We start from the raw sequence: 63,354 nt of genomic DNA, 5'->3' as shown, positions 1-63,354 counted from the left end.
GGGGTCAGTGAAGGAGGAAAGAGGCCCAAGGTTTCCTGGAGTCAGCGCAGGGAGTCAGGAAGAAGGAGTAGGGATGTGACCAGATAGGCCCCAGGCCTGAAGAGAGCTCTTAGAAAGATTAGACTGGTTACACCCAAGAGGCAAAAAGGAGGGAGTCAAGGAAACTTCTGGAGGAAGTGTGTGGGGGTGTGTGGGGGGGTGGGGGGTGTCAGGAGGAGGAAGAAGGACAGTGATAGAAGGGGAAGTCAGCGCTTGGGGTACCAAGAAATCAACTCAGGGGAGGAGGGTGGGGCTGCAGTCTGCCCCTCCTGCTTCAAAAGAGAGAGTGGTATTGAAGCAAGTGGAAATCGCTGGAACAGAAGGTGTCCGGGGACATTAGAGCATTCAGCATCAGTACCCCGCTCCCCCCCCCCCCCCCGCTCCATTTGAAGTAAGTAAAGGGGTCCCGCCACTCCTGCCACAGAACCAGGACTTCAGATCGTTCCCCCCACCTCAACGCACAGACTCACTCTGGCCCTCGAACTTGCGGATGATGGTGTCCAGGTACGTGTTTTGGGGCGCGACGTGGCCCCTGCGGACAGGCATCTTTTGGCGGCGCCTCTCCCTGGAGCCACTAGTGCCCCGGCTCCCTGCGTCTCCGTCTGTCTTCGGGCTCAGCGGCGTCCGGTTCCGGGTGGGTGCCTCCTCCGGGGAGGGTCGCGGGGCTCCGTGCCCTGCCTGCCCGCCTGCGTCAACCCTCCCTTGCCCTGCACAGCCCTCCCTGACCGACCGCGGCCGTACCTCACTCCCTCTGCTCCCGCCCCGGAGCTGTCCGCGCCGCGGTGCTGAAAGTAGCGCGGCGGCGGGGCGGAGTTCGCGGGGCGGGGGCAACCTCTCCCGGACCCGACGGGGCAGGGGCGGGGCCTTGACTCCTAGGGGGTGGAGCTGGGCAGAAGTGCCGAGCCAGGAATGCGGTCAGGGCTCCTCTCAGGAGCTTCTTTTGCTCCTGTCCCACTGGCCAATGGCCTCAACCCCGCTCCGACCCTCTCCCAATACCGATACCGAAGGGCAGTCAGGACGTTGCTGGGCCAAGTCTTTCAGGTAGAAGGTGGGAGTGGGGGAGCAGAAGGAGCTATTATAGCCCTCTTAACACGACCTTCCTAAGTGCCCAATCCCAGTGTCCATGCAGAGCTCCTAAGTGGCAAGCTTAACGTGGCCCTGGCCCTGGGATAATGAGGTTGGAGTGCATATGAAGGTGTACAAAAAAATATATAATAATAATAATAATAATACAATAAGGTACCTTCTTCAGGGACCTGAGAGCTCTTAGCATACAGGCACTGCTTGGGAGGAGAATAGATTTAAAACCACCTATTAGCAAGTGACCACTGATAAAAGTGTCTGAGTACTGATTGAAAATGAATACACTAGAAGAGCAGATGGGGATGGGGTGGGGTTTATTGAAAGAGGTTTCCTGGAGAGGAGAGAGAGAGAAAGGGATCACTGTTCATTGAGCATCTCAGTGGTCTTGGAACTTTGCAGAGTATCCAATGACCAGTTTTGAGTCAGGCCTTTGAAGGCAAACATTCAAATGGGGCATACACCTTAGGCAAAGGCCCATGGTGGAATCAATGCAAAGGGACTGAGCTGGGGCATAGGAGGGGTGAAGTTTGGACAAAAGGTGAATTGATAAAGACCCTCAGATGCCATTTTGAACATCTAGATTTAATTGATGGACAACCAAGTTCTTGAGCAGTTAGACACAAAGGAAGTATTTCAGTGAAAGAAACTTTACAATGGCTGGCGGGGGAGAGAGGATGGACAAGGAGGCTCAGTGAGGTTTTCGCTGGAGTCCAGATGAGAAGCTTGGAGTCCTAGGCTGGGTGTGCCTTTGCCACGCAGAGCCACAATGCCTGATGGGGGCCTCGTTGGCCACTGTGGCTGGGGAATGGGAGGGCTGCAAGTGTGGCCTCCTAGTGAGGCAGAGTTGTCCTGGCTGCCCCTTGTGTGGGGGTGCAGGCTGACTGTGTAGGAAAGGTGGGACTGTTTCTCATGAACTCAGAGCAGGATGCTGAGCTCTGAGGAGGGACTTAGAGCTTTCTCATTCATACAGTTTCCAAGTCTTCTATGTTCTATGGCCTGTGCCACCTAAAGATGTTATGCAGGGGCATACTCCTGATGGGTGTCCTGCCATTACGGTGCTAACAGCTAATAATGGGAACAAATAAGGACATCATAGCACAGTAAGAGCATAGCACAGTAAGTAAGAGCAGTGACAGAGGCATCAAACAAGAGTGCTATGGAGCCTGGATTTGGAGCAGTACTTTGTTGGGCTCAGCCAGATCTCAAGAAGACTTCTTGAAATCTGGGCAGAGATTGGGCCCATGGAGATCTCAGCCCAGCCCCTCTTTTCTCCTGAACCTTGACTTCTGGGCTCAGATCCTTAATCTAGAGAGAGCCAGTCTCATCTTTTGGCCACCCTTTCACCAACTCAACTGTAGCTGAGTTGCCTCAACTACTAGTGTCACTTCTCTTTGGTTACTGGCTATGCTACTACCTGCCTCAAGGCTCCCCTAATCACTGACAGACACTGATTTTTAGCCACTCCAAGAGCTCCTTGGGGCCTCTGTCCAATGCAGTTGGACTGTGTTATATTGGATGTGGCATATATTGGATGTGGCATCCCCATGGTGGGTAGACCCAGAATGGAAAGAAGGGCTAGAAGGGGAAGGAGCAGAGGCCTTCTCTCTCTTTCCTCAAGTTTGTCCTAAACTTGTCCCTAGAGTACCCATTTCCCAAATGTCTTCCTATAGACCTCTCCATCCCATTTCCCCCTCCCCCACTGAGCCTGGAAAGGTGTTGTTTGCCCTGTGATCGGTCCCCAGGGCAACAGGCCAGGCAGCAGGTGTGTGTGTTGAACAAGGCCATCTCTGGAGCGGAGTGGCTGGAGATGAGCTTTGTTTAAATATTAAAGAAGTCAATCATTAATCAAGCCTGGCTTGGTGCCCAGCTACCCACTGTCTCCATTTGGGAAGGTCTGGACTGGGGCAGGGAGGGCTGTGGGGCAGTTTGCATCTCAGGCAGCCGACAAGCAGCTTTTGGGGCTGGATTATGCAGCCCAACACAGGGTAGGCCAGAGGATCAGCAGAAAGATATGCTGGATATAGAATACAGAGCACAGTGCTCAAGAACCGGGCACCAGTGATTTGTACAGAATGTCCAGTTTTACTTGAATACATTTTATAAGGTGACTGAAGCAGTGTCCTGTTTCTAGCCAGAGAGGACATTCCTTGGACACTGCAGTCCTGGCCCAGCCCCACAGTTGGGCTCTTGAAGAAAACAAGGCTGTGTGAATAACAGTTTGGGGCATGAATTGGGGTGGTGGCTGAATTGGAGGGACAGAGTCACTGGGCTCACTGAAACCATGGTTCCTGAGCCCCTAGGGGAAGGAAGTTGGTCTGGAATCCAGGACATACATGGAATCACACAGAGTCAGTAGCCTGTACACATGGCTTCACATACATGAATTCCATACACACAATTACAAACCTCCATGTACCCAGATCTGCCACAGCTGCACCCAATTGCAGTTGGACACTATGCATGCAAGCTGTCTCCTCCCTAACCCCCCCCCCCCCCCAGTGCTCTCTGCCTTGGCCACCTTCCTCCTGCCCTCCAGCCTTACCAGTTGTACTGGTGTCTAGTCCCAGCTCCACCATTCAGCTCTCATCCACAGAGGCTTCCTGTTGTGCTGTGTGAGAATTTGAATGATCAGGCTGATTGAGCACAGCATCAGGATGAGGCAGAAGCCCAGCAGGATCCACTGTCTTTTGGCAACCAGGCAGGGCTCCATGGCTATCCCCAGGAAGTAGGCCTTGGGCTGTGTCTTGAGTGCACTGGAGTCCTGTGAACCGGTGTTCTGTGCCTTGGTGTTCTGGGACAATGACCTTTTTTCCAGGGAGTACAGCCTGCAGGCCAGCAGTAGGGCCACCAGGAACATGACAAAGCTGAGGGTCAGCAGCACCCACTGCCCAAATTTGGCCTGGTCAGTGTCCAGCTCCAGACTCAGAAATGTCACCTTGTCTGTGTCTTTTTCTGTGGAAGACACGGGAGTCTTGCAGAGCAGGTAGAATGAGGGAGGGAGCCCTGGGGTGCCCTGTGGAAATCAGAGCACCTGACTGCCACTGGCCTCCTCCCTCAGCCTCAGGCACCTACCTTCCAAGCCATAGGGGAAGGCATTGCCCTGGAAGGAGGGTGAGGAGGAGTAGAAGGGAAAGGAGGAGATGGGCACAGATAGGGCTATGCCCCCATGGTGCCCAGTGATGGCTCTGTGCAAGGGTCAGGAGGAAAGAAGTCCACCTTGTGCTCAGATGCCTACCTGGCAGTCTAGCTGAACAGTATGCAAGGAAGCAACTGAGCCAGTGGCTGGGCCATGGGGCTGTGGTCTTGGCCAAAGCTGCATCAGATGCAGACGGGGTCATGCAGCAACAATGCTGTGCTTGTTCAAGCCAGGTCATAGATAGGCTAGGGGTTAAGGCTGGATTGGGGTAGGGACTGGCCCAGGGCAGGCTAGGGTAGGGCTTGGGGCTGGACCAGAGCTGGCACCAGGGTCAGATTATCAAACCTTCAAAGGTACAGCTGAAGTCTGGCCAGCCCAGGATCTCCCCCTGCCGCACATTCTCGGTGACCAGCCAGTTCAAGAGGGGCTTGAAGTAAGTCATGAGGGCCTTTGCAGACACTTTGGTCTGCCCGGTTATCTTCTGCAGGACTTCTGGCCAGGGCTTTAGGACATCCCTGGGAGAGTAGATACAGCTGTGAGGCTGTGTGGGGTGTGGGGGCATCAGCTGGTGCTGCTGGGTCCCCTCAGTGTGCCCAACCCTGGCCGTATGGCTTTGCTAGCCAGACTCTTCCCATAGAGCTCAGAGCAGTGGATAAAATAACAAGTTCTGAAATAAGAACAACCTGAGTTTGAATCCTGTGGGACTTTGGACAAGTAACATAACCTTTCTGACTCTCAGTTTCCATACTCATAAAATGGAGATAATAACAATATGTACCTCCTAGGGTTGGTATGCTGATTAAATAAACACAATTCTGGGAGCATAGTAGGCAGGCAATACATGTTAGCTGATTATTATTATTATTATTACCACTACTGTGGTGATTATTATTCTGGACTCAAACAGGCATAAAGTCTTGAGACACTGTTTCCCATGAGGTGCTCAGTGTCAGTAGGGAGGGGCAGCTCTTCAGCCCTTTCTAGTCTCACAGGGAGTGTTTGGGAGGATTAGGGAGATCTAGAGCATGGAGTGTGCTCTGTGTCCTGCCTGCAGCACTGCACTAATGTCAGCTGTGTCTCAAAGCACATGCAGTGTTTGGTGGCAGGGGGACCAGCCTTAGGCTTGGCCCCACACTCATGGTGGAGGTACAGAGTGTGCTGAAGCCAAAGCTCTGGGCTTCTCCACCCCAGAGCCCCTGTGGAGGCAGTGATAGGCATACATTGATCCTTCTTAACCTGTGTCCCCAGCTGGCCACGAGAGAGATGGGGTCTAGAAGCCCATAAGTCAGACTGTGGAGTCTAGACTAACAGGACCCAGGTTCAAGACTCAGCAGTGTTACTTATGGGCCACATGACCTTAGGCAATTGACTCAACTGCTCTTAGCCTCAGTTTCTTCATCAGCAAAATGTGCCCTTTTAATATCTACCCTTCACTGTGGTGAGGATTAAGTCACATAATGGCAGTGAAAGAGGGCTTTGTAGCATGCAAAGACTTATACACATCACTTAATAAACAACTGAGAAAGAATGAGGGGAAACTAAAGTTTAGTGGATCCCTGACAGAAACCCATGGGGGAAAATGTAGTTAAGATCCTAGATAAATGCAGGAGGAAAGTCATCAAGATGAAAAGAAAAACAAAATAAAACAAAACAAAATCCCACAACTAACTTTAGGTAAGATTATATCAGATGCTGGGTCCTGGGAAAAAAGAAGGGACCTGATGGGGAGAAAGTTTGGACCATTGAAAATCTACCTATTTAGAAATAGTCCTTCAGGCTCAGTGGGGCAAGAGGTTTGACCAAAGCCCGGCTCACGGCCAATGTGGCCAGCACATGAGACCTGCAAAAATGGCAGCTGAGCACTTCCTGACGCTCAAATCCAAGGTCGCAGCAATGAGTCCATTGGACAAGGTCACGCCTATCATGGTTGGCCGGATGAGGCAAGGGCTTTGGGAACTTGGACCAAGTCCACTTCAACTCTCCATTCCCAGCAGATCCAACCCAGAGCAATCACATATAGGAAGATGAGTCAAGTTCTAAGATATATTAGGTAAAAGAGCAGCCAAGAATCTTGCCCTCCCCCTTCTCCTCTGCAAGCACTCACCCCCCCCCCCCACACACAACCTATATTCACTCTGCTGCTCTCTCAAGTCCCCAGAGCTCATGACATCCCACTTTCTCAGAGTCCTCTCCTCCACCCTCTCCCCAGAAGATAGCATTCAAAGTCCTAAACCTGGAACTTAGGGTCTTCCCTGACCAGGGAGAGGTCTGGATGGCAATGTGTGAGGACGGGTGAGCAATGACCAGTGATGACTGGCAGGGCCTCTACATGTTTTGGTGCCAAGTCAGATCCTGGGAGCTTTGTGTGCCCTGGGTGGGGAGGAGGTGGTGGTGAGAATGAGGTCAAATTTCCCACCAATTAAGTGGAATGAAGGCTCAGAGTTAAAAGTGAGTTGATGTGTAGAAAACAATGTCTGTTATTTCTTGCACTCCTGCTTTTGGGGACAGAGATCCATCCTTGGTCCCTGGGCATGACATCCTCACCTTCTTTGCATGTTCACTAAGGCCCTTTCCTACTGCACCATCTCCTTTCTTGTGTTATGGTTATTGGTTTATCCTGTGGCCCATTGCCCAAGCTGGTTGGCATGCGCACAAGTAAATACTTGCTGAGTGAATAAGTGTTGAGCAGCCAGAGACATGAATGCAGAGAGCAGAGAGGGCCCTTATGTTCTACATATTCAGAAAAGCTCAAACATAGGCAGTTGGCTACCATAAACCCCTGTAGTGTGAAAAGATAGAAAAGCAAACAGACTAGGTTGATAATCGGCATGGAAGGTGCAGCACTCCCTGGGAGCCAAGCCAGGAGATCAGTCTTGCAACGCCATCTGGCCTAGTGGTTACTGACAAACTGCACAGTGGAATCACAGATATGCTCATTAAATTTGCAAAGGAGACTAAATTATGTGGCTATGTTAATCCTCTGGGAGACAGGAATAAAATTCAAGGTGACCTTGACCAATCGGGGAAATGGACCCACTAAACTGGGTAGAAAAATTGGTGGGGAAAAGACCATATCAGTGGGTGGGCTCTGCACCTAAGTGGTTGAAGCCCTGATCGTGGAACCAGCAGACCTAGGTCTAACCTCACCAGACCTGTATCCCTTGATTCTTAGAGGCAACAGTGTGAATGATGACGTGTTCTAGAATCAGTTCAGCACTCAAAGCAGGATTTTGCCACTTGCTAGATGAATGATGTGCAATCACAATATCTCTCTTAGTTTGAGTTACATTATTTGTGAAATGTGGCTAATCATGCCCACTTTGCAAGTTATGAACTGCTAACGTGAAACCTTGTAAGAGTACTCCTCAGAGAGCCCAGCTGGTACTAGTCAAGGCTTCCCACCATCAGGTCAGCGTCCCATTCTTCCAGGTTTGTTTCAGGACCAAAACCAACTCCACAGAGGCAGGAATGGAAACCATGGGCTGGATACTAACTGCAGGAAAAAAGATTGGGGCTAGGGAGTCAAAATGGACCACAAGCTGACCAGAGCATCACAAAGGTTGGCGTGAAAGCAACCTGGATCAGCCTGGGAGCCGGATCCAAGCACCTCCAAGAAGAGATGGGAAAAGCAGAGTACACCCAAGAGTGCATCAAATGCTGCTGAAGATCGGTGAGCACCTTGTGCAGAAAAGATAAGGGCATTTGGATGGAGGACTGAAGGTTGAGGCAGGACTCCAGTACTGGCTTCCCATCTGAGACAGTTTGATTTATTGGCATATGTGAGTGTGTGCATGTGTGCGTGCGTGCTCAGGTGCACACATGGATGAAGGAATGTATGGTAGTGAGTGTGTGTAAGTGTGTGTGTGTGTGTGTGTGTGAGAGAGAGAGAGAGAGAGAGAGCGAGCAGGAGGGGCCAAATAGTCTCTCTGACCAGGAGAGGCTACACACAAGGAAATGGGCTTCGATATCTAGAGGAGAGACTGGAGTCTGACACGAGGAAGAACTTCCACTAAACTAAAAGGTCAATGAGGTTCTGCTCAGGGTGCCCACGGTGGTCTATTGAGGAGAGGGAGCCATGGGCAGGATTCCAGCAAGGGGCAGGCAGCTGAGAACAAATCAGGGAGCTTTGTGAGGGAGGAGAGCACTCACTCCAGGAGCTTCTCAGCTATCTTGGAGTTATAGCTGTCACATCGGTGCAATGGGCCCACACGGCCTGAGGCCAGAGCATCGTGGAACTGGAACTGGAGTACTAGGCTGATGAAGTACCTGGGGAGAGGGACGAAAGGGCAGGCTTGGGAGCTGGTGTCAGGGATGGGAAGCCCAGAGCCATTTGGAGCCTAGCAGCTCTGACGTGCAGTGGTCTGAGGGCCCGGCCAGCGCCCAACCTTGCTGGGTGGAGGCTCCTTTGCCAAGGTCCCACCTCAGATTGGCCTTGGAATATACCCTTCTTAGCCTCCTGAACAAACCCTTACCTCCTTCTTTCCTGCCTTCCTCTTGGGGACAGTAGAGATGCTTTAGAATATTCCCATCAGCGCTGCCTCCACACAGGATCTGCTCTGAAAGCCCAAGAGTCCAGGGTGTGGCCCCCAAGATGCTGCACAACTCTTTGGAAGAGGTGAGCAGGGGAACAGGGGAACATTTGGATCTAGGGCCTTCCTGGAAATCCTCAGCCTAGTTCCCATGCCCCCAGTCCCCAAGTCCTAGAGCTGGTTCTGTTGGCAGGGCCCAGACCGTTACCGTATGTAGGGCACGCTGGCAGAAATGTGGAACTTGGCACCAGGATCAAAGTAATCCTCTGTCCGAGGGATGGCGGGGGGGGGGGGGGGGGCCCAGGCCCCGGTACTTCAACCTGTTGGGGAGGACAGGGGGCTGGTACCATGCAGTTGGGTTCTCAGAGCCTTTTCCTTTGGAAGCACGTGCACCTCTATCAAAACTGGTGGGCACAGGACACTTACTGCATCTTTATAGATTAAATAAATGAGTTGAAAACACATGGGATTGGGAATTGGGAATCAGAATCAAATAATAACAGTAGTTAACATTGACTTCCTCTGTGCTAAGAACCATGCTAAGCTCTTCACACAGATTCACTCAACACTGTCCCGATTCTAGGGACATGGGAGGGAACGGGCTACTCAAGGTCTTTCTTGCATCCTAATGATGGGGATGGTTATAGACCCACAAGGTCACTTCATCTGGTAAGAAGTGCCAAGAAGAAAACAGAATAGCGTCTCTGCAATGTAGTGCTGCTGTTATTCCCATTTTAGATGAGAAGACCAAAGTTTAGAGGTCAGGGAACTGGTGGGAGGTCACAGAACTAGTCCCTGGCAGATCCCATTAACTTTCAAATTCAGATCTGACCTTGCCCCTCTGAGCTGTGCGACTGTGGGAAAGTTACTGATTGTCACTGAGTCTTGTTGTCTGCAAGATGGGGATAAAATGATCCATCTGTGGGATGAGACAAAGCCTATGAAAAGTTCTGGTTGTTTCATTGTTGGCTCACTGGTTGCCCTGAGCCATCCTCTGGGGCCAACATAGAGCCAGGAGGCTCCCCTCCCAGTTGATAGAGGCTTCCTTATTCAGGGCCAGGAAGTTGTCACCTCTCTCCCTTTACCCTTGGTTTCCATCATAGGTGGTGGTGGTTATAGTTGGCCAAGGGAGGAAAAGGACCCCTGCAGGCACCTCAGATGGCTTGTGGGGGTTGCCCTTGGAGAAGTACAAGATCAAGACTCTGCCAACCCCACCAGTGAGACCTGGGCCTGAATTTGGGATGGCAGTGGGAGGGTGAGTGGACAAAGAGAGGAGCACCCAACTTTTCCACCCCTGAGTTGCTGTGTGACCACGGGCTGGTCACAGATTCTTCTCCAGTGAAAGATCATGGGATGCTGTACAAGTTCAAAGAAACATAAGAGGCCTGGTTCAGAGCTGGCAGCTGCTTCCTGGTAGCCCCAAACCATGCTGTGGCCAGCAGACTCAAGCAGGTCAGTCTGAGGCCTGGTGGAGATGGAGAAGCTGGGCCATGGGCATTCATTATCCAGTCAGCCAGTGGTCAGTGATAGGATGCGACATGGATGCCCCTCTCTCAAGAGTGGTGCTGCCTGACTGCTGGTGAGCTCTTTTGGCAGCCAGTTCTGACCTTGGACATGCCTGAGGATGCTAAACCAGAGGCAGTTGTGAGAGTGTGTTAGAGCAGCAGGAAAGGGGGCTGTGGGCTTGCCTCTCTCCCATGGGGACTTTTTCCATGGGGGAGAAAGAGCTCAGGTCACCAAACACTCTTCTGCCAGTGCTACTGGTGAGAATAGGAAGGGAGAGGAGAAGCAGGTGGGCCTGCCTGGTGGTCAATGTTTTGTTCTTGGAGGAGCCCAGGTGCACCCCTGTGTGAGCTTCCCAGCTACCCAGGAGCAGGCAGGGCCACTGCCAGGGTCCCTAGAGAGGTTAAGAGGTGTGCTCAGTGCCAGTGCCAGATTCAATGTAAGGTCCCATAATTGCAGGTGCTGGCCCTATCCACTTCAGTAGGGGTATTTTTATCAGGTGATAGCAAACAGCCAATACCACCCCGGGGCCTCCCCAGGGGCCCCCCGGCCACCAGCATGGCACATCCTAGCTCTGCCCTCTGAAGAGAGGCAGCAGCATCCTCTGGCAATGGGCGGTGCCCTTAAGGCTGACCGGAAAGCCCCACCCACAGCAGGGGTGGGAGGGGGCAGAGAGCCCAGGGCAGCTGTCCTCCCCACCTCAAGTTCCACCACTCCTGGTTGTAGACGTCCTTCCGGATGGTGCCATCAAAGACCTTCCAGCGAAACAGGTCCATCAGGTAGGCGAAGGGGATAAAGGCGATCTTCTCCAGGGCGATGCCCATCAGGAAACTGACCTCCTCCTCTGGGGAAGGTGAGGCAGTCAGCTGGTGGCTCCTGGTTCTCCCTCCCTTCAGCCTTGCCCAGAGAGCCTTGGCTGCAGCCTCAGGCTCAGATGCCCTGCTATGGTCCTCTTGGCCCCCATCACCTGAGTCCTGGTGCTGGTGGCTGAGCAGGCCTCTGTTGAGCAGGTATTTGTGGGAGGAGGCCGAGAGGGTGACCATCTACCCCACGGCCTCTTCAAAGGCTGGGTTGGCTCCTTCACGGAAGATCACAGAGAGGTTCTTGTACTGCAAGAAGTACTGGATATGGCCCATCTGGTGGAAGATGGAGAGCAGGTCTTCTATGGTCACCTCAGTGCACTTCTTTACCCTAGGGTTAAAGGGCAGGGGTCAAGGAGCATAGGGAGGCCCTGGGAGAAGGGGAGATTTCTCCATTCAGACTCCCTTAAGGGACTGGGGCAGATGGGCTAGAGACCAGCAGGGTCTTGGGTACTGTCCTTTCTCACTCCAGGTCCCCCTCGCTCATGTTGCCAGCTCACATCCCCTCTGCTGCCTGGCTCCGGCCCTGCCCACCCTTGCCCACCTCCTAAGACAGGCGGGCAGATGGAGAGTGGAACCAGTGGAGGAAGAGAGAGGGAGGGAGAGGAGGGTGGTGCTGGTGCCCTGTGAGACCTGACGTCCTTGCCGTTGTAGAAGTCCCAGGCAGAGGCGTGGCACTCCACCTCTCGCCCATCGGTTGGCCTTTCCATCATTGAAGTTTTCCAGAAGTTGGGAGGGGTGGAAAGCAGCCCCAGGGAGGTGAAGAATTTTTCAGCCCCTTCGAACATTTTTGAGGGCTTCCAGTGCTGTGTGGAAGAGGGGATACATAGGGCCCCGCCCGAGGGTGTGGAGCTGGCAGGGTCAGATGGACACCGAGCACTGACCTGGCTTTTCATGATTTTTGTGATGTCCTCAAGAGGCTTCTTTGGGAAGGGCAGGACCAGGTCTAAGATGTTGACCCAGAACTGAGCCCACATGTTCCCTGGAAGGAGAGGAGGGGCTCAGAGGAGGCAGGACACTGTCTCTCCCTTTACTGAGTGCCAGCTTGGAGGCCTATTCTTCTCACCCCACTCTGCTACCAGCTAGGGCGTTACTCAGGAGGTGGGCAGGGATGGGTCCCCGCAGGTTGATAAGCTCTGACCCGTAGTGGCGGTGCAGGGCCCGGCACATGTAGGTGTGCAGGTTTAGGTAGAGTGGCTGCAGCTCCTGGTAAAGCTGCTCCAGGTCGTGTTGCAGGGTATCAGACTCTTGGACCGCCACAAGGCCCCCATGTCTTTGTAACCTAGGACAGGAGAGGGGGCTCAGAAGCACTCACCGCCCACCCTTCCTTCAGCCCTGGCCTGGCAGGCAGGAGACCCAGGCACTTTCTGGGGAAGCCACTTGGCCTCCCTGGTCCTCAGGGTCTTCATCTGCCAAATGGGAAATGTGCCCCCAAGGTCACTGTTCTGATTGGATAAGATCAGGGGTGGAAAAACATTTAACAAAATACACACTCCATGCTTCTCACCATGCCTGGTTGGAGAGGACCTGGATAAGGCACTGGTCTTGGCACCCACCTTGAGCCCCACATGTCCAAGCCCTCAGGCCACCCTGGCTCCTTCCAGATCCTCCCAACACTGGTTTGTCCCATCGTGGGGCCTGGGGTTCTCTTTCACCTCTTGCTTGCTTTCTTTCAGGCGTTGGGGAAGTGTCTCCAGGCCTCCTCCTCTCTCTCTTAGCACTCGTCCTGAGATGTGCGTTTGCACAAATCTTGTCTGTCTCTCAGACTGTAAGCCTTACCTAGGAGGGCAGGCTCCTCTCTGTCTTTTCACCTACGCATCCTTAGAACCTCTCCAGGACCTGGCACACAGTATGTGCTCAAGCGATGTTTGTGGACCAATGGTGAATGAACCACCTTTGCTTCCCCCAGCTGTGGGGAGGGGTTCAGGTTCTCCATCTCAAGGTCCTACTACTGCCTTTACCCCCAGCAGACTCTGCTTCTCCCTTCCCAGGAACTGCCCTGGGACCTGTGCAGTGTGCCATCTGCATGGGCTGGGCTGGCCAGCTGGGGGGCTGGGGGCCTCACCACTGAGCTTTGCAGTCCTGTTGCTGAGCTGCATATAGCACTTGAAGGTGATGCAGAGCTGATGACCCATAGCATCCTGCCAGCCCTGCCAGGTCCACAGCAGCTCCTTCTCATCCTGGGAGGTGGCCATGACTTCTTCAAGGTCTATGCCAAGAAAAGGAGCCAAGGTGGGACAGCCCCCCCCCCCCACTCCTGCCTGCCCTCTGCCCTTACCTGCCTTAGGCAGACCCTCCACTCCTCAAAAGTGAGTACACCTGAGGCATGGAAGACAACGGGGGGTCAGGGTAGGCTTGTGGAAGGGGCTGTTACTAGAGACTCTGGGGACGGACAGGGCAGTGTTTGGGTGCTCACCAGGCTCCAGGGGTAGGCAGGGTCCCTCATTCAGGCACACCTGGGCCATGCTGTATGTCGTCTCCATGCAGGCCAGAAGCATGTTGTACTGGGCGGCAGGTGTCACCTAGGGCAGGCCTGTGCCCCTGGGCCCACCCCCAGCGCTAACCCCTCCAGCTGGGAGGGGCAGGCCTATCTGAGGCATCTTCCCTTCAGCCTCTGCTTCCCTCCCCCAAAGGAAGCTCATGGTCCTTCCTGACAACCTCCCCCCTGCCCAGATTCTCTGGCTTCCCACCTGGCCAGCCCACCCACCCCTGGGGTGGGGAGCATATGCCTGGAGACATGGGGGCTCTATCCATCACCTCCCGAGCTCGTCCTGGGGCAGGGTTGCCTTGTCTATGTTCTGCAGCTTACTCAGCATGCGCTTCATGTCCGGGTCCTGGAACCTGGAGATCTTAAACAGGCGGGCCCAAGTGCCAAAGTACGGCATGTGCTGGGACCTCTCTGAGTCTTTGTGCAGCTGGAATGAGGGTCACCATATTTGTCTTGGGAAAGTTGGAGACAGCAAAGACCCCAGCCCCCCAACCTCCTCCCGAAACCCACTTTAACGGTTCAGAATCACTAAAGAATTGCTAAAATGGGAGAAAGGAAGGAGCCTGAGTCCCTAAAAGCAAGGAGGTGATATGTACAAGGGGAAAGAAACAAGATATTCTTGCCCAGAGAGCTTTTTGGGGCTACCAAGAGGCCCAGAGCTTGCAGCCTGCTTTGACATGTACTTTAGGGATTCCCTCTTTTCTCTAGCACTGGACAGGGGGCAGAAGGTATGGTTTTCCCATCCCCCCCGAGATCCCTGAGAAGAGCAAGGGAAGGAGGGGCTGCAGTTGAGGCGGTACCACACCATCTCCTCCCGGTTTTTCTCAGTGACATAGTTCCAGGTGGCCTCCATGAACTGGTTCCATACAACCTGGGCGGTATGCTCATAAAACTGCAGGAACATCTTTGCCATGGTCTCATTGTAGAACTTGTCTGTGGAGAAGGAGGTGGGCATCATGCTGTCCTGGGAGGGGTCTGCCCTGACTGGTCCCCTTGTCTGCTCCCATGCTCCTACAGGTCCCAGCCCCACCTAAGTTCTCATCACCCTCGGTCCTGAGCCATGGCAAGAGCTGCCCATAACAGAAGAGCACAAATAGGGAAGGTCCATGACAAGTCCATCTTGTGCCCATGACCAAAGAACAGCAGAGCTGGTTGAGGCTATGGGCCAATCACGGTCCAGCTCCATATTGTGACATCAGGGGCTGAAGGGCCAGCCATGGAATATTAGAACTGGAAAGCCCCCACCCACCTTCTGATCCAACTGTTCCCGTTTTACAGGTGAGGAGACTGAGGTCAAGTCAAGAAGAGAGCAGGGCTAGAGCTTGTTCTATTCTAGTTGGTAACTTTTCCTTGGCATTAGAACAACCTTCCAACCTTGGCCAGGGATTGATGAGACCCTTTCCCTCCAAAGACTGGCATCACTTCTGAGAAGGTGGGAGGGATGATGGATGGACAGATGTATGAAAGTGACATCTCTGGGCCTCTGGACTCTGGAAGCACAGTTGTCTCTCCCTGTTCTTCTGACTTGACTTCCTATGTTCTCATTTTTGGCCTTTCTCTCTCTCTCTCTCTCTCTCTCTCTCTCTCTCTCTCTCTCTCTCTTTAAGTTTTATTTTATTTTATTTTATTTTATTTTATTTTATTTTATTTTATTTTATTTAGTTTGAGAGAGACAGAGACAGAATGAGCAGGGGAGGGGTAGAGAGAGGGAGAGAGAGAATCCCAAGGAGGCTCTGCACTGTCATTGCAGAGCCTGATGTGGGGCTCAAACTCACGAACTGTGAGATCATGATCTGAGCTGAAACCAAGAGTCGGAGGCTTAACTGACTGAGCCACCCAGGCCCCCCTAGCCTTTTTCTCTCTTATAGGATGTGTAATCATACCTAGGGGTATGTAGGACCCTTCCTCCATTCCCCTTGTCCTTATAGCTGTTTTTCCAGGGATAGCCTGATGCTATGAGTTTGTAATCAGGAGGAAGCATGGAAGGTAGAGGGCTGTGAGGGCTGTGGGAATGTGTGGCTGGTACCTTCCACTCAGGGTTCATGTCCCTGAGTACCTGAGCCTGGTTAGAGTACCAGCTACCAGGACTCCAGCTCTCTGCTAGCTTTTGATGACTCCCCAGTAACCTGACACATTTAGTCTGGGGAAAACCAGACCACTTGGCTCACTTTGGGACTTCTTTCTCAGACTCACTTCCATCCACACTCATACTGCCTCCACCCTATGTTCCTTTCACTTACTCTGCTCAGCCCAGGTGCACCCAAAGCCTCACTGACGCTTCACCCCTTCACAGGAGCTGACACCATTACCAGAGAAACTGGCCAAATAACCCTCCAAAGATGATGTTATGATCAAAATTATTTAAAACACAAAGAAAGAAAAAGATCAATGACACTTCTGGTTAAGCTGGCCAAGTGAGTTCTCCTGCTTCAAGCATATGGACATACTTGATAAAATATAGTATTTTGTTGTTAACTACAGTGATCATGCTGTACATCACATCCCCAGGACTTACTTTTTTTTTTTTTTTAGAGAGAGAAAGAGAGAGAAAGAGTATACACAATCAGGGAAGGGCAGACTAGGACTTTTTTTCTGAGAGAGAGAGCAAGCACATGTGTGCAAGTAGGAAAAGGGTAGAGGGAGAGGGACAGAGGGAATCTTAAGCAGCTCCCATGACCAGGGTGGAACCAACTCTGAGCTTGATCTCATGACTGACCAATGGACCGTGAGATCATGACCTGAGCTGAAATCAAGAGTCGAATGCTTAAACGACTGAGCCACCCAGGCATAAACCAGAAGTTTATGCCTTTTGCCACCTTCATCTTTTTGCCCACCATCCCACCTCCTGCTTCTGGCAACCACCAATCTGTTCCCTGTATCTATAAGCTCAGTTTTTTTGGTGTGTATATGTATACCACCTTTTCATTATCCATTCACCTGTCATTGGACACATAGATTGTTTCCATGTCTTGGCTAGTGTAAATCATGTTGCAATGGACACAAAGGTGCAGATAGATTTTCAAGACTGATTTCGTTTTCTTTGTAAATACCCAGGAGTGAAATTGCTGGATCATATGGTAGTTCTACTTTTAACTTAAAATTTTTTTTAGTGTTTATTTATTTTTGAGAGACAGAGACAGAGCACGAGCAGGGGAGGGGTAGAGAGAGAGAGGGAGACACAGAATCTAAAGCAGGCTCCAGGTTCTGAGCTGTCAGCACAGAGCCTGATGTGGGGCTTGAACTCATGATCTGTGAGATCACAACCTGAGTGAAGTCAGACGCCCAACCGACTGAGCCACCCAGGTGCCCCTATTTTTAACCTTTTGAGGAACCTCCATATTGTTTTCTGTAGCGGCTGACAATTTACATTCCCACCAACAGTGCACGAGGGTTCTCTTTCTCCATATCCTTGCCAACACTTGATATTTCTTATCTTTTTGATAATGGCCATTCTACTAGGCATGAAGTGATATCTAATTGTGGTTTTTATTTGCATTTCCCTGATGATTAGAGATGTTGAGAACCATTTCATGTGACTGCTGGCCATCTGTATGTCTTCTTTGGAAAAATGTCTATCCAGTCCCTCTGCTCATTTTTTAGTTGGTTTGTTTGGAGTTGTATGAGCTCTTCATATATTTTGTATGTTAATTTCTTACCAAATATGTAATTTACAAATATTTTCTCCCATTCTTTAGGTTGCCTTTTCGTTTTGTTGATGATTGCCTTTGCTGTGTAAGGGCTTTTTAGTTTGATGTAGTTAGTGTCAAATCCAAAATATCATTGCCAACACCAATGTCTAGGAGCTCACTATCTAAGTTTTCTTCTAGGAGTTCCATGCTTTCTGGCCTTATGTTCAAGTCTTTAATCCACTTTCAGTTAATTTTTTGTATGGTGTAAGGTAGGGGTCCAGTTTCATTCTTTTGCATGCACCTGCCCAGCTTCCCCAACACCATTTATTGAAGAAAACTATCATTTCCCCATCTTATATTCTTGGTTTGTCTTAAGTATACTGACCATATATGGGCAGGCTTATTTCTGTACTCTCTATACTGTTCCATTGATCTGTGTGTCCACTTTTATGCTGATACCATTCTGTTTTGATTGCTATGGCTTTGTAAGATAGTTTCAAAACAGGAAGTGTGATGCTTCCAGCTTTATTCTTCTTTCTCAAAATTGCTTTGGCTATTTGGGGTTAAAAAAATCATGCTTTTTAAAATGTAAAATACAGAGCTGAGATGGAGTGCAAGAAACGGAACTCTTCAGATGCTGAGGAGACAAAGAGGGCTCATGCAGCAGTGAGTGGGGGCCCGTGCGGGAAATCAGAAGGCACCCATGACCAGAGGGCTGCAGCATTGCTGTCTGCATGGACATAGCTGATCACAGTGGAAGTTGTGCCTCCATCAAGATGGGAGCTAGCAGATGGCTTCCTTTTTAAGAGGGCTCTGCAAGAAGCATCCATGAAACTGACTTTAGGGACATCTTCAGAACACATGCACATGGTGTGTGCATTGGGCCCTGCAGAAGAATGTTCCCACTGAAAATGGCTCATAGGTCAGGATTACCAAGTGCCAAAGAGAGTGCAGTGCTGTGAAGATCAATAATGATCACCAGTCCCCTCTGAGCACTTTCCAGGTGCGAGGGACCCACTGAGAGCTTTTAGTATATGAATCCTCACCAAAAAATGCATGAGGTAAGTACTGTGATCAATGCACCCACTTTATAGATTAGGAAACAGAGGCACAGAGAGGTTGAGGAACTTACAGTCACATAGCTAGCAAATAGTGGAGGTGGGACTCACACCCCCATGCTCTGGCTCCAGAGCCTGTGCTAAATGACAGACACACCTGAGGAAGGACAGGTCTAACTGCAGTCTGAAAGGGACTTAAAATATAGATCTTTACACCATATGGAAAGATTAAATCAAACCAGATTAAAGACCTAAATATAAGAGTTAAGATCAGAAAACCTTTTGAAGAAATCATATGGGAAAAGCTTCACAACATTAGGTTTGACAATGATATTTTGGATATGACACCAAAAGCGCAGGCAATAACAAAAACCCCAGACAAATTGGATTTCATCAAAGTTAAAAACTTTTGTGCATCAAAGAACATGAGAAACAGAGTAAAAAGGCAACCCACAGAATGGGAGAAAAGATTTGTAAATTATATATCTGGTAAGGGTTAATATTTAGAATACATGAAAACTCTCAAACTCAACAATGAGAAAACAACCCAAATCAGTGATAGGCAAAGGATCTGAGTAGATATCTCTCAAAAGATTATATACAAATGGGTAATAAGCACTTGAAAAGATGCTCCATATCATTGATTATTAGGGAAATGCAAATAAAAACCATGAGATCCCGCTAGAATGGCTATTACCAAACATCAACTGTTGGCCAAGACATGGAGAAACTGGACCTGTGTAGAGTGCTACTGGGAATATAAAATGGTGCAGCCACTGTGAAAAGAAGTATGATGGTTCCTCAAAAATTCAAAGGATTCCCATATAATCCAGCAATTCCAATTTTGGATACATATTCAAAAGAATTGAAAGTAGGGACTTGGAGAGATACAGTGATGCTGGTTGCCAGGACAATATGAATGCATTCAATGCCACTGGGCTGCATGCTTAAAAATGGTTAAAATGGCACATTGTATGGAGGTACATTATGCCAAAACTTAAAAAAATACTGATCTTAGAGTGGTAAAAAAGAGAAAAAATAGAATCCATGAAGAATAGGCTTTTGTGAAAACACAGGGGATTTGAGAGAGAGATGTGAAAATGAAAAACAGTTATTAAGTTGGAACAACGAAAATCTCTCTGGCCAGGTTAAGCAGCAGGCTGGGATGCAGAACTGGGGAATCTCCTGGAACACAGGACAGAGGAAGAGATGAGAAATATGAGCAAGGATTAGGAAACAGAGGACAAAATGGCCCCAGGCAGCATCGGGGAAGAGTCCCCAAAGAGATGACTGGAAAGGAGGAGGGTGACGTTCAAAGAGATGATGCCTGTGTTTCCAGAACTGAGGAAAGCTGAGTCCCTCAGGAGAGCAAACTCATTGTGCTCCAGGGAAGTCGATGGTGCAGAAACCATGAGAAAGTTCCTGGAAGACACGGGAGATGTGAGTGTTCAACTGTCACCAGTAAGCTGCTCTGGACCTGTTCCTCTATCTGTCTAGTGAGGGGCTGATCTCTGCTTGGCTTTCCTGTTGTCATGGTCTGTGACTTGGGGAGGTGATGCATTTTTTATAAAGAGAGGAAACTATATGCTATAAGTTCTATATTATCTCACTTAATCTTTGTAGAAATTTAAGACGGTTTGTAAGAACCATTTCATAGGTGTCAAAATGGAGGCTCAGAAAATTGAATTCTCCAGGCCACTAAGGTACTATGTGCAGAGGCAGGATTTGACTCAGGCCTAGTCCAAAGCCACTGGATTCACTCACGTTAGAGCCAGGGTAGGCTGGAATGGGGGTGGGCAATTGGAAGAAGAGGGTGTTTGAGAGATCAGAGAAACTGTCCAGCAACCATGCCTACCTTGGGCCCTCATAGTTAAGAGCTGCTGAGGAGTGATCAGCTGTCAGACATCAGCAGGTGCAGCACAGGGAAGGGCTCAGACTTCAGGGTCACTGGTAGAAAATGCCAGAATGGCCTCTCTTTCTGCTGTCACCCCTCCTCTTCCTCTGCCTTCTTCTAGTTAGACCTAGCTGTACCCCCCTCACCCTAGGAGACAGTAACAGGAGTCCAAACAATTTTAATATTTCAAAAAGCCTGGGGGATAAGGCTGGTTAGGCTGACCCCCATGTTAAGTCTCGTTGCCCTCAGTCACACCTTTGGATGTTGACTGCTTGGTGCCCTCATGCTCTTCCATAAGCTGTTTCAGGCAGCATGAACCCCTGTGTTCACAAAGATAGGAAACGGTATTGTGACAATGACCTTTGTCTGGCAGGCAAAGAGCTTTTGAAACGTCAGGCTGGGGACGGGGGGTAATTAAAAGTCTTTGGTGGTAGAACTTTAGAACTATTTAGAGGATATGTTTATAAATTCCATTGTCCTAACTAATCATAAACTCCTACCCTCTTGCATATCCAAAATACTTCAACCCCACATCCTGTTCCATGGAACAGGCCTGTACAACCTAGTCTATGTGCAACATGCACACTGACACATGCACACACAGATACACACCCAGACACAGACACACATGGCAGCTGGAGATTGGGAGGGAAAAAAGCTGGACCAATGGATATTGGAGACAGATGTTGGGGGCTGGGCCTGGCTGAAGTCAAGGCATCAGCAAAGCCGGGAATAGGCTCTGATGAGGGGTCCTCACAGAGGGGCCAGGCTGGCAGTGGAAGCCTCTGGCTTTGGGCAACTGATCAACTTCCATTTTGCCAGGTTCTAGATTTGGCATTTGACTATCTGAAAAATAGATTGTTGTGTTAATTGGAAAAAGGATACACAAGCATAGATACACTGTGATCTCATTTAAAATATGTACCGAAGGGGCGCCTGATTGGCTCGGTCAGTTAAGTGTCAGGCTTCAGCTCAGGTCATGATCTCACAGTTCGTGAGTTCGAGCCCCACATCGGGCTCTCTTCTGTCAGCGCAGAGCCTGCTTCAGATCCTCTGTCCCCCTTTCTCTCTGCCCCTCCCCCACTCGTTCTCTCTCTCTCTTTCTCTCTCTCTCTCTTAAAAATTAACATTAAAATTTTTTTAAATTAAAAATAAAATATGTACTGAGAAAAAAAAGTGGAAAGATATACAGTAAAACCTGGGATGGTAGGTCACTTGTTCTGCAAGACAAGCAAACATTTGTAATAAATTTTAACTTGATAAATGAGAGATGTCTTGCAATACGAGTAGTACATGATGCTGAATGTCACACAATTGCAACAGAGCCAATGGTTCTTGAACTTCACTTTGATATATGAGTGCTTTGGATTACCAGCATGTTTCTGGAAAGAATTATGCTCGCAAACCAAGGTTTTACTGTATACCAAAATGTCAGTGGTGCTTTTCTCTTGGTGTTGATATAAAGGGCTTTTATTGTCTTTATAGTTTTCTGTATTTTCTAAATTTTCTATACTAAACATGTAGATAAAAGTTATAAAAATGTCCCTTAAAATGCTACTTCCTCAAGCCCACATTGGCTTTTTGAGGGAAGGCTCAGGGTGAGAGAATGAGCTTGGGGGAATGGGAAGGGATGGCCTCCGGAAGTTAATCCCTGTGTGACTGCTAGCTCTTGCCAAGCTCCAGCATTTAGGGCCCTTCTCCATCTGGGGTGAAAAGGGTCTAGCCTTGGACCCTGTGGGCAATACTCAAATAGCTCTGTCCAGTCATACAAGTAGACACGGAGCTGGTGCGGGCAGCCTGAGGTGACCAATGCGGTCAGTTCTGCACCCTCACTGAGTCAGACACGGGCAAGGCGCTCTCCCCCTGGGACCCGGAGGAGAGCCAGAAGTCTTCCATCTAAAGGACCTGCCATTTATGGGAAAGCTGGGGCAGGGCTCCCGAAGCACGTGGAAATGGAAGGCCGGAAGCCCAGAATGTCTGCTCCCTCCCCCGTCTTCTTGGGTTGGTGCCGAGGCTGGGCAGGGGCTGCTGGCCACTGCGGGACATTGGCTGACTGCCTGGGCTAGGGGCGGGTGCTGGGGCCAGAGCTCCAGGGCATTTTCCCAGGCTCTTCTTGGAGGAGGATGAAGATGTCCAGTGAAGTGACCCACTTGACTGCCAGGAGGTGGGAGAGCGTCCCAGTCCCTGTCCCTGGCTTCCCTATGAGGGACACAGACTCAGATGGGGGAGGCAGGTCCTTTAATTGTATTCACAGAGAGACTGGGAGGGGGCTCCATGTTAGGCGGCCTGCTGCCCAGGGACTCGGGGGCAGGGTCCGTGGGGGTTTGCGGTCTGGAGGGCAGATGGTCAGTACGGGACTCTAGACATGGTAGTGGGGGACAGGGTGGGAGGAGGGGGGCTGGCTGAGGTGAGCCTTGAGAGGAGCGGTGGGTCCTCTGCCCACGCCCCCACGCCCCCAATCTGGTCTCTTGGTGGCAGAAGCTCCCCGGCAGGCCCAGCCCACCCCGGTCATCTCAGGAGTGACTCAGCTCCACCTCGGAGCCAAACTGGGGCCCATGGTGGGGCTGGTGGAGGCTGTGACGGCGGATGCTGAAGAGCCGCTGGGTGAGGACCAAGGTGGCCACCAGCAGGGTTACGCCCAGGAAGAGCAGCACCCACTGGCCCATGCGGGCCTGCTGCTCCTCCAGGTCCAGGCCCAGGAAGTTGACACGGCCGTTGCCCGGGACGGGGCCTTCTGAGTGAGCTGGGCAGGGGAAGCAAGGAGAGCAAGCGATGGGCAGGCTGTGGGCAGGCAGTGGGCAGGCCGATGGGCAGGGCTGGGGCTTGGTTAGGCTCGCTTCCCTGTTCTTGCTCTGAGGTCAGACTGCAGTCTGCCTGAACTGGGGAGGGGGCTGGCCTGGGGCTGAGGGGGATGGGGTGTGGTACCAGAGTTTGGTGTCCAGTTGTACTGAGGCCAGCCCAGCTTCTCCCCGTGCCGCCCATTTTCAGTGAGAAGCCAGTCCAGCAGCGGCTGGAAGTAGTTCATCATGGCGGACGCAGACATGTTGGTCTGGCCTGTGATCAGCTTCATGGCTTCTGGCCATGGCTTACTGAAGCCCAGTTTCATGGCATCCCTGGGGGAGCACCAGAGAAGGGACACAGAGTCAGTCAGAAGGACAGGTAGGGAGGCGTGCTGCTCCTGCCCCAGCCTAATTCCCACCTTCCATGTCCCCTCTTCTGGCCTAAACCTCCTTTGGGATTGGGAGGGCTTGAGCAGGTCTGGGGGGTAGGGGATGGGAATGGGGGAGGGATGGTTGGGGCCCAGAGGGCTCTAGTTCCCCACTGGGGTGGCACATTAAGGTCTGGCACAGGCTCCACCTGGGATCCCCAACCCAGACGCCAAAATGGCAGGTTTTCCCAGAAAAGCCCCACTGGGGTCAGAGCATGGGAAATGGTCAAAAGAAAGCCAGAAAAGACTCACGCCAGGCGCTTTCCTGCCTCCTTAGACTGGTAGATGTCACATGTGTGCAAGGGGCCCTTGTGGCCAGCTGCCTGACACAGAGCCTCGTGGAACTGGAACTGAATGACAAAGCCGACAAAGTACCTGGAGCGGAGGGAAGCATGGTGTGGGGTGGGGTGGCTGAGGACCTGTGCCACCGAGCCCCAGTTGCCCGTCACCTTCCACTGCAGCCCGGGTGTTGCAGGGAGCTCACCCTCTGGTCTTTAGGGTCTTCAAGGCTCCCTGTTCCCATGCCTCCCACCCGAGAGGCTCCTTCCACGTCTCGGGAGGACCTGATTAGAGGAGCTCTGGGGATCACTCATGGGTGAGGAGGGTCAGGGCAGAGCCCTTCAAAGATTGGGACAGTTGCTTCTGAGGCAGTAAGGTCTCCATCCCTGGGGTGTATGCAAGTAGAGGCCAGGTGTTGCCTCAAGAGTCCCACGCTTCTGGCAGGGTGGTTTGGGCAGGGAAGCCAGCCCAAATGATCCCCTTTATTCCAAACAGCAGGGATTCCCTGGTATAAATCTGCAGGTCAAAGCCAGAGCCACCTCTGCACTTGGTTCAGAATGTCCCAAACCAGCAGCGCTGGCCTCCCACTTTGAATGCTGGGCATAAGCCATGTGCCACTAACTTTCCTGGCATTTCTTAAAAGTGCTTTGCCAAGTTTGCTGGTCAGAATTTGGAATGTGTCTCCTTTGCCCACCCCTGCCCTGGAGAATTATCTACTCTAAGCTCAGAAGCTAACCATTCACTCGGGCCTGGCTTTCACATGAAAGTGAGTGCCAGCTTGGAAGCTGGGAAACCAGTGGAGAAGGCAGGTGGTAGCCTTCCTCACAGGTCATCCTGGTACATTGTCCAGGTTGGGCCTGTTCTAAGGGCCCTTGGATCCCCCTTGGTCCCCTGCCCACAGCTGCTCTTTGGAACATCTGAGAAGGCTTTCTCTCCTTTCCTACACAGTGGGAACACAATTCACCCGCCCTACACTTCTTTATTAGGTCCTGACTATATGCTGACATCATGCCAGGTGCTAGGTTGGAAAGGTGGGCACCATGAGCACAAGCCCTCCCCCACTGGGCTTCCAGGAACCACAGGTAGCAAGGGCTGGAAGTGACCAGAGCCCTCCTGGGACAGCCCTCCTTGCCCTCTGCCTTGCCTCACATGTGGCCTGGGCTATCTGCAGCTCAGGGACACACAGACCCTCCCCTCAGATGTCCCCAGACCCTTCTCTACCAGGAGGGTCCCAGACCCTACAATTACCCTTCCTAGCCCTCAGTAAGTGCTCTCCTGCAGCAGGCAGAATGGAAGGGCTGGACATGTCTACACTCTGGCTACATGACTCACAGCACTGGTGTGTTTACATGTCCCAGTTAAGAGTGTAACTTCAGGGGTGCCTGGGGGGTTCAGTCGGTTAAGCGTCCAACTCTTGGTTTTGGCTCAGGTCATGATCCCACGGTTTTGTGAGTTCAAGCCCCACATCGGGCTCTGTGCTGGCAACACAGAGCCTACTTGGGATTCTCTCTCTCTCCCTCTCTCTCTCCCCTGCCCCCTGCTAACGCTGTCTCTGTCTCTCTCAAAATAAATAAATAAAAACTTTTTTAAAAGAATATAAATTCATACTAGTGCGTTATGGCCACCATTTCCTGATCATGCTCTGTATTGGACAGTATGTTAAGAAGTTCTGCTACAATTTTGTGAAATCTGCTACGATTTCACAGGTGCAGAAACTGATGCTCACAGACACTGAAAAATTTGCTTAAGGAAACAAAGAAGTGGAAACAAGATTTGAACCCAGTTCTGCCTGACCCCAGAACCCAGTTCTGCCTGACTCCATGCCCCTGAGAGCATAGCCTCCCAATCCAATTGGGTCTCTAACCCTAGTTTTAGTGTGTAGAAGGTCTTCCAGGTATAATTCCAATTATATCACAGGCAATATGTTGAATATATATTAAAGAAATCACAATCTTGTTTAAAAACAAAACAAAACAAAACAAAACAAAACAAAACAAAACAGTGCTTAGCTCTAGCCATGGGTCATGGGTCATGGTTAATAATGTTAACTATCCAACCAAGGTTTTGTAACCATTAGCCAATTATAGTAGAGTTTCTGTTTTCAAATGCCTGGAGGGTAGAGGCTCTCATCACATCAAAAGTGTGAAACAACAATGAGCCTTGGTGGCAGGTAAGTGGCCTAGGCACAATGTGCCATGCAGCCAGGCCTCCCAGGTCACCGAGACAGGTAGCTCCCCACAGGGCAGTAATGGCACTTTGAACATTGAATAGCCTCTTCCCTTCCCCTTTACCTGATATAAGGCACACTTGAAGGAACGTGGAACTTGGCCCCTGGGTCAAAGTCCCCTTGAGCCCGGGCCACTGGGGGGCAGAGGCCCTGGTACTTTAGCCTGTCAAGGGGAAAGATGTTGGAGGGAGGGTTTGGGGAGAATAAAGTCAGGAAGAGTTGGTATTTTTTAGCTGAAGGGCGAACCTTGCCCCGGGGGTTCCACTGGACAGTCCAGATTCTGGTGTGCTGTGCCTCTGTGCACAATCACCCCCTGTGCACCTCATCACTTACACACACACTCACATATACAGATACCCATGGAGACACCCCCCCTCCTGAACCCACACCCCCACAGGATCATTCTAGAACCTGAGGTTCCACCACTCTTGGTTGTAGTTCTCCTTGGTGATGCTTCCATCAAATACCCTCCAGCGCCACTGGTCGACGAGGTAGCTGAAGGGGACAAAGGCGATCTTGTCGAGTGCCATCTTCATCAGAAAATTGATGTCTTGCTCTGCCAAGGGAAGGGAGCCTGGTCACCAGATGTCTGCCTGCCTCCTGCCACATCCCAGTGGCTCAGCTATGATGGGTGTACGGTGGGTGGAGAGGGGAGGAGTGGGCTCTGTGCCTTTCTGGGTCTAGCAACCTGCCTCTTGGGCTGGTATGGGAGTTCCATCCTCCCGGCTCACCCTGCTGGTGGCCTTCTTATTCCCCACTGTTCTGTCCCAACCTCTGCCTATGAGCCATCAAGTCCCCTCTCCCAGCCTCCCAAGCTCACTGCCCCTTCTTAGTCCCTCTGCCCACCAGGACTTCCCATTCCTCTCTCACCATAGCCGCCACCCTCGCTACTCAGCAGGTTGATACTGTGGAGGTGCTTGGGGGTAGACACTGAGAGGGCCAGCACATCTCCAATGGCCTCGTGAAAGCCAGGGTTGGCACCCTCCCGGAAGGTCACAGGCAAGTCCTTGTACTGCATGAAATACTGTATGTGGCCCATTTCATGATGGGCCACCACCAGGTCCTCCATGTTCACAGTGGTGCACTGCTTGATCCTGGAACACGGGGGGTGGGGCAAAGGGACCCGCTGTCCTTACTGCATACAAAGCAGACCCCCATCAATGCTATATGCAGGGAACACAGCTTTATGGGAAGGAAAACCAAAGGAGGTATGGAATGAGCCCGAGAAAGAAGGAATCTGAGGGTCAGAAGCCCCTACAGCATGGTCATCCAGGCCATTCTTCTGCTTCCAACTTCTCTGAATCACTCCAGCCCTCACTGCCATGCTGTTTTCTGACTGTGCAAAGTACTTGCTCAAAAGGCATAACTGAGGCTTTGCACTCAATTGTGATTAGTGCAGAACTTTCTAGAATGTGGGTTCTGTGTTTTTCATGCACACATTTTGTCTCTTCCAAGACTTAGGTTTCCTGAAGGGAACAACAGTTATTCTGAGCTTTTCTACATCCCATGTGCCCAACACCAGCAAACACATTCACCCAGGACTTTCATGGTTAGGGCTGAAATGACATCTACAGAGCTGTCCACATCAGAGGCCCGACCTCGCCCTTCATCTTTCCTCATTCTCTTTTGTGAGCCGATCAAATTCTCCCTTGGATATAACCAAAGCCCTTCAGTTCAGTTGACCACATTTTTCTGCCGTTGTATTGGGATGGGAAGAACTTCCTGGCACCCTGGTAACACCGAGGTTGGGGTCTGCCCACCTTCTCCTAGGACTCCCCATACAAGGAAAACTCCCAAAAGAGTTCTCAACCCTCTGATTCTGTACATCCATCCCTACAGCTGCAGTCCTCATGCCTTTGAAGGAAGGGCCCAAGGATAGGCAATCCCGTGAACTCTGGCTGTTTTGTTCTAGTCTCTCTGTGTCCACTCTTACTAGAAGAAACTTCATCAATAGTGGCAGATCATCTTTGCCACTTCTCCCAAGAGGTGGGGTCTTCTTTTCCTTCTTTGCATCTGTGACTTGCTTCAGCCAAGAAAATGTGGCAGAAGTGACTCTGTGCCAGTTTTGGATTTAGCCTTTAAGAAACCAGGCTGTTCTTGCTTTCTTTCTGTGGGATGCTGACTGCCAGTAAGAAATCTGACTGCCTGACTGTCATGCTGGGAGGAAGCCCAAGCTAGCCTGGAGAAAGGTGTTCTCACCAATCCCCAGCTTCTCCAGTCATCCCAGTCTGAGGACCCAACATGTGAGTATAGAAGCCAAATGAAGCTTCCTGTCCCAGCACGTGCCACATGGAGAAAAACTGAGGTACCCAACCCAGAGCTAGAACCAAGGCTCCAGACACATGGCCCCACTGAGCTACACCAGCATCTCCAGCCATCAGAGCTACCCCAGCTGAGGTCTCCATCATTGCACAGCAGGGACAAGCCATTTCCACTGCATGTTGCCTGCGCTGCTGACTGACAAAACCACAAACATAAACAAATGGTTTTTCTACGGCAGTAAGTTTTGGGGTGGTTTGTGCATCTGTCTATGCAGCAATAGACAACTGTCCTCCAATGAAGACAGCTTCTGAGTCTCTGCCAATGGTGAATATGGATCTGTGCAAAGCCCCCCATGTTCTCATGTACCTGTCTGTGTCAAGACACATGCACCCAGGAAGATGGCCTGCTGTAGGCAGAGGTCACTCCAGAATGAGGGAAGGCTGTGAAGCTCTCACAGTGCTCACCTAGCACTGGGACCTTGGGCACTAACCAAGCTAGTGAAGCTGGTCAGTGCTTGAGAAGACCCTCACCTTGTAGACAAGGCTCCCCCGCCAGAAGCCAATGGCCAACCCGAGGCCAGGCCCAATGCTCTTGACCTTTCATGCTAAGCTCTGGCCCCTGTACTTGTTTCTGCTCACTCTGGCTGAGGGGACAATAGTGGAAGCTGTACTTGGTTCATCTCCTTGCGCACTGATAAGGTCCCCTGGCTGCAACCTGGACACACCTGAAGTCCTTGCCATTGTAGAAGTCCCAGGCAGAGGCGTGGCACACTACTTCCCGCCCGTCAGTCGGCTTTTCTAGCATTGACTTGTTCCAGAACTCAAAGGGCACAGGCAACAGCCCCAGGGAGGTGAAGAAATTGTCCGCTTCCTCAAACATCCTTCTGGGTGTCCAGCCCTACAAGCAGAGGGAGCCCTGCCAAACCTGGGGCCTCTGGGGACAGACTGTGTACTGCGTCAGGGTGGGGGTTAGGAGAGGGCTCAGCCAGAGGGAATTCCTGAAGCAGAGGCCTTCTCCCACCAAGGCAGAGGTCTCCCCTCCCTTGTGCCTTGGGGTTGCCCTGGAGGAGCAGAAATGTGATGAGGGGCCCAGTGCGCACCTGCTTTATCATGGCCTCTGTGGCATCTATCTTGGGGGCTGAAGGGAAAGGCACCACCAAGTCATAGATGTTGGACCAGGTCTGAGCCCACATGTTCCCTGGAGGCAGGGAGGAGAAGAGAAGGCAGACAGAGGAGAGAGAGATGTTATTTCTTACACTCAACACCATCACCCATGGAGAAGGAACCAGATCCCAAGCCTTATGATCACAAATGTATCCCGAGCACCTGCTATTTGCAAACCTTGCTGGGATTTGACATACATTGTTTTTAGCCTGCACATCCAGCCCTGCTTTGAGTGCCAAGGGCTGAGTTCTAAACCCCAGCTCTGCCCCCACTCTGGGGGCCACTTGGGCGTAATGCCTCCTTTTCCTGGGGTCTGTGTCTCTCAGTCATCGAGCTGATATCCGCTCCCACATCCTTGATCAAGGATGGCTGGTGTCTTGGGCTACAAGGACCCTAGAGACTGAGCAGGAACTAGATCCAAAGCTGGATGAGTTTCTGGAGTCTCCCTCATGGTTGGCAACTGGTCTGTGGCCCTGTCTGGCCTCTCTGCTCACAGTAACAACCCCCCCAGGGATGTGTTCTCTGTGGCTCGACAGGGACAAGAACCTGGTGGCCTCCGCTTTGCTCTAGTCCCTGCCAGCCCTCACTGTCTTCCACTGCCTACTTCATTCATTCAGGGCATTTGAGTTTACAACCCCTGAAAAAATGAGGGTCCAAAAGTTGGGTAGGATCTACACTCTCAATATTCTCTGTTCTCCTAATTCCTCTTCGCCTGAGTGTTGTCCTTCTAACTCCCTACTGCTACTTTTTCCATCTGTCAGAATCTCTCATCTTTTAAAAAATTTTTTTAATTTTTGAGGGAAAGAGTGAGAGCACACATTCGAGCAGGGAAGGGCAGAGAGGGGGACACAGGATCTGAAGCAGGATCTGTGCTGACAGCAGCGAGCCCGATGCAGGGCTCAAACTGTGAGATCGTGACCCGAGCTGAAGTTGGATGCTTAACCGACTGAGCCACCAAGCCTTCCCAGAACCTCTCATCTTTCAAGGCTCTGCTCGTGTGCCACTTCCTTGGCGGGGGGGGGGGGGGGGTGCTCACTTCTCATTCCCGGCCCCTTCCTCACCACCCCTGCCCAAGCATCATGGGTCATATGGTCTCCTGCGATGATATTTTGAATTCTGTCACTGCTCCACCCGTGGCGACTTGCACCGAGTGGCTCTGTAGCAAATGTGCTAAATGCAAGCAAGGGGCTCGTCTCCCCGAACCCAGCTGCCACCCCACCCCGGCCCCGGCAACATTCCCTCCAGCCTCACACCCTCACTCCCTCCACCTGACATACCATCCTAAGATCCTGCCCAGCCTGCCCTCTGCCATGTGGAGAGCACCGGCCACACCTTTCCTCATCTGTGTCTGTCCCCCACCCCTCACCCCCACCCCAGTCCCGGTCCTTGCGCTCACCCAGCAGGTGAGCTGGAATGGGGCCCTCCAGGTTGATGTGTTGGGGCCCGTAGTGGCGGTGCAGGGCCCGGCGCACGTAGGCGTGCAGGTTCAGGTAGAGCGGCTGCAGCTCCTGGTAGAGCTGCTCCAGGTCGTGTTCCAGGGTTGGCATCTCGTACATGGCTCTCCAGGAGTCACCTGCATCTTCGTAGCCTGCAGAGGGGGCACAGGCTCTCTCAACACCTGACCATTCCCTGAGTACCCTCTGCCCCGCCCCCTCTAGGACCTCCCTCTCACCAACGTTAGGGGCTCAGAGGACCCCTCTGAGGGCCCCAGAGAGCCAGAGATCTTGGCCAGAGGGACTCACCATTGAGCTTGGCGGCCTTGTTGGCAAGTTCCACATATTTGGGGAAAAAGGGGAGGATTGCTCTCCCCACCTTGTCTCGCCAGCTCTTCCAGGCCCACAACAGATCTTCATATTTCCGGGATGTGGCCATCAGATTCGTCAGATCTGGGGGGAGTGGGGGGTAGTGACTTGAGCCTCCAGCCCTGGGCTCATCTCCCACCTCCTATAAGGTGATCTTAGTCATAGGAGTTTGGAACTCGGATAAAATTGGTGAACTCACGTCAAAAGGCCTGTACAGGCAGTGAGTCTAGTGAAATGGGAGAAAGGGCGGTGCCAATTCTACAAAGACTTACAGGGCGGGTGGCCCCAGGGCCACGCTGCATGCACACCACCTCAGGGATGCAGCAGCCTTGTGAAGGGTGTGCGGGTTTGCACATCAGCATTTTGGTGACATGGCGGGTCCCCCCAGCCAGGAAGTGGCCCAGCCAGGCACAAACCCAGACTCCAGGGCTGCTGCTCCTCACTGATTCCCTGCAAACCCCTCTGTGGGAGGGACAAATGGCTTGGCCATCACAAGATCTGAGTTCCTCTCTAGTCATCCACTGACCCGAAAATTACCTTGCAAGTCACAGGACCCCCCCCCTTTCCCTACCTTTAAACATTTTTCATTTATTTTTGAGAGACAGAGAGAGATGGAGTGTGAGTGGGGGAGGGGCAGAAGGAGAGGGAGACACAGAATCTGAAGCAGGCTCCAGGCTCTGAGCTGTCGGCACAGAGCCCAACATGGGGATCGAACTCACAAACCATGAGATCATGACCTGAGTCAAAGTCGGGCGCTTAACTGACTGAACCCCCCAGGTGTCCCTCCCTATCTTTAAAATGGGGATAATCCAGCACTCCTGGGGTGTAAAAATCAAAAGGGAGCACGAGGCCCCTGAGCAGGGAGTGAGCCTTGCTGGTCGCTGAGTCCTCACAGGGCCCCGGGCACCTTTCGCTAACGGTTAGTGAACCGGATTGAATAAAAGGATTGCTGTGAAGACAGTACAGAGAGCCATCCCAACATCATCAGGGAGCCCGAAGTCCTGGGTCTGTGTCCTGTCAAAGCCACGGGACTGTGCATGTTGCCTCCTCAACATAGATTAAGTGGAGCTGACATGCACCTCTCGGAGCTGGGGTGAGGACGGCCTGAGCTCCTGTGTCATTTCGGAAGCCTCACACAGACCGATGGTGGCTTCTCTTTCTGCCTGAGGACAGCATTTGGGGTCCCCCACACCTCACTGACTCGCGTTCTCTCCCTGTTTCAGAACGTGCTTCATGATATCTACTTCTCGCAGAGAATAAAGTACAAATAGTTCTGTTTAGGGAAAAAAATGTATTTTGAGAATTTCACCTCTGCCCTCTGCCGATGCGAGCATTCTGTTCTGTGGGTGCTTCTTAGTTTCACTAATGGCAGTGCTCTGACGGCCCAGGCCTGGGTTAGGAGGCTAATTGATGGGGGGAGGGAGGCTGAAGGCTGCGCTCCCTTTAATGCTCTTCTCCGTAAACATGCACATACACATGCAGGCACACATATGTCTCCGCTGTGCTTTGCGTGCATACCCATGTATACAAACCGTAGGCCAAACCCTGTCTCAGGAAAGCCGTCTCTTTCTCCTGTTTATTTTCCATTTCCCCTTCTATTTGTCATTGTTCTAATGTGGGAGTTGGCAGGAGGGCCAGGAAGAGATGGTTTCTGGGTAGCGATTCCTCAGGAGAAGAATGTTTAAGCCTCTGGCTCCCTAACCCTTGGGAGGGTGAGTCAGGAGGGAGGAAAGGACGCATCTGTGTGCAGGTACTTGGGTGTCCAGGGTGAGGCTTCCAAAAGGGAGAAGGTAAGAAGCACCAGCCAGTGTGGAGAGAGAAAGGGGACAAGCGAGAGCTGGTCCACTCCTTCCGGCAGGAAGTGGCTTCTCTGAGCTGTGGCTTTGGTTTTAGGGGGGAGGTGGAGGGCGGGGGCCAGGGAAGGTGGGGAAGATGTGGACGGGGTGGAGGAAGGAAAGTGCTTAGAATTACTATCCCTAGTCGGGCATCTAACACTTGGCACACAAATCTGAGGTACATCCTACTCTGAAGGGGAGAGAGCACAGAGGAATCTAGGGGGTCCCTAGAGGGAGCAGATGGGCAGATGGTCCAAAGGAGGGCTGTGCCCCATCTAAGTGGTGGCAGAGAACCCCCTGGGGGAAAACAGAGGAGTGAATCTCCTGGGCGCACCGACCCCATGAGTTAGGAGACCCTGACCCCCCTTCCATGGGCCAGCACCCCTAACACGGTCAAGCCCAGCATCCCCACCCTCCCTCTCACTCCCCACATGCCCTCACCAGGCTCCAGCTGCAGACAAGTGCCATTGGCGTGGCACACAGAGGCCACGCTGTAAGTGGTTTCCATGTCCAGCAGGATCTGGTTGTACTGCAGGAGGAAGAAGAGAGGCTGTACCCCTTTGCTACCCGTTCTGCCCCAGGCGCCATCATGGGCAGGGGGCACTATGGAGCTGGGGGAGCATGTAGGTGTACGTCAATGTGGCAGATGTCATGACACAGAGGAAGAGGAAGCAGCTTGAAGGCCAGACCCCGAGCTAGGACCTGGTCCTGACCTTGGATCTTCCCCTCCCTGCTCCGCCACAAGCCACATACCTCCTCCAGCTCCTTGGCAGGCAGTGCTGCCCGCTCTAGGTCCTGAATCTTCTTCATCATCCGCTTAATGCTGTCATTCTGGAAGCTGGTCATATCAAACTGCCTGGCCCAGGTGCCAAACTTCAAGGTGTGGTTTGCCATCTGTATGTTCTTCTGTAGCTGAAGGCATAGGGGGAGAGTGGACCGTGGCATGAGGCTCAGGAGCTTTGGAGTGGCCTCTGAGAAGGAGGTGCCATAGGGGGAGCAGAAGGGACTGAGGGGTGCAGTGAGGGGGCAGTTTTATCAAGTCCGTTGCCTTTGCCGCAAAGACCCTCTTCAACCTGGACTGTCTATAATGTCCTGGATGCCGTCCGTGCCCCTCAACAGATAGCCATGGTCACGCAAGACCTATCCTGGCAGGGGAAAAGCAGGGGAAGCCCACCCTGTGTCTTGTTAGCAGACGGACAGGTTGGCATTAGTTCTGTGGCCTCTCTGAGCTTTAGGGTCCCATGTGTAAAATGGGAATAAGATCACTCGTTTTGCAAGCTACTGAGGAATAAATGAGGCAGCAGATGTAAAGCGCCAAGGAACTGTGGACAGCACACACAATGGTCTTCAAGAAATGCTAGTTCTCGGGGCCCCTGGGTGGCTCAGTCGTTGAGCATCCGACTTCGGCTCGGGTCATGATCTCGCGGTCTGTGAGTTCGAGCCCCGTGTCAGGCTCTGTGCTGACAGCTCGGAGCCTGGAGCCTGCTTCACATTCTGTGTCTCCCCATCTCTGGGTCCCTCCCCTGCTTGCACTCTGTTCCTCTCTCTCTCTCAAAGATAAACAAATGTTTTAAAAAAGAAAAAAAGAAATGCTAGTTCTCAGTGGCTCACATCGGTATAATCTGCACTCACCACACAGGTGGAGAGTGGAGTGAAGGGAAGCTAGTCCTTGTTGTGATGGCAAACAGGGACTTTCAATCTACAAATCCACCTTTACTGTTACTTATTTATGTACAAATCATTTTTAATTTTTTTTAGCATTTATTTATTTTTGAGAGAGAGAGAAAAAGCGGGGGGGGGGGGGGGGGGGCAGAGAGAGAGGGAGACAGAATCCAAAGCAGGCTTCAGGCTCTGAGCTGTCAGCACAGAGCCCTATGCGGGGCTTGAACTCACGAACTGTGAGATCATGACCTGAGCCGAAGTTGGCCACTTAACCAACTGAGCCACCCAGGCGCCCTTATGTACAAATCATTCTATTGCTAACAACAGACTGCTTGTTAATCAGAGACAACTTCTTTAGGCATTGAGCATTTACCCACCCAAATCTGAAGTTGAGTATTATTTTAAATATTTCCTCTGGATTTTTCACAAATCCTGACAGCTTCCCTCCCTACACACACACACACACACACACACACACACACACACACACACTGAGTGTGGGGGGGGGGGAGGGGGCAGCTGGCTCTGTCTTCGGTTTTAAGGATTGGTCCCTGGGAGGAGGAGCAGGCACATGCGGTGTGTGTGTCTGTGTGCGTGTGTGCGTGTATGTGTGTGTATGGGGGGGAGGGGGGACGTGGAGAGGGTCCTTACCAGGATCTTGCTGGCCTCTGTGGTGATGTTGGTGTTATAGTTCCAGTTAGCCTCAGCATACTCATTCCATATCACCTGGGATCTTCGGTCATATTCCTCCACAAACTTTCTAGCCTCCACCTCATCGGTCACCAGGCCTGTGGGACAGAGTAGAGGCAAACAGACAGGCCTCCCCTTGCCCTCTGCTGCGGGTGGGCCCAAGCCTGCCACTGTCCCTGCCTCTCCCTCCTCACCGGCACCCCCAGGCCCCGCCCCGCCCCCCAGCCGGTCCCACTTGGGTTCTGGGTTGTCTGGCTGCTGGTTGTTGTCTGGCGAGTTGTTGTCTGGCTGCTGGTTGTTGCCTGGCTGGTTGTTCCCTGGTTGGTTGTCACCTGGTGGGTGGCCTCCTGGCTGGGGACCAGCATGGGGTGCCCACAGCAGAGCAGGAGAAGGAAGAGGCTAGGCAGTCCTGGAGCAGCCCAACCTTGGCCCATGGCCGCAGGAGAGCAGAGCCCTGTAGCCACAGCCCCCCCTGGCCAATAAGAATGGAGCCTGCAATGTGACCTCATAGAGCAGTGTGCCTGCCAGCCTGCCCCCAGGGAGGGGCCTCAGATCTGGGCACACCCTCTCTAGAATGATGGGGAAGAAACATACCTGTCCGCCACCCCCTCTCCCCCGCCCAAACCAAGCTGTGATGAGCAAAGGCCCTTTAGGGCAGGGCGCTGGGGCCCAGCTGGGAGCAGCTCACCAGGAACCAGGAACCAGGGGCCTGTGTCCAGAGCCCAGAATCCGAGAGTTGCTTTAGCACCCCACCCCACCCTCCATCAGGGCTTTACCAATGTCCTGTGGGTAATTGTGGGGTACTGGTGGCCGCCACTGGTATTCCGGCCACCCCAGCACTTCGCCGTTGCGCTGATTCTGCTCCTGCAGCCACCGGCTGACTGGCTGGAAGTAGTTGAGCAGAGGTTGAGCATCCAGTGTATCTGAGCCAATCGCCTCCTTTAGCACCTCCTGCCATGGCCGTGAGGAGCCTGACCGCAGCGCCTCCCTGTCAGGCAGAATGGGCACGGTGGGCACAGGGGGCACAGGCCAGCATCCAGTACTGGTCCCTGGCCCACCTCTGTCCCCCACTGGCCTGCAAGAACAGCAACATGAAGATTCTGGGGAACCAGGAGCTCTGGGAAGGGGACAGGGACGTTGTTTGTCCCGTGCTAGCCAGAAGGCCCACTCTGTAAATACTTGTGAGGAAGGAGGGGGTGGGAGGGAAGAAAGTCTCCCTCTGCCAGCAGGGCCCTGTGACTTTCCCATGAGCAGCCAGTTGCCTTTTAGACACATCTTCCTTCCCCCTCTCCCCTCACCTCCCCCTTGCCCTCTTGATCCCCCCACACACCTGAGCTTGGCCCCCGCCTGGGTGGACTGGTAGATGTCGCACTTGTGCAGTGGGCCTTGGTGACCCGCCTCCTTGCACAGGGCTTGATGGAACTGGAATTGCAGCACAAAACTCACAAAGTACCTGCAGGTACGGGCTGGGTGTTAGGGGGGATGGTGGGGGGGGGGGCCCCTTGCCCGGGCACCATTCAGCTCCCCACAGGGCAGAGGCCAGACGGGGGAGAAGGGAAAACCAAGCCTGGCCCCAGGGAGAGGCCCACTTAAAATTCCAGGCTCATGGGGGGGCCCAGAAGAGCATGGGACAAGCCCTGAAAACTGGTAGGGGTTGGGGGGGGGCAGTAGTACCTGATGTACGGTGTTACATTTGGGACATGAAACTTAGCTCCGGCATCAAAGTGCGTTTCATTTCGGGCAATTGGAGCACAGATTCCCTGATACTTGGTTCTAGAAGAGGATTGATAAATTGTTTTAGGATGTAAGGATTGCATGAAGGCTATTTTAGCCTTTGCAAAAAATGCTGTTAAGCAGGCATTCCCACCTTTCCCACGGGGGCCATCCCTTCCCCTCCTGGTGAATTGGGGAAGACTTCTTGGAGGAGGGAGTTTCAGGCAGGACAGAATGTATGGGGAAAAGGGTGAGGGGTGGGGGGCGGACTGATGGAGGCAGGAGGCTCCTGGTTGTCCAGGAGAGTGGGGAGGGCCGCTTGGGATTAGGCCTTTCCTGATTCCCCTTTGCTCACCGAAGATACCACCAGTCAAAGTTGTAGCGGGAAGGGGGGGTTCGCCCACTAAAGACCCCCCAGCGCCACTGGTCCACCAAGTAGCCAAAGGGCAGGAAGGCAATTTTTTCCAGTGCCATCTTTAACAAGTAATTGATGTCACTTTCTGTCGGAAGATGAGATGAGAAGAGAGGTCAGAGGGAGATGGGGGTCCAGCTAGGGCAGGGTGGGCCTGGGCAGGAGCCGGCGGGAGCCAGCAGGTGGAAGGGCTGGCAGATGCAGAGAAAGGAAGGCTGGCCTTCAGGACCATGGAGCCCTGCTTGGAAGAGGGCCCTTGGGCAGTGTCCAGGTAGGACTCGGGGTGGGCTGTGAGGCTCCAGGTGGATCCCCAAACCTGCCTGACCTGGGGCAGAGCGGCAGAAACAGGAAGGGCAGGTGGGAACACGGGCAAGCTGAGTCCTGCCGTGGGATGTGGAGTGGGGTCTGGGTAGGGCCGGGCCGGGTCCTCTCCACCCCCCATACCCATGTCATTGCTGACATTGTCCAGCAGGCCAATTTTGTACAGATGTTCAGGAGTGGAGACGGAGAGCGCCAGCACATCCCCGATAGCCTCGTGGAAGCCAGGGTTGGCCCCTTGGCGCAGGGAGACAGGCTGGTCCTTGTACTGCAGATAGTACTGCACGTGGCCCATCTCGTGGTGCACCGTGGACAGCTGGTCCATAGTGACCCGCGTGCACTGCTTGATCCTGGGGCAGGGAGATGGCGAGGGTGAGGGTGAAGGACAGGGCAGGGACCAGAGCATGGGGAGGCTGGCACCTGAGGGAAAGGGACCAGGCGGGCGCTGCCCTGGGCCTTGAAGGAGCTGGTGGAAACATACGCATCCTTTGCCCTGCCCCAGCCCACACTCAGGCCTTTGTCCTCCATTCCAATGTACAGAGTTGCTCCCCAGCAAAGCTGCTAAGGGAAGGTGGCCTAGACGGTCTCATATGCCCAGGGGCCTTGGAACAGACCCAGTCCACCAAACAGTGTTGGGGCTGGGGTAGAGGTTGGCCTGGGAAATGGCTTTCCTGTGCCCACGCTGCCCACCCTTCCTGAAGCTCCAGAAACCCCCCTTTTCCCTCCCATGTCTAGACCTGAAGTCTTTCCTGTTGTAGAAGTCCCAGGCAGAGGCGTGGCACACCACCTGACGCCCGTCGGTAGGTTTCTCCAGCATGGACCTTGTCCAAAACTCAGGAGGCATGGGCAAGAGCCCCAGGGAAGTGAAGAATTCCTCTGCCACTCGGAACATGTGCGTAATGTTCCAGCCCTGGTTTGGGGGGTGGTGGTGCAGGTCCAGGTCAGGGACCAGCAGAGGGAGCTCACTGTGGCTGTCCCAGGGGTGGGTCTAAGGGTCTCCCACCTAGATTTGCTCCTTGCTCGTGAAGGGCATCTCTGCTCTGTGGCCTCCCTTCCCAGAGGCAGGGCCCCTACTGACCATAGTGGATAAACAAAAGTAGACGGCTGCTCTCACCCCACCTGTGGGATCCTGGAAGGAGGGGCTGGCACCTCACCCAGGACACAGACCCCAGATCACTGCTTGTACACACACTCAAGGCTGCTGCTATGTAGAAAGGGCAGGACTGAGGTCCCTGCCTTACCTGTCTCTCTCACATGACTTCTTCCTGCCCTTCTCCCCGTGTCTGACTACTTCTTGCTGCCCCCACCCTGGCCTGACTCGAAACTTACCTTCTTCACCATAGTGCTGGTCACGTCGAGACTGGGCTTGTTAGGAAAAGGCACCACCATATCATAGAGGTTGTCCCAGCTCTGGGCCCACATGTCCCCTAGACAGAGGAGGGGAGCCAGATAGCTTAGTTCCCTGCCTGCTTCCCCATATGTGCTGCTGGGCAGCTATCTGGGTCCCTGGCACCTGGGCCCTGGGAACTCAAGGGTAGCCTGCTCGGCTGGCTGAACCAAGCATTTTCTACATCAGTCCCACTCAGACTCCTGAATGCTCCAGGATCCCTGGGGTCGGCGGTGTGAGCCCACATGATGCTGCTGGGGTCCTTCCTGGTGGTGCCAGGGTCCCTGCCTCCCAACCCTGAGGCAAGGCCACTGGGCTTGCATCCTGGGGCATAATCTTATCCCTTCCCCACTGGATGCAGTCAAAGTCTTCAGTGTGATTCCTAGCTCTGCCTTTTGCTAGTTCTCTGCCCTCTGCCAAGTCATTTATGCACCTCAAACTTCAGAGTCGCTGTCTGAAAAGTAGGAACAGTAATGGTGATGAGAAGGGCCGCATGCTATATGGGGTCATGGGGTGAGCTACGTGGGCTCATGTGTGAGAGTGGACAGGACGATGCTCTAAAATGTGAGGCATGAGGAGGACAATCCATGGGACATGCATAGAGGCAAGGCAATGTCCTTACCCAGCAGGTGAGCAGGGATGGGTCCCCTGAGGTTGATGTATCTGTCCCCATATCGGCGGTGCAGTGCACGGCGGACATAGGCATGGAGGTTCAGGTAGAGGGGCTCTACTTGATGGTAGAGGTGTTCCAGATCCTCCACGAAGGTGGGCGAGTCATACCAGGAGCGCCAGTAGGCCCCCGTGTCTGAGAAGCCTGGTGGAGGGGGCAGGGGTGGTATTGGGGTGCAGCTCAGGTCCCAGGCTCTGGCACTTCCATGCCCAGCTACTTCTTCACCATTCTCCTGGCCTGCGGCCCGTGTATCCGCCAGCTACTTAGAAAAGATGGCCTGGGGACCACTGCTCTGTGATTTTCCAACTAGGGGTCATTCCAATTCTAGCTAAATAGATCCCGGAGAGGCAAAGATGAGTGCTGGGGCTCTGAGGTGTGACAGGAGAGGCAGGCAAGAGGGCCAGTGTGAGAGCCAGGCAGCAGCCCAGAGGAAGGCAGATGGGGCTCGAGCTGGTTCTGTGCGACCTTGCGTCAGTGTACAGAGTCACTGCAACACTTACTCTTTCTGGGGTTGGGCTCAGTGGGGACAGTAGATGATGGGAGAGCACGTTGCCGTCTGGGAAGGGCAGTGCTCACACAACGGACGGGGTGGGTAAACTCACCATCCTGCTTGTAGGCCTCATTGCTGAGGGCAGTGAAGTTCTGGTACAGGGGTTTCAGCGGGATGCCCACAGCATTGTGCCAGCCCTCCCAGGCATAGAGCAGCACGGAGTAGCTTCTTGATATAGCCATGATGTGGGTGAGCTCTGAGACACAGGTGAGTGGGGTCAGGTGCTTCCTTTGAAGGCAGCGACGGTCTTCAATAAAGCACCCATGCTGGTCTTCACCATCTCTACCTGCTTCCTCAACATCATGATGCCCCCAAAGCCAAGGGTTGCCTATAGGCTGGGTGGGATGGGACTGGGAGCCATACAAAGAGAGCACCCAAGAGGGGCCCTTGTCCCTAGGAAAGGGAGTTGGACAAAAGGAGGACATCCAGAGGCCAGTTCCAGACAGACTCTTCATGGCTCATTGGTTACAGTGGCTAACCTCAGGCTGCCTCGTGGATGGAGTAGTGTGTGGGGGGAGAACAGGAAGGTATAAGTAGAAGTCACAAGGGTCTAAGTCCTGTGGAGGGCTCTTGGGAGACTGAGAGGATCCATAAAAGGGAAAACCAGGCAGCCAAGAGGAAGGCTAGTAGGGATGGGAGAGGCCAAAGAACGCATGGGGGTGGGGGTTGGGGTGGGGATGGGAGCTGGAGGCTGGAGGTTTCAGAAATCAGATTGCCCAGAGAAGCAAGGGTGCGGGGGCATCTGACAGTCCAGCCTCAACTGGAGGTCAGTGCCTTTGGGTTTGGATTTACCCACTCCCTCCACGGCCCCTCCCATTAAACATACCCTCTTTATGGGTACAGCAGGGCTGCAGGGGTGGGGTGGGGTGGGGTGGGGAAGGGCCGGGAAGCCCCAGCAGAGAGAGATAGTAGGGACAGAGCCATACCTGGGTCCAGGGACCAGCAGATGGCAGTCTTGTTGGGATAGTAGCAGACCTTGGCCGTGGAATAGATCCTGTTCATGTTGCTTAGCAGAGAGTTGTACTGGGGAGTTAGAGTTGAGAAAATGTTAGCAGTGAACAGCCCCCAGAGGTAATGTGGCTGCCCCCTCCTCTTTCTGCTAGGATGGAGGCCCAGAGAGGGGATGTGGCTTGGACAAGGCCACTCAGTGGCACTCAGGGCACTTCTGATCACTAATACACTGATTCCCCTTCCAGTGGAGGCAGCCTGTGGAGGTGGAAACAAGTGTCCTTAGAATTTGGGATGGGGTTCAAGTCCAAGTTCAGCCACTGCCTTGCAGTGAGGGCAAATCCCTCTCACTCTCTGGCCTGATGCCTTCTCAGTCCTCCTCAGTCTTTCTAAGGAAGCCCATTAATCCAACCAGACTATGGAGAAATTTTGAAAAACCCCTTTTCATCTGTTTACTTGAATTTCGCTTTCTATACCCCATCTCTAAGGAAAATCAATGTTTCAGGAAGCCATTCTGTGCTTACAGAGGCTTCCCCTACAATCAGGGTGCATACAGATCCCAGGGTCCCTCCCTGCCAGGCTCTTCCCCACCACCACCACCACCACAGTGCAGCACTGGAAGGCACACTGGCCATTTCTGCCTCCACCCCTCAGGTCCACCAGGCCCACCTGCTGCCGCTTTGCCACAGGCAGGTTGGCAGGGCCCAGGGTGCGCACACCACTGATGACCCTTCGCAGGATCGGGTCACTGAAGTTCTGCCAGATTGGGTCATACAGGTCCTTAGCCTTCTGGCCCCAGATCTCAGCAAACTCCTGGTTGAGCAGGGCTGCTTCCTCCTATGGGCACCAGAGGGGATACAGGGGAGGCCATGGCACTGGAGAAGGGGAGGAAGACCAAGGGCGCCTGGAGACTGGGGCTTGCGGGAGCACTGCTCCCTCCTCTGGGGCCTTCGGGGTCAGGAACTGGGGGAATCTGCCTAAGGTGGGCAGTGGGGCAGAAATTGGGGCTAGAAGAGAGGCAGGTGGAGGAGAGGGTAAATAGTGGTGAGCAGTGACAGGAACAGGAGACAGGGGTAGGTTTTCGGCTACAGAGGATGAGGACCCAGAGCAGAGTGGGCACCCTCAGCGCAGACTGCCGCTGACCGAGCCCGAGGTCATCCCAGGGAGCTGCCACCTGGGGGGGGGGGGGGGGGGGGGGGGGCGAGGTCGGAGGAGCCAGCTTTATCCATTTGGTTCTTGTACTGGGCACCCACCGCGCGTCTGATGGGGCGGGGCGGGGCTGGGGGCGCGGGCGGATTCTCACCTGGTCCCCGCGGCTCAGGGGTCGGGGGCGCGCGCCCAGCTGTGACTTCCCGCCCCCCAGCGCCCGGTCGCAGGCCTGTGATTGGGCGTCCGGGCCCCGCCCCCGCCCCCGCCCCGGGCCCGCGCGCCCACCTGGAGCCGCGCGTTCTCCTCGGTGATGTTGGTGTCGTACTCCCAGCTGGCGACCGTGCTCTGGTACATCACCAGCTCGGCGCTCGAGTTGAAGCTCTTCACGAAGAGCTGCGCCCCGGCCTCGTCGGCGGAAAAGTTTCCGGGATGCAGCTCGGGGTCGAGCGCCAGGGCGGCGGGCGGCGGCGGCAGCAGCAGCGGCAGCGGCGGCAGCAGCAGCAGCAGCAGCGGCGGCAGCGGCCCCCGCCGGGGACGGCCCGACGCGGCCCCCATGGCGCGGTACGCGATGTACGGCGCGGCGCAGCCCCTTCTCCCGCGCCGCGCCCGCCCTGCGGATTATAAAACCCCGCCGCCGCCTTCCGACACACCCCCACCTCCCCGCCCCGCCGCGCTTCCTCCTCGGCTCCAAAGTCCCCCAGCCGCGGGCCTAACCGAGCGGGGCGGGGACCGACGCTTCCTGGCCCGCCCGGGCAGGGGCGACTGGCCGGGGGGGGGCCAGGGCCCCCCCCGCCAAGGCCCCCCGGGGGGGGGGGGGGGGGGGGAAGGGGTGGCGGCGGCGGAGGGGGCTCAGGTCAGGGTCTCACAGAGGAAGCTTGAAAGGGGGACCCCTCCACACACACACACACCTCTGAAGCTGAGGGAGCCAGCAGTTTGCTGGAACACCCAAGTCTGCACACGGTGCCCTCTCCCTGCCATCACCCAGCCTCGGCGCAGGCCCCCGGGAGCCCGGCGGTCTGCGATGCTCAATCTTCCGGCCTCACCGCCCCAGGCCTCTCTGGGTTCCCGAGTGACAAAGTGGGGGAGCTGTCCGCAGTGCCGCTGGTGCAGCAGAGATGGGGTTAATGATCAGTCACCGGGTCCAGCTTCTCCGCCAGGCCTTGGGGGGAGGGGGTGTGGCCTGCACCCGCGCGGGGAAAGTTTCTGCTTTGGAGGCTGGAGGCGCCCCGGGGGAGGTGCCGCAGAGATGCTCAGAGCCCCCAGCGCACCTGCACACTGGGTGGGGGACTACCGGGAAAGGGGGGGAAGAATGGAGGGGGCTGTTGTGACAGGGTTTGCCTAGAGGGACGGGAGGGCTGGCACACATGCCCTCTTCCCACTGGGGACACAAGCTGTCAGTCGCTTACACAGAAACAACCACACAGACTTGCAGCCTCTGAGAGCTAGAGATGAGCCTCCTGATGGGAAGTACCCCTTCACTGACAGATGAAGAGATCAAGACTTAGGTTGAGTGGCTGGCTCCAAGTCACCTCAGGCCTCCACACTCCTCATCCTTTCCCTGTCTCATCCACGTGTCCCTCCAAGTGACAAGCAAAGGGAAGGGAGAGAATGGCATCTCCCCAGGTTGTGGAAGCTGAGGGTCCTCCCCTAACTCCTCCTGGGGACATCTGTCCACAGAGGTGGGAGGACCGTATATGCTATAGTGGAATGTGGAGAAGGGCGTGGGAGGGGAGGCTGGAAGAAGCAGAGGCAGGGCAGAAGCATCAGGGAAAGAAGCAGTCGAGAGCTGCACGGGCGCCCACAAGGCGTTCAGCTGCTTGGGGCAGTTGGGGATCCTGGGTACCCGCGTGTGGATGGAGCCTGAAGCTCTGAGGGACACATGGGCTCACCTCGTCATGGAGCATGTGCAGGAGGCCGTGACCTGAGGAACCCCGAGATGGTGCCGTCTTGTCAGATGACACAGTGCCAGGAAGACAGGTGTGGAGGAGGATGGGGGTAGAGGTGGGTTGAAGAGGAAGGTGCTCGCAGGGGGTCCTCATAGCTTGGTTTTCCATGCTATGCGGGCAATGAGCCATGGGGCACATAAGTGAGCTGCTGTTTTCTGGGAAGGAAGAGTCTCCACCGGAGGCTTGGGTGGGGTGGGGGTGGGGTGGGGTGGTGAGAGCGACACCCTTTCAGCCCCTGGAGGAGGGGGAAGGAGAGGAGGATGGGTGCAGTGCAAAAAGAGCGTGAGGCTTAGCTTGTAACCAGGGAGCCTTTTTCTGTCTTCAGGAAAGAAACCCCAGGAAAGCAGGATGGAGGCAGGTTTCAGCCAGGGCTGCCCTCTGAAGAGCTCCTGAGAACCACATCTAGGACGATGATAGAACAGGCTGGTCCCCTCTCAGGTCTGTGTGGCATTGTGATGATGTCTACAGAACATCTGGGTTCGGCATGGAGCAGCCTCTGCTTCGCCGAAAAATCACAGAAGAAAGGTAAACAGGTGGGAAGACAGTCTAATCCCTGTGGTTTGCGTGGAGCAAACTGATACCAGGGCTGGTTGGAGGCGTCACTGCACCTCTCTAACGGTCACATTTACTATAATAGCTTGTTGAGGGGTGCTGCTTCCCTACTACGCCATCAACTCCAGGAGACAGAGACTGTCTGCCTTATTCTCGGGTTTTCCTAGAGCTTAGCACAGTGCCTGGCACAAAGTAGGCCCTCATTCAAGGAAGGGGGGACGTGGATAAAAGGAATAAATACCAATCGTATTCACTTTCCAGGTGGGAGGCTCACAGCCTACAAGAACAACAGAAAGAGCCAGACCTCACTAATCGGGAATTTGCAATAACATTGACACTGCCTTGATCCCAATGAGTAAAAGTTAAAAACTTCTCACTCTCTTTTTAGGTTCTTATTCATGAGGGAGAGCTATAGTAAGAATACACCTTACATCTGGATAGCGCTTTAGACCTCCTAAATTCTTTTGTGGAAATTATCTAATTTGATGTTTGCAATAACCTTGAGAGGTAGGAAAGAGATAAGGTCCTTTGGTCAGTCAGCTGCTTCCTGGCTGCCATCAAAACAATGGAGGGGTTTCTGATTCCTATAGGAGGAGGTCCCTGTGATTAGGCCAGTGCACAGTGCTGTGGATGCCTGACCCAACAAAGGAAATGCAGTCTGCTTGGGAGATCACTCAAAATCTCCACCTCTCTTCCAGGGGAAGAGAAATCACCGGCTACCACAGATCGAGGGAAAAAAAAATCCCTTAGAAAAATATGCTCCCAAATGGAATAAGATTGAGAGTCTAGAAATAAACCCTTACATTTACATTCACTTGACTTTTTGATAAGGGTGCCCAGACAAATGGGGTGGAGGGAAAGGGAAGAAAGTTTTTTTAACAAATGGTTCTGGGACAAACTGGATTTCCACATGCCAAAAGATGAAGTTGGATTCCTATCTCATATCATTTACAAAAATTAACCCCAAATGGATCACAGACAATGTAAGAGCTAAAATCATAAACATATTAGAAGAAATATAGATATAGGGGTGCCTGGGTGGCTCAGTTGGTTAAGCGTTCGACTTTGGATCAGGTCATGATCTCATGGTTCATGGGTTCGAGCCCCACGTTGGGCTGTGTGTTGACAGCTCAGAGCCTGGAGCCTGCTTCTGATTCTATGTCTCTCTCTCTCTCTGCCCCTCTCCCGCTCAATCCCTGTCTCTCCCTCTCAAAAATGAATAAATGTTAAAAAAGAAACAACATAGATATAAATCTTTGTGACCTTGGATTAGGCAGTAGTTTCTTAGATATGACACTAAAAGCACAAGTGATAAAAGAAAAATTAGGTAAATTAGACTTCATCAAAATTAAAGACTTCTGTGCTTCAAAGGATACCATCAAAAAAAAAAAAAAAAAGAAAAGAAAAAGACAACCCACGGAATGGGAGAAAATATTTGTAAAGCATGCATATAATAAGGGACTTGTGTCCCTCTTGAGTTGTAAGAACTCTTACAACTCAACAAAAAGACAAATAACTCCGTTTAAAAATGGACAGAAGAGGGGCACCTAGGGGCTCAGTCGTTTAAGTGTCTGACTTTGGCTCAGGTTCTGATCTCTTGGTTTGTGAATTCAAGCTCCACGTTGGGCTCTGTGCTGATGGTGAGGAGCCTGCTTGGGATTCTCTCTTTCTCATCTCTCTCTCTGCCTCTTCCCCACTTGTGTGCTCTCTCTCCCTCAAAATAAATAACCTTAAAAAAAATGGGCATAAAGGGGCGCCTGAGGGGCTCAGTCAGCTAAACGTCCGACTCTTGGTTTTGGCTCAGGTCATGATCTCACAGTTTCGTGAGTTTGAGCCCCACATTGAGCTGCCAGAGCACAGCCTGCTTGGGGTTCTCTCTCTCCCCTTTCTCTCTGCCCCACCCCTCTTTCTCTCACTCTCTCTCAAAACAAATAAAAAAGTAAATAAATAACCGAAAAAAAATGGGCAGAGGATTTGAATAGACATTCACCAGAGACAACCAAATAACCAATAAGCACATGAAAAGATGATGCTCAACTTCATTAGTCATCAGGAAAATGTAAATCAAACCTCAAACTGAGTTACCAGTTAACACCCACCAAGACACCTAAAATTAAAAAGATAGACAATAACAAATGTTGTTGAGGATGTGGGGAAATTGGAACCCTTACATATTGCTGACGGGATTATAAAATGGTGGTAGCCACTTTGGAAAACAGGTTGGCAGTTCCTCAAAACGTTGAACATAGAGTTACCGTTGTGACCCTGCAACTCCATTCTGGGGTATATACCCAAGAGAATTGAAAACGCAGCCACACAACAACTTTCACACAAATGCCCAAGAAGCCTATTATTATTCATAATAGCCCCAAACGGGAAACAACCCAAATGTCCATCAACTGATGGATGGATAAACAAAAAGTGGTATATTCATACAATGGAGTATTATTCAACCATAAAAAGAAATGAGGTATTGATTATATGCTACAAGTATTGACGCTATTATATGCTGCAACATGGATGAACCTTGAAAACATTATGCTAAGCAAAAGAAGTCGGTCACAAAAGGCCACATATTTTATAAATCCATTTATATGAAACTTCTAGACTAGGCAAATCTGCAGAGACCGAAAGTAGATTAGTGGGTGTTAGGGACTGGGGGGAGGGGAAATGGAGGTGACTGCCAATGGTATGGAGTTTCTTTTGGGATGATGAAAATGTTCTGGAATTAGCAGTGAGGGTTGGGTAACTCTGTGAATATACTGAAAACCACTGAATTGTATACTTGGAAAGGGGGAATTTTATAGTATATGAATTACATCTCAATAAAGCTGTTATTAAAAAATATGCCCGAATGTTTACTTCTATTATTCTATGATCATCAAGCAATCTCCTGATTATTGATTGGTTTTCAGAGAAGCTGTGGTTCTCTTACTCAATACCCACCTACTCCTGTTTGCTTGGCCAAAACCTACCCGTCTCCCAAAGCCCAGCCCATGAAAAGGTCTAGTTTCCTAAATCCATGCTAATCTCTCTTTTCTATATTTATTCAGCATTAAGTCACATAGGCACCAAAAGCAAAGTACAGGGGAAATAGCACTGGATTAGGAGCCAGAAAAAGCTGGGCCACACTTATATGTCTTACGACCTGAGCAAAATAATCTCTCTGAGCCTCAGCGTCCTCAGGTGTGAAATGGCCGTAAACACTTTTACCCATCCCCCCATCTAAGCATTGTGAGAAAGTGAAGACCGATCCCTTGCCAGTCATCATACACAAACAATATGTTATTAATATCATAAAAACCATCAGCATTCTTTATATGCAAGACACTGAGAAATACAAGATTACCTTTAATATAAAGATTGAGATGAAGAGAAAATTAGGTCTCTGAGGCCACGTGCCTAAGGCTGGTGTAAGTTGTAGGTGCTAAGGTGTCCAGAGGAAGAAGGTTCAAGTAGGCTGGAGGGGACAGGCAAGAGAGCTTCCTTTGGAGAAAGGCAGACTCTGAGAGAGGTAGGCACCCCTCCACCTCACCACCCCCCTGGCAGAAAGCAGGAGCCCAGTGTGGGAGGGGACTAACAAGGATGCTTGGAGGCCAAGGTGAATCTGGTTTGTTTAGACTCAACCAGCACTGTCCAGTGGGACTTTCTTGTGATAATGGAAATGTCTGTCCAACAGAAATATAATGAGAGCCACATATATATAATTTAAAAATTTCTGGTAACCACATCATTTAAAAAAATAAAAAAAAGAGGTAACATTCATTTCATTAACATTTTAGTAACATTGAGTTAATAATTAATATTTTATTTAAACCGATATATCCAAAATGTTATTGCTTCAACATGTGATTAATACAAAAATTAGTAATGAGATATTTTACCTTTTTTTGCAGCCTAAGTCTTAAAACCCTGGTGTGCATAGGAGTGCCTGGGTGGTTCAGTCGGTTAAGTGTCTGAGTCTTGATTTTGGCTCAGGTCATGATCTCATGGTTCTTGAGTTCGAGCCCCACGTGGGGCTCCCAGCTGAGCGTGCAGAGCCTGCTTGAGATTCTCTCTCTCTGCCCCTCCCCTGCTCTTGCACACGTGCTCTCTTTCAAAATCAATAAATAAAAACTTAAAAAAAAAAATCTGGTGTGCGTTTTACACATCACAATTCGGATGCTAAATTTTCACCAGAGTGGAATGTAGTCCTACTAAAGCAATAAAGTTGTGTTTAATGGGAAGATATTTTATACTGCTTCTGTTTTGAAATTAAAATTAACTAGGGGGCACCTGGCTGGCGCAGTCAGTAGAGCATATGATTCTTGATCTTGGGGCTGTGAGTTTAACACCATGTTAGGTGTAGAGATTACATTTACTTAAGAATAAATAAACAAATAAATAGGTAAATAAATAAATAATGCAAACTTAAAAAAAAAAAAGATTATGAGGGTAGATCATGGGATTGAAGCTGGAGATAGCTTCCAAATGCACACCTCCAGCCCAGACCTCCCTGGGCCCTAGGCGCTTGCTCAGCTGCCTTCTGGAATTATCTGTCTGAGGTCTGGATTAGGATGGTGAGGACCATAGGACTGCTTTCCTCCAGAGGCCACCCCGCCCTGGAAACATGGAATCCTAGCTTTGCAGAGTACTTTCAGTCTCGCCTGGCCCAGTTGCCTCCGGATGGGATCCTGGATGCCTAGCGTTCTTGAAGGTGCTCATGAGGGTCAGACAACCATTTTCAACACCTCCACCTTTCTAACTGAAATCATACATCTCCCCCAGATGCGTCTACGGCATGGGTTACCTAAAGCGTGCCATTCGTGCTTTTGGTGGACACGAGAAGAGCTCTGTTGGATAACACCAGTAATCTCCATCTGATCACAAGCTTGGCTGCTTTAATTCAGTCTAAAAGTATTTACTGAGACCATGTTATAGCCAGGCACTTCTGCATGCTGGGGTCTCGGCAGAGAGCTAAACAGCCCAGCTGGATGTGTGTCTGTGCTGGGGAGATGACAATGTCATGTTACAAAATAAATGAGGCTGCGGTTGGAGCACACAGAGGAGGACGTGCAGATGTGCTGTTCCACCTGGGGCATCAGGGAAGAGGGGTCCTGGAGGAAGCCAGCCAGCAGCCTTGTGGACATCTGGGGAGGGGCTCTTCAGAGACCCTGCAGGAGCTAGTCCCCACCTTTGAGGAACGGCCAGGGGGGTGGGCCTCGGTGGCTGAAGCAGAGGGAGCCATGAGCAGGCTAAGGGCAGACAGGTGGCCAGAGCGTGTTTAATCTTGTCGGCTGGAGTAGGGACCTGGTTATCCTGGGATGAATGGAATTTGGGTATTGGAGGTAGCCTTTCATTTTTAAAAATGTCTTTTTATGTAACATATGTACATTATAAATAGTATAAACATGTATACATACTTGATATAGAATGTAATGTACTTTTTGAAGCATAATAAAATGAATACCATAAACTCACTTTCCAATATTATTCTTGTCTAGCTGAGACTAGTCCTTCCCTTTTCTCCACATGCACCCCCAACTGACTCCCCTGAATGCTGTGTTTATTACTCTCTTCATTTTTAATTTTGTATTATTTGTAAACATTTTAAAAAAATGTTTATTTATTTTTGAGAGACAGAGAGAGCACAAGCAGGGGAGGGGCAGAGAAAGAGGATGGACGATCCAAAGGGGGCTCCATACTGACAGCAGCAAGCCTGATGCGGGGCTGCAACTCACGAACCGTGAGATCCTGACCTGAGCCAAAGTAGGACGCTCAACCCAGGCGTCCCAGCTCTCCTCACTTTTAAAGAATAGTTTCAGTACTGTGTATTTCACACTGTTTAGTTTTGTTTGTTTTGGAGTTTTATAAAAACAGTGTCACCTAGGAATGTACCTAAGAGACATGAAAGCACGTATCTGTTCAAAGACTTGCATGCCAAGCAGTGTTATTCAAAATAGCTGACAAGTGGAACCCACCACTTGTGATGTCCACCAACTTGTGAATGAGTAAACGAAATGTGGTGTATCTGCATAAAGGAACTGATGAAGAAATGAAGTTCTGATGCAAGCTATAACACGGACGGACTCCAAAAACATGATGCTAAATGAAAGAAACAAGACATGAAAGACTACATGTTGTATGATTTCATTTATATACAATGTTCAGAAAAGGCAGGTCTAGAGAGACAGAACATAGGTCAGGGGTTGTCTGGGGCAGGGCGTGAGTATGGCTGGAGTGACTAAAAATAAGCATGAGGGTTGTTTTTGAAGTGGTGGAAGTATACTGAAATTAGGTAGTGTGATGGTTGCACAACTCTCTAAATAATCTAATAATTGTACACTTAAGCTGGGTGAATCACGCTGCAACATGGAAATGTAAATTAAATTGTACTTTGATAAAGCTTTTTCCAAAAAGGTATCATATTAGAGTCTTCTGAGGCTTTTTTCTCTCACAATTATGTTTATGAGACTTTGTTGGTGTTGTTGCATAGAGCTATAGTTCATTTATATTTACATCTGTAGAGTAGTCCATAACCCATCATGATGACACAATTTATTTCCCCAATCTCTAATCCTGTCACTGGGCATGTGAGTTACCTCTTGTTTTTTTGCTGTTACAAAACAATTTGCCAGTAGCACTCTTGTGTATATCTCCTTGGTATATGTAAGTAACTTTATGCATGTTGAATTGAATAATAAAATATCAGGGCTTGTATATTATAGGTCTTTTTTTCGCTTCATTTTTTAGAAATTCATTCTCATTATAATTTATGAAAGTATTGTTCCCCCAGCAGATTGAAAATTAAAACAAAAACGAAACTGGTCCTCATTGAGCAATATTGCTCTAGGGAATATACTGGGAGTAAAATTGCTGAGCCAAGGGTATGCAGATGTTCACATGCAAAAGTTCAAGGGAGTCCCAATGTCAAACTGCTTTCCAAAATACTTGCACTGATTTGCACTCTCACCAGCATTGGATGAGAGCTCCCACGTTGCTCTGTATATTCACCAACACTTACTATTGTCCAATTTTTACATGTGCTCCAGTTCTCTGGGTAGGACATATTTTCATTCCCTTGTTGCTGATGAGGTTGAACACGTCTTCATGTGTTTAGGGGACATTTGTGCTCCCCCTTCTGTGCTATTCCTGTTTGTTTCCTTTGCCCATTTAGTTTTTTCCTTTTTCTTCTTGATTGATACAGTTGGTCAAATACACTGGCTAGTAGTCCTTTGTCATGTAAATGTGCTGCAGATATAATTCCCAGTTTGTGACTTGTTTGCATTTCCTTGGGGTGTCTCTTGATCACAGAAGGTCTTACTTCTAAAGTAGTTGGACTGTGTCTATTTTCTCCCTTTTTGGCTAGCACCTCTTCACTTCTTGTAGATCATGCCCCATTCCCGGTCGAAGCCCCAGCCTGGCCCCTGCTGAACTGACAAGCTCCAGAGCAGAGCACGGACATCCCTTTTAATTGCATCCTCCTGCCCCAGCCTCATGGCAGCCCCACTTTGTACTCAGTGATGTATTCTGGAGCTTTTTCTGTACCTGAGTCTTTCCCTGCCCCACAGACCATCCCCCTGTTGGCTCACAGAACCCCAAGTTATTCTGCAAATCCCAGCTCTGGCATGACCTCCCTTTTTTTAAACCAGTCCAGAGGTCTTTTATTTATTGACTTACTTATTTTTACACCTATTAAACCATGAATTCTCATGGAACAGGTTCTGGTGCCTCAGGGTCTTTTCCACCTGTTCTCCCCGAGAATGTGTCTTTGGGTGGAGCAGGTTGGCGCTTCTGTTGAACCCAGGTACCTTTCTCTTCGGCTTCTTTCTTTTTTTCACTTTCCTTCCCACATTTCGGCAAGCTATCTTGGCTCTCGGAGCGCTTAATATGCGCGGTACGTACGTTAATTCTCTTGGCCAGAATCTTGCCCTTAACTTGTTTGTTGACAACAATGCCAACAGCATGCTGGGAAACACGACAGGCTCTTCCAGTTTTGCCATGGTAACATTTGTGGGGCATTCCTTTTTGAACAGTGCCCATTCCCTTGATGTCTACAATTTTACCTTTCTTAAAGACTTGCATGTAGGTGGCCAAAGGACCAACTCCATGCTTTCTAGAAGGCCTAGAGAACATCTACCTGTGCCTCTCCTCCTTCCCTTTGTGGTCATTTTGGCACCTTGCTGGAAGAGGGAGTTCTGGCTGAAAGGCACACCTCCTCTTCTGAGAAGCATTTCCAGCCCCCCAAAGCTGAGCACTTCTTCCTCTATTCAGTGGGCTTCACCTGCCTAAGCATCAGATGATTGACAGTGTAGAGGTTTTCGACTATTAAAATGGGATAACTTTTACTTTGAAGCAGTATAGTTTATTAAACAGATACAATATTTCAAAACATGGCATTCCTTAACAGTGGGATGCTTGGGAGGGGAAAAATGGTTGGGAACCACCGCTCTCTTGCCAGCGAGGCCTACCGTAGCCCTGACATCACCCTGCCCCCACTTAAACATTTCCAGGGCCAGGAAGCTCACTACCTTGGTGGGCTGGACTGCTCTAGTTGTTAGAAACTGTTTCTTATGCTAACTGTGTCTCCCACCTCGCCTCATCGTTTATACTTGCTGTTCCTCACTGCTCTCTAGAGAAACACTTAGGGAGGCTTTTCTGTCTTTGACATGACCACTCTCTAACATGAGAAGTAGCATCCAGGTCTATCCGTGTCTCCTTTTCTTCAGAAGAAATACAGCACCTTCACTGATTCCTGGGAAGAGATGGTTTCCAGATTCCTCTGCACTTGGTCACCCTCTTGTGAACAGACTGCAGATTTTCCGCATCCTTTGTGAACACCATGCCCTTGTTTGAGGAAAGCTTCAGGGCTGGTCTAACTGGTGCAGAGGGGGGCCTGATCCAGTTAACTTGAGTCTTTTTTTTTTTTTTTTGGTGCAGCTGCAGAGTGTCTTGACAGTTCTGGAAGCCCTGTCAGCTCTGTGGCTCACACCGACCCTGAGAGCTGGTGAAAACCCTCAGATCTTTTTCATGTGAAAAATTACTTTGTTTATGTGCATTTTCACCTTCTAAAATGCAGAGTATCTGTAGAATTCACTCCTCTGCACTTGGGCTCAGCACTCCTCCCTTTGGAGAAAGTTGTCTTAGCGTTCACGTCTCCCTGTAGCTTCATTTTAATAAACAAATTTAATAAACAAGCTATCGTTTTTTGTTTTTGTTTTCAAAGTTGACATTCCAAGGACAATGTGCTGTGGCAAGTAAGCATCCTTGGACCCTGTCTCTATTACACTCTGCCTTTGGGGTGTCAGGGCCCTGACTCCCAGGAAGCAGGGCCAAGGGGAAGGGGCGTTTCTTCACTCGGGGCCCTGGGTGAAGTTCAGCTCCATAGCTGTGGACAGTGATGACCCGTCTCCACCCCCCAGGCTAGGAACATCTGAGTAATCTTTGACTCATATCTGTCGTGTCTCCTATTGCCTAATCTTGCCTGGTCTTCATTAAAAATGTCTCTTTACTTTTCTTTCTCTCACTTGTTCCTCTGCACATTTCTCCTGAGACCACTGTGCTTGTGCTAGAGATGGTCTCATCAACACAGACTACCTGGATGATCTTGGATGATCCAAGACGTGACGGGGCCTGAGCCCCGGCTAGGGGTGTCGCTTGGGCTGAGCCCTGAAAGAAGGGGTAGGGGTTGGTCAGACCAGCTGTTGGAAGGCTCGCATTTGAAGTGGAGGGAACAAACTTATGCTGGTCAGCACTAGGAGGTGAGCAGAGGCTGGAAAAGCAGGCTGAGGCTGCCAAAGCTGAGGCGGGCCGTCAGACTTCCTCCTCAGGAAGGCTTTGGGTTGGGCAGTGCCCTGACCACAAACCTATTTCAGAGCCACCAGTGAAGATGTGGCTAGCAAACGTGCAGAGGTGACAGGAGAAGACAGTGGCCTAGGGCCCCCCAGAGACTGAGGGAACTGGTAGATTCAGTGTGCGCCAAGGGAGGTGGGGATGAAAGGAGGCAGGAGCTGACTGGTTGAGGGGAGGTGGAGGAGGAGGTGAGGGGGGTGACATGTTCCTAGGAGGGGAACATTCCAGAAGCAGGTCTGGATGGTGGGAGGGAAAGGAGATGAAGACCTGGTTGCGGAGGGTGCTGGTCCTTTGGTGTGAGGAGGTGGGCGACTGGAGGGGCCAGCTCTTCTCACTCCCACAGCTGCTGTGGGTCCACTCACCCTCCACGGGATCCTTTGCCCCTTTTCTCTGCCTGCCTTCTGGGTGTCGAGATGCTGCTGGGCCCCAGAGGACATCCACCCAAGAGAACTTCAGGAGGTGTTGAGTCCCTCCCCCTCCCCAAGCCCACCAAATTTTCTATCTCAATCACTGTTTGGTGAATGTGGGAGAGGCAAGTGAGGGCTGCCTAGGGGGGACTCAGAACACTCAAAGTACTGTCCCAGACCCTTGTCCTTCTGCGAAGCCAGGCCTGGCATTTGCCCCAATCATGCCTCCTTCCTCCCTTTCACCAACATTAATGGCCCTTCTATGCTGTGGGTGCTATGTGGGTGCTAGAGATACGACAGTGTACAAAATCAGGCCACGTCCATTGAGCCAGGCATCTAAGTGCTTTACATATCTTAATTCATTCAAACCTCCTAGCAATCCTATGGCTTAGCTACATTTGATTCCCATTTTACAGGAGAGGAAATGAAGGGTTTTTACTTTTTACTAACAAAAAGGTTAGTAAGTTGACTAAGGTCACACAAGTGATGGAGGCCAAATGCAAAGTCGGATAAGTGCCACCATGAGCCACTCCACTGTCCCCTCCTTCTCTCCGCTCCACAATGCTGTCTCCGTCCACTTTTGTGGGACGTGTCAAGTGCCATATCCTTTAGATGTTCTTATTTTTAACCCCAAATCTTAAGCCCACTTCTCCTGGTTTTGCTCCTGGTGAGGTGACCTCTGCTGCCGTCCCGGCATGAACATACACAGGCATGACACCTGCCTCTTCCTGGCTTTGTGCATTCCTCTTGCCCTACCTGTTCACTGCAGTGCCCAGCCCTCTCTAAGACCCACTGCCACTGTCCCACCTACGGACCCTCAGCATCTCTCGCAGGCCCGCCCTTCTGCTCTCATCCTCAGTCTCTCTCTCTGTAGCCCATTCTCACACACAGCCTGGGAATGGATACTTGTCCTAAAGCACAAACCTGAAAACAGCATCCGTTTGCAAAACCCTTCCCCATGCTTCAGCTGAGTGATAAAATCCACGCTCCTTGGAGTGAAGTCCAAGGTCCTTCCTCCCCCTGCCTCCTCCACATCCTCATTTCTGGCCCTACCTCCACAGGTATCAATGCTCCCAGAGGCTCACTGGTGGCAGCTCTGGCCTTGAAAAAGTGTTTAATAGTCAGCAAGAAAGGGGGTGAGACAAGAACAGTCAGACATAGAAAGCCAATCGGCATATATTAGCCAAGTGACCAGCTGTCCTGTTTTGGTCCTATTGGTCACAATATCTTTTAATCCAAATATCCTTTGTGTTTTTGTTCTTTTGGTAGTTAAAATATTACTTCTTTCATAAGATGGTGTATGTGAGAAAATGGCATATTTAAAAAAAAAAGTCTTTACTGGGTGAACTAAAGTGTTTGCAACTCCAGTCAGATTCCATCTTTCTCCTGACTCAGTGGTCTATGCAAGCTGCCCACTGGCACATCAAGCAGACCCTGAGCTCTCAGGCCCCGGGGTCTTTCCTGCTTCTCTCTCCTGCCTGCAATGTCCCCCTCCTCCTATCACCTGCTCATCAGCCATCGTCCCTTCAGGCCCGACCTGCCCTTCTGTTCCTAAAGCAAGGCCTTGGCACTCAGCACAGTATTCAGTGAGTAGGACTGTGGTCATTCACATGTCTCCCCATGGAGCTCTGGGCGGTAGAAACTGGGCATCCTCATACATTTCTAGAGCCTGGTGCAGCTGCGGCCTCCCATGTACACAGCAGGTTTGCTGAGATCCTGACTAGAACGAGTTGATTCCAACCTCCCTTGCAGCAGGCATGGCTGTGGTGGCAGTGAGGGGCTGTGGGGGCGCCCAGGGCTCGCTGGCTGCAGCGGTCAGCCTGTATGCCTGCCTGGACTTCGGCACTGCCATCCCTCTCCTGCCCTGAGGGCCTGACTGGTTGACAGTGACTCCTCCCCAGCCCCCTCTGTGTGGAGCTCAGGTGCTTGGGGGCTGTGGCATCTAACTGTCCCTAAAGCACTATGGGCCCCGTGTGTGCCTTCCTGTAGCTGTGTGTATCTCAAGCGTTGTTCCCAGAGAGGGGCCAGGAAACTGCCCACACTCTGAAGTGCTGGAGATTATCATCTGCCTCCCAGCAGCCCAGGGAACCTCAGGTCAGACAGGAAGACGGGGGGGGGGGGGCGCGAGAGAGAGAGAGAGAGAGAGAGAGAGAGAGAGAGAGAGAGAGAGGCAGAGAGAAGTGAAACAAGGTCTGTTTCAGTAGAGACAAACATGGGGCACGCACAGAGAAGGGGGGCAGTTGCCACCAGAGTGGCGGCAGTGGGAGGCTGGAGCTGGGGGTCCGGTGAGCCTCCCACTGGGCTGGGGGAGAGGCACCTGTCTGCTGGCTCTGACACAGTCCTCACTGTGGGACCCAGAGCACAGGAGGCAAATTCACTTCAGGGTCCACCCCTCGCCTCTAGGAAGTCCAGGGCCCTGACAAAGTCCTCTGAATGCTCAGGACTCCTGAGGGGCCTCCAGCCCTGCTGTCAGCCCAGGCAGCACCCTGGTCCTGCCTGGCCTCACTGCCCCTTCCCTGACAGCCCTTCAATAAACAAACTCCCTTAAGGCACCAAAGATGGGTCAGAGGAGGGACCCCTAGGGAAGAAGATGACATTTCGTTTTTAGTTTAGTTACTTTGTAGTAGTTTGTTTTAGGAAGGACCTCTTGAGAGACCTTTTATGCAGATGTCAGACAGAAAGTCTCATGTTGAGGGGTAGGTGGCAGTGGACTTCTGTGGCCAGGCAGAGGCCACCTTGTAACCCCCCCCCCCACCTTGAGAGTGAGGGGGGTTGACTAACATGAACAGGAGGAAGAAAGAATGTGAGCTGAGACCCTTCTATCTTAGCAGACCTCCTTTGATGGGCAGCTTTGCAAGAAGGGTGAAGGGCTTCCAGGGAGAAGCCTCTCCATGGAGGAACCTGCCTGGGGCCAGGCTCTGCAGTGGGCCTGGCCATCTAGGGAACGTGGCAAAGCCCAGGAGCTGAGCTCATTCATATGGGGCCACCACATCTGCTTGTGTACAGCTGTCTAGGCAAGCAGGTGCAGCTGGGTCTTGACTCTACAGGGAAGTGAAGCCAGGACTGAGCCCTCCGTCTAAAAAGCCCTGAATGGTGCTTGGATTTACCAGATGAGGAGAGGCCCTTGGATGAGGAGAAAAACTCAGAATACATGAGAGTTCTCAAAGTCTCATCAATGTCAGGACCTGACACTGCCCTTGAAGCTCTGAAGGGCTATCACTTCATAGTAATGATACGTTGGGATGGATGACTTATTAAAGACTCCAAGTAGTATCCAATCTATGCCTTCTAAAGATACAGCTTTAGGTTCTGGAACCTGTGAGCCAGCCCTTGGGCAACATTCTTGGGCCCTGAACTTTAGGGTGACACTTTGAAGGAAGCTTACCCAGAGCCACCTGCTGCAGTAAGAGCAGGAGAGGCGTTCTGGCCCCTTGGGTCCCCTTGGGAAAGGGGCCCTTGCATCCCTGCTAGAGCAAGAGGTATGACTGGCCCACAGCAGGGGATGAGGCAAGAGACAAGGATCAATCCAAACTGGGGGACCAGCTGGGGGGTATGATTCTCCCTGGTAGCAGCCCACTTGTTAGGGTCTCCCACTGGGTGGGAGGAATCAAAGGAACATGGCTTCTTGGGTAAGGGAGGTCCTGAGCCAAGGTCGAGGTGCCTTCGAATCTAATCTGCTCTTGACAAGGACCAGTTGGCCTGATAGGAGCACTCCAGGTAGGAGGTGATAGCCAAGGCCAAGAGGAGTGTACAGGACGGAGGTGGGAGGGGTGGAGCCAGGGTTAAGTGAAGCCTTTGACTTAGGACAGGTGTGCTGCTAACTTGTTATAACCTTGGAAGAGTCACCAGCCTTTGTGCACTCATCAGAGACAGTGCCTTATATGAGTGCCCCCCTTTTTGGCTCTTCTGTGTTCAGCTGACGTCTGACTTGGAGAGGGCGGCCATAAAGCCACCACTGGGGAACACTGCCTGAGCCTCCGCCCAGGTCACACTGGGGCATCTTCTGGGCCATGGCTTGGTCATCCTGCACTTTGAGCTCAGAGCGGCCCCCACTCCCTTGCTGCTCTCCTGTCATGAGAGGCTTGGCCGAGAACCAGGGGGGATGGATCCAGAGTCAGCATGGCTTTCAGAGTCAAGATGAGAACTCAGAGCTTTCGAGGGCTTGGAACAAAGTGCAAGAGTCCTGGGTCTGCAGTTTATGGCTGGTTTGTGGAGTTGATGAGGTGGCTATCATTATCAGCCTCATATCCCCTCCCTCCCCACGCCTCTGCTGGCAACACCCAAGGCTCCGGCCACCCTTCACCCCCAGGCTCACACACTTGCTCCTTGGGGTCTTTCTTGCTCTCCACAACGAACGCCCCTAGCACTCACATAGCAGGGCTTCAGTGTTTGTTGATTGACTGACAGACTGGCCTACTCACAGAGAACAGCAGGGAGGTGGGGACCGAAGACACCACTGGGACACGCACCTCTTCATGTGTTCTTCCTGAAGGGGAGGGCTGGCCCAGGGGAGTGAGGTCTTGGGGCTGGGCTCCCATGCCTCCTGCTCAGGCCAGCCTGGACAAGGGGGGCTTGGCGGTGCCTCACTGACTGTGACCCTATGTCCAGATTCTCCATTGAGTGAAGGACATGACCAGTAATCAGATACAACTACAACTATGAGCCTATGGACACTTCTTAGACACCCCGGGAATTGCTGCGGGGTCCCCGCTACACACCTTACACCTTCACCCTCTGCTCTCCCTGAGAACCTGTTTACGTTGCTGTTTTCTACTCTGTATACAGTTTCTCCTCTGTTGGGGAAGATAGTGTTAGAGGGTAGGGCAGGATGGAGATGACCATGCACATTCTTGCCTCAGGGCCTTTGCCCTTCCTCCCTCTTCCATCTGTTGGACTTACCTTCCCTTACATCTTCATAGGGCCTGCACCTCTACCCCTGTCTCCTCAGAGTCTTTGTCCTGTGACACTCCAGCCCTTCCCCTGCTTTATTTTCTTCATAACACTTGTTGCTACACACAATTAGGTCTGTGTGTCGGTGTACATTTACACGTACGTGTGTATATGTGTTGTTAGTTTCCTTTTCAATTATCTGATGCCCCCACTTCACATAAGTCACATAGAAGCAGAACCTTCTGTTTTATCGATTACTATTTCTCCAGGGCCCGGAACAGTGCCTGACACAAGTTGGTGCCCAATAAACCTTTGCTGAAAGAAAGGAAAAGAAGGAGTAGAAGGGAAAGAAGGAAGGGAGGAAGGGAGGGAGGAAGGAAAAATGAAGGGAGAGAGGGAGGGAAGAAGGGAGGGCAGGCGAAGGGGAAACACGTCCTGCTGATCCCTCCCTCCCCCAGGGGGCTGCACACAAACACCAAGAGAGGTTGGAAAGCCCACCCCTTCCATCGCCTCCCACCTCGGGCACCCGGTGCCATCATGCCACCTCGTGCACCAGGCCGGTCCCCACTGCCTATCCAACCCACGTCCTGTCCCTCAGAGCCCGGCAGAGGTGAAAGCTGGCCTGACTCTCCTGACTGTCACCGCTTCTCTGTCCATCCTGCAGGGTTACGTTGGTTTGTGAGCGGGTTTTGTTCTTGTCTGTCTTGAATCCTGCTTTCCCAGACTGGACCACCTTGGGGGTCAGCCTGGGCCCCACCGCCTGTGACGTCCCTCAGCCCAATCCCCTGGAATTCTGGAGGTCCCAGGTGACTCACTCTCTTCATCAGTGGCCAGTCCCCTGCCTCGCTGCCACTCCTTCCCCATTGCTGCTGCTCCGCTGGACGCTCTGGCTGCTCCCGCTGGGGCTGCCGCCCCGAAGCTGCAAGATAGGTTTTTCTCCAAGTGATTATAGTTCCGTTTTAAGCTCATCAAAGTAGCCATGTGCTTTCAGACTCAGACTAGTTTTCTTTTCAAGGAAGTTGGAGCAAGCTCCTCAGGGAGTGGGCCTGAAGGTGCCACCCCCAGCAGCAGGCCGCTCCCACCTCTGTATACTGGTCAGGGTATGTGTCTTTCAGTTATTTGCCATCCTAAGGCAAGGCTTACCTCCCAGAGCTGGTGCAGGCTTTGGTTCAGGCATGTTGATCCCGGCAGTGGCCCAGGAGCCCTGAGGGGGAACCAGTTAGGCCACCTCCTCTTTCCTGCAGAATGCTCTAGTCCCTCTAGCTGTGTCTTTGGCCAGGACCTTCTTGCCCTCTCCCTGCTGTCCCTTTGCCACGTTAACCCCTGCTTGTCCTGTAGCTCTCCGAGTTGATGTCCCAGGCCCCAGAAGCCTTCCTTGACCCTCATATCTGGGGTAAGCACCTTTTCTACGCACTACGGTCTGAGAGAAAGGGCTGTGCCTGTCATGTTCATGGATACATTCCCAGCATCACCCAGCACCTGGCAAACTGAAGGGACTTGATAAGAATTCTTATAGAGAGCGAATGAATTCTGGGTGCATTTTGCAGAACCTTAGGCCTGGGGAGCCCGGTCTCCCATGCCTTTTGTATTCTCTGCAGCCCAAGGTTAAGGCCTCTGTCTGCAGCACGTGCTGAGGAGTTCTCTAGCTGTTTCAGCGGTTGGGGATGGGGAAGCTTTGCTGGGAGGGGCCAGAATGGCCAGTCTTTCCCAAACAGGAGCCAGGTAGGCTTGCCAGGTAAATACAGGATACCCAGCTACATTTGAATTTCAAATAAATGATGAACACATTTTTAGTATGTTACATGAAGTGAGGCATGCTTATGCCAAAAAAAAAAAAATTAAATTCAAATTTAACTGGGAATCCATCTTTCTCAATCTGGAAGCCCTAGTAAGGGCAGCCCCGGTCAGCCAGGTGCCGGTGGGACTCTGAGGTCCTATTCATGAGGTATTCTCACTGTCTTGGTTCTTCCTGCTCTTTAAATGCTTTTGGCCAAAGAACAAGGTGAACGCCAGGTGTGGTTTCCCAGAGCTATCACGGACACACTTAACACAAAGTCTCTTCCTACATCACAACCTCAACTCCAGCTGCTGGATCAGATGGTTAGGGAAGGCCTGTCTTAGGAGTTGAGATTTGAAAGAATGAGCCAAGTGATGATTGGCGCACTCCAAAGTTGAGGTGGGAGTGAATCTGGTGAGTCTGGTGGTGGCTTTGTGAATGCCGGCAGGGACGGGATTGCATGCAGCATGCCCTGGACTGCATCCTCAGTCCTCAAGAAGGGGCCTTTGTGCCGCTCTGCCGGCCTGCTCTTACCCACCTCTGCCCCCAGCTGTAGGGTGGAAGCTTCTCTAGCTTCTGTGGCGGCAGTCTCAGCAGCAGGGGGTGTGGGGACAGCAGGGAGTGGGGGGGATGTCTGCCATCCTGGGTTGGGGATTCTGGTGCTTGACAGCAGTTTGGTGGGATCATCTGCTCTTTAAAAGGGTTGAGAGGAGCCATAAGCCCCTAGAGCTAAGTCCCTGTGTGGTTGCTCCCCATGGAGGCACCTTATGTCACTCAGAGCACCACCTCCACCCCTTCCCTACTTCAAGCAGACCTCTGAGAACACTGCTGGCAGGGTATGCTCTCCCTTCTGAGAGGGAAATGCCGCAGCCCAGGGCCATGGACCACGGGGGCAGGGGGAAGAAGGACCCAAGGGGCCCCTTCCTGCCTCAGCAGGCATCTCTCCCAGCTTTGGAAGGGGCTGAAAGCCTTATACTGGGAAGCTCAGCACTCAAATCACAGAGTTCCCAGCAGGCTCTGCTCCTCTGTGCCACCCTACCCACTCCAGTTCTCCTCTAAGCCCAGATATACAGGCTAAACAATGGGAAATGGCTCAGTTCCACATTTAACACACAGAGCATTTGTTGCCTGCTGTTTGCCTGTTGGCACGCTAAGGAAGCTGTTTCTTAATTTAAAATGTCCATTAACTCCCTCCAACTGGAAAGTTACTCGAAACAAATTTATGCTGTAGCAGGTTTAAGGTTGGTCACTCTGAGGGGTGGGGACCTGCTGTGTTTGCCCCATTATTAGGTGTGCCCAGGGCAGTGGGCACCCTTGGGTGTTCTGCTATGTGCCTGAGAGTATGTTGTCTCTGTAAGGGGGTATTAGATCTCCAAGGCCCCGCTTGGCCAGGGTCCTCCAGGAGCCTCTGGACACTGCCCATGGGAAGCCCACAGTGTGGGAGGTAGAGGGAGGGA

The 63,354-nt window shown here is 51.9% G+C and overlaps 3 protein-coding genes and 1 long non-coding RNA gene across 6 annotated transcripts in view; 1 reads left to right on the top strand and 3 right to left on the bottom strand.

Annotated features, from left to right (window-relative positions):
- KCNH6 (potassium voltage-gated channel subfamily H member 6) overlaps window positions 1–825 on the bottom strand; it is a 21,507-nt gene extending 20,682 nt beyond the window's left edge. For both annotated transcript variants that reach the window (XM_040452049.1, XM_040452050.1), the window contains exon 1: window positions 510–825. In XM_040452049.1, the coding sequence (XP_040307983.1) occupies window positions 510–585 (76 nt within the window). In that variant the 5' untranslated portion in view covers window positions 586–825. The remainder of the gene's footprint in view (window positions 1–509) is intronic.
- Window positions 826–1,683: 858 nt separating this feature from the next.
- Window positions 1,684–14,802, bottom strand: LOC121015251 (angiotensin-converting enzyme-like protein Ace3). Its single transcript, XM_040452048.1, is given in 17 exon segments — window positions 1,684–3,324; window positions 3,665–4,074; window positions 4,604–4,773; window positions 8,408–8,524; window positions 8,996–9,078; window positions 9,080–9,107; window positions 10,990–11,134; window positions 11,258–11,481; window positions 11,784–11,956; window positions 12,035–12,132; window positions 12,245–12,400; window positions 12,403–12,432; window positions 13,216–13,359; window positions 13,567–13,664; window positions 13,917–14,065; window positions 14,444–14,571; window positions 14,669–14,802. Coding segments are annotated over 16 exon segments (2,238 nt in total). The 5' UTR covers window positions 14,769–14,802; the 3' UTR covers window positions 1,684–3,324; window positions 3,665–3,679.
- A 7,638-nt stretch (window positions 14,803–22,440) lies between these two features.
- ACE (angiotensin I converting enzyme) lies at window positions 22,441–43,049 on the bottom strand. 2 transcript variants are annotated; one of them, XM_040452045.1, is made up of 25 exons: window positions 42,780–43,049; window positions 42,015–42,182; window positions 41,324–41,420; window positions 40,450–40,593; window positions 39,800–39,991; window positions 39,120–39,217; window positions 38,528–38,700; window positions 37,917–38,140; window positions 37,416–37,560; window positions 37,022–37,120; window positions 36,678–36,800; window positions 36,124–36,335; window positions 35,309–35,445; window positions 33,749–33,907; window positions 33,437–33,524; window positions 31,101–31,244; window positions 30,755–30,946; window positions 29,295–29,392; window positions 28,920–29,092; window positions 26,804–27,027; window positions 26,345–26,489; window positions 25,998–26,096; window positions 23,680–23,802; window positions 23,145–23,332; window positions 22,441–22,962 (listed from the first exon to the last, which is right to left on the bottom strand). In XM_040452045.1, exons 1-25 carry the CDS (start codon window positions 43,047–43,049, stop codon window positions 22,733–22,735), a joined length of 3,945 nt encoding a protein of 1,314 aa, XP_040307979.1. In that variant the 3' UTR covers window positions 22,441–22,732. The 2 variants fall into 2 exon arrangements, with proteins under 2 accessions (XP_040307979.1, XP_040307980.1); XM_040452046.1 differs by lacking the exons at window positions 36,124–36,335; window positions 36,678–36,800; window positions 37,022–37,120; ... (7 more) ...; window positions 42,015–42,182; window positions 42,780–43,049 and adding an exon at window positions 35,583–36,085 and having other exon boundaries at window positions 22,733–22,962.
- A 1,736-nt stretch (window positions 43,050–44,785) lies between these two features.
- Window positions 44,786–45,368, top strand: LOC121015250 (uncharacterized). The gene is made up of 2 exons (XR_005783721.1): window positions 44,786–44,965; window positions 45,254–45,368. It is a non-coding gene; the product is annotated as an uncharacterized LOC121015250 (long non-coding RNA).
- The last annotated feature ends 17,986 nt before the right edge of the window (window positions 45,369–63,354 follow it).

The sequence above is a fragment of the Herpailurus yagouaroundi genome, unplaced genomic scaffold (genome assembly GCF_014898765.1).
Source record: "Herpailurus yagouaroundi ecotype Mexico unplaced genomic scaffold, PumYag 206, whole genome shotgun sequence".
NCBI classification, from domain to species: Eukaryota; Metazoa; Chordata; class Mammalia; order Carnivora; family Felidae; genus Herpailurus; species Herpailurus yagouaroundi.
The sequence above is the reverse complement of the archived record's forward strand: the minus strand, read 5'-3'. Positions and strand labels throughout refer to the sequence as shown.

What these genes read in the sequence shown, in the direction of transcription:
- ACE (XM_040452045.1), bottom strand. Translation starts at nt 43,049, where the DNA reads ATGGGGGCCGCGTCGGGCCGTCCCCGGCGGGGGCCGCTGCCGCCGCTG. An exon ending in TACAACAGGAAAGACTTCAG is followed by an intron (nt 38,141 to 38,527) that starts GTCTAGACATGG and finishes TCCCTGCCCCAG; the next exon opens with GATCAAGCAGTGCACGCGGG. An exon ending in CAGAGGCCAGCAAGATCCTG is followed by an intron (nt 33,908 to 35,308) that starts GTAAGGACCCTC and finishes CTATGCCTTCAG; the next exon opens with CTACAGAAGAACATACAGAT.